The sequence below is a fragment of the Hibiscus syriacus genome, unplaced genomic scaffold (genome assembly GCF_006381635.1).
Source record: "Hibiscus syriacus cultivar Baekdansim isolate YM2019G1 unplaced genomic scaffold, ASM638163v2 tig00000340_pilon, whole genome shotgun sequence".
Taxonomy (NCBI): domain Eukaryota; kingdom Viridiplantae; phylum Streptophyta; class Magnoliopsida; order Malvales; family Malvaceae; genus Hibiscus; species Hibiscus syriacus.
This window is the reverse complement of record NW_024061783.1, coordinates 2,507,657-2,579,745: the sequence shown is the minus strand read 5'-3', so window position 1 is coordinate 2,579,745 and position 72,089 is coordinate 2,507,657. Positions and strand designations below refer to the sequence as shown.

General features: G+C 33.9%; 3 protein-coding genes and 4 pseudogenes across 3 annotated transcripts; 3 read left to right on the top strand and 4 right to left on the bottom strand.

The window, feature by feature from the left end:
- Positions 1–914: 914 nt before the first annotated feature.
- LOC120188099 lies at positions 915–1,982 on the bottom strand (annotated as a pseudogene).
- A 2,419-nt stretch (positions 1,983–4,401) lies between these two features.
- On the top strand, positions 4,402–8,394 carry LOC120187995 (annotated as a pseudogene).
- Positions 8,395–25,821: 17,427 nt separating this feature from the next.
- LOC120195289 (VAN3-binding protein-like) lies at positions 25,822–27,830 on the bottom strand. The gene is made up of 8 exons (XM_039197388.1): positions 27,607–27,830; positions 27,443–27,520; positions 27,273–27,341; positions 26,837–27,194; positions 26,536–26,703; positions 26,388–26,437; positions 26,242–26,290; positions 25,822–26,135 (listed from the first exon to the last, which is right to left on the bottom strand). The coding sequence occupies exons 1-8, from the start codon at positions 27,784–27,786 to the stop codon at positions 25,915–25,917; spliced, it is 1,173 nt and encodes a 390-aa protein (XP_039053319.1). The 5' UTR covers positions 27,787–27,830; the 3' UTR covers positions 25,822–25,914.
- Positions 27,831–34,817: 6,987 nt separating this feature from the next.
- On the top strand, positions 34,818–37,101 carry LOC120195199 (annotated as a pseudogene).
- Positions 37,102–38,065: 964 nt separating this feature from the next.
- LOC120187804 lies at positions 38,066–41,642 on the bottom strand (annotated as a pseudogene).
- Positions 41,643–52,237: 10,595 nt separating this feature from the next.
- On the top strand, positions 52,238–54,215 carry LOC120202467 (transmembrane protein 208 homolog). The gene is made up of 5 exons (XM_039202881.1): positions 52,238–52,388; positions 53,047–53,240; positions 53,465–53,549; positions 53,764–53,829; positions 53,919–54,215. Exons 1-5 carry the CDS (start codon positions 52,305–52,307, stop codon positions 54,009–54,011), a joined length of 522 nt encoding a protein of 173 aa, XP_039058812.1. The 5' UTR covers positions 52,238–52,304; the 3' UTR covers positions 54,012–54,215.
- Positions 54,126–61,720, bottom strand: LOC120202456 (pleiotropic drug resistance protein 3-like). Its single transcript, XM_039202874.1, is given in 26 exon segments — positions 54,126–54,215; positions 54,260–54,546; positions 54,712–54,966; positions 55,063–55,234; positions 55,329–55,522; positions 55,524–55,557; positions 55,734–55,867; positions 55,968–56,051; positions 56,154–56,444; positions 56,538–56,870; positions 57,019–57,092; positions 57,180–57,314; positions 57,406–57,559; positions 57,676–57,779; positions 57,863–58,023; positions 58,113–58,426; positions 58,551–58,832; positions 58,924–59,225; positions 59,348–59,438; positions 59,514–59,567; positions 59,670–59,746; positions 59,838–59,997; positions 60,919–61,003; positions 61,085–61,173; positions 61,266–61,389; positions 61,481–61,720. Coding segments are annotated over 25 exon segments (4,182 nt in total). The 5' UTR covers positions 61,693–61,720; the 3' UTR covers positions 54,126–54,215; positions 54,260–54,279.
- Positions 61,721–72,089: the final 10,369 nt, after the last annotated feature.

Below are 72,089 nucleotides of genomic sequence, written 5' to 3'. Positions count from 1 at the left end.
TTAACCTAATGAAAATAAAATACTAACTCTTAAAATATTCAAACTCTTAATTCTAACAAACTAAAACTCCCAATTAATAAATATTAAAAATCCTAAATAAAAATTCTATGCAAACTAAATTCCTAATAAAATAATAAAATATCAAATGTTTGAATTCAATTACAACTTTTAAATTCTTAAAGAATTATGGTTCGCCTTGCTTTTCTCCTATGATCTTTCTACTTGTAATATTTAATTAGAGTTTGTGCTTGGATCGACCTTTGAATTTGAGTTGGCGCCGACTATTCCCAAATAAGTAGGAAAATATGTTTAATTTGCCTTTTAATTGTTATTTTTTGAAAAATAGAGTCATGCACAAATTCGAATCAAAACAACCCAAATTAGCACTATAAAAGTAGATAACACGGTTTAATTAATAACAAAATATTAACCAAATAAAGCACTCATCACCGTGTAAATTTTGGCGAACGACCTCCTATTGTAGCACTTACACACATTGGGACGAATCTGTTTCCAATACAGTAATTAATACCAAGAAACAATTAATTTTTAATTTAATTGTTTTATTTAATATTTTTCGATCAACAATAATGTTTCGTTTTACAATAATAATTTATTGTTAAGTGTCAACATATTTAATAATTAATCAGATCATACCATGTCACTAGTGTAAGTGTCGTGACACGTGTCATCATATTGGAGGATTAAATTTATTTTAGGCACTAAAATGGGGGAGCATGAGAATCAAACCTAGGTTCTTTGGGTGTTAAAGCAACATCTGAACAGTTATTTAATTTTAACGGTAGGTGACTTGATGGACATCATTTAAATAGTGTGATTGACAAAATCGAATAGGTGAACAAAATGAAAGTCCTCAACAGTTATGTGGTCGGTGTAGTTTACACACATATATAGAGAAAAATATGTGCTTGTGATTCATATCAACAAAATGAAAGACTAGTACATTTAGAGCAATTAAACTTTCTCAAACATGTTTGGCATTGTTTCTTTTTGCATATTGGTTGTAAGGATCTTGCATCTCCGACTCCATGGCACCAAATACCCCATAGCTTTCATCAGGAGCAGCACCATCATCATCGTCACTCGTTTGATCAAGTTCCAGTAATTCATCCTTATACTTGATGCTATTCATTCGAGTTTGCATAACCTTGCCTTCACTGCCATACCCTTTAAGCATATAAACCACTTCCTTCATGCTCGGCCGCTTCTCCGGTTCACTTTGCACGCATGAACAAGCGACGCCGATGGCTTGTTTCAATTGGTTTTCATCGAAACTCCCTCGGAGCCTCGGATCGACGAGGTCCTTAAACCGCTCTTTTGCTATAAGTGGCTCTGCCCACTCGGTTATGGTCCTCTTTACACCACCGGGCAACTTTTCTATAGGCTTTCTTCCTGTGAGAAGCTCGAGCAAGAGAATACCGAAACTATAAACATCGCAACCCTCAGAAACCTTTCCCCACATGGCGTATTCAGGCGCAAGGTATCCTAAAGTACCCTTAACACGAGTCGTCATGTGGCTTACGCCTTCCGGGATTAGCTTTGCGAAGCCAAAATCGGCGACCAGCGGTTCGTAATCCGAATCAAGTAGGACATTGCTTGCCTTGATGTCTCTATGAATGATGGGGCGTTACCTCATGGTGCAAGTACCTAAATACATGAAAACATTTTATGCTCTGGCTAAGAACATGCCATGATTCAATAAAAAAGACAAGCAAAACTTACGAGATGCCTTCTGCAGAACCAATAGCGATCTTCATTCTCTTCCTCCAATCCAATTGAACCTCACCGGCACACTGGCCGTGCAGATGAGACAGCAGGCTAAGATTAGGCAAGTAATCGTAAACGATAAGCCGTTGATCGGTCCCGATGCAGTAACCTATTAGACCCAACAGATTCTTGTGCCTAACCCTTCCGAGAACCTCAACTTCCACCGCAAATTCCATTTCAGCTTTTGAAGTCATGGATTTCACTTCTTAACAGCTATCTGCATGCATGATAATTCAAGAACCATGGCCTTTTAGGCAGGACAAAAACAAATATTTCAAAGGAACAAATATATGTTTAAATATATAACCTGGAGACCATCACTGGTTCTACCCCAGTAAACGCTGCCGAAGCCGCCTTCTCCGAGCTTGTTATCGTCGGAGAAGCCATTGGTGGCAGAGTGCAACTCTTTGTATGTGAACATTCTCCATGTTGTATTCCCTGGAGTAACAACCTTACCCTACAAAAAACCATGGCTAAAACTTATCAGCATAATCTAATGACTAAGGAAATTAAGAATAATGAACAACATAAACCACAGATTTTGACATACACTTCATCTTCCTTATCGGAGCCACAGCAACTAAAGGTTGATCCCATGGCTTTGGGTTTGAGTTCTGAATTGGTAGTGTTTGAGTTTTTAAACCAGAGTTGAAGGCGTATCTGAAATTTGTCAACATGGGGCCAGGCGTTGGGGCCGCCTTTTGCCGGCTTGCGAGTGTCCTTTGTAACTCCCGAGGAGTAACTTCATAGGATTTAACTAAGCGGAACATACTTCACTTTAAAGTTTAGGGTTAATTCAATGATAAGCCCCTAAACTATACTTTCTTTAGTTATATCATAAATACAATTTTATAATCACTTTGGGTCCTTCATTATTTTAAAAAAAACTTTTCAATCAATTCGACAATGACAAAAAACATGTTACAAAAAATCCACCATCTCACTTGGAACTCAATCTTCCAAATAGTCAACCTTTTTTCATGAACAAAAGTTGCGTCCGACAATTTGAACACCAACTAAAACGAAAAACCCCATAGAAAAACAAGTATGGTTCATGAATATTAGATGGTCATATTTGTTGTTTGAGGTACAAGAAGTCGAGTGGTCAAATAGAGCGAAAGGAGGGTGGAGGTTTTATTTTGGTATAAAAATATTACCTGAAAAGAGATGACAGTCCTGTGAGGAATAACGACAATAGAAGTGAGAAGTTATAAAATCGAATTTCTGAATCAATAAATGTGAGTTGACTTAAGAGGTTTATAGATTAATGTGATTGAGCAATTCATTGGACTAAATTTGGACCTAATCGCTTGAAAATTGGGCCCAAATAACCTAAAAAAGGGAATTTTAAATTGAGACCAATGGTGAAGTATCAAATGTGAATTAGACCCTTGAGAATAAAGGCTGAAATCCATTTAATTTAGATCTAAAGCGAGAAAGAGACAATAGGTTGAGGACTATTGTTATAGTTTATCCTAATTTATTTAATGCAATACATAGAACTATACCTAACTTTTGATTTCTTATTCAAAGGTCAGTGAGTATTTAAGTGTACTCGAACCCATGATATCATAAATATTATAAGGATTAATACAAAAATAAGTAATTATATTATTTATCTTATTTAGGTGTCTAAATTTTTTTCAGTTAATCTAGGTCCCCGATGTTAAAATTATATTATAAATAAATTGAAATGAAATTATTATATATTATTTACTTTTAAGTAATTAAAAAATTATCAATTAATTGATTATATTTTAAGAATGTTAATATTAAATTATTAAACTAAAATGTAAATATGAGTGGAGCCCATACTTAGTAAGAGTAAAATTGTAATTTAGACACAAAGCTTAAAAATGAAAAAGCTACAAATCCTAACTTTTGTAGTTGTTTGAAACTATTGTTTCCACTGTAAATTCGTTTCCACTTTTTACTCATTTGACATTGATTTTACGGTCAAAACAAACATTTACTTAAAAGGTTTTAGAAAGCCTCGCCAATCCGAGGTTAAAATAAAAATGTTTATATAAACCGAATGAGTTATATTTGGAGTTGTGGCGATTTCTTTGTTGCACAAGTTATGTATTTTTGAATTTATATTGTAGTACACGAATTAAACTCCTATCTAATGATGCCACTTGGCATAATAAGTGGTTTAGTCAAAGCATGTTATAATTAATATCACTACTTAATTAATCTAAGAGAGGCGCCATCTGGTTGTTGTTCAATTGGCAACATGTTATGATATGTTTTTTTTTATATATTTTCTCTTTATTTTATTTGTCCACAGTTGACTCTTTAATCCAAACACTTTATTTAATTATTTTATTTTTAAATATCATAAAAAATATGTTTAAAAAAGTGTCAAAAGTTCCATTTGGCTTAAAAAATATGTTTCCATTTTTTAGAAAATAAAAATAATGAATAAATGCATTTGATTAAATTTTTTAAAATGATTTAAAAATAAAGATGAAAATGAAAATAAAGATTAAATTTCTCTTGTTACATGTACATTTTAATAATATAATAATAATAATAATAATAAGTTACTAATAATTTTATAACCAAAGATACTCGTTTTGGTTAATCCCAAACTACATAAAGGCGTCCCAAATGTATCCAAAAAATGTAGTTCTTAAAGTTAAGATTAACGTCACTCTCCACAGATCATTACTGATTGAGAAGGCATCCTCCTCATTTTCACAATTCTCGAATACTTCTTGCTCATGGTTTGTTTCCATGGCTCCTGATACTTTGCATGGTCCGGATGCCCGAGTGCCATGTAAAAAACTCTCTGTATTCCCGGCGTCTTCAAGAAGTCGTGTAAAAATTTAGTCGATTTTTCCCAGCACTGTTCCTATCAGCTTAGCCGAGGGGAAAAAAACTCCACCAACACTATTGGGGAATTGTTTTTCCGCCTACCGTAATTCCGATACTATTTTTAAAATTTTACAAGTCACCCATTTCGGTCTCTAATAAGGACTCCTATATAAAAAAATCAACAATGCACCAATGTATAATACGATAAGTCTTTACGAAGTTGTTGTGTCATGGAATATGTACATGGCGTTTAGGGTTTCCACAGTTCTACTAGACATCCTCAAAAACGATTGTGAATAGAACGTGGAGGACCGTGGAGACTCAATGGCAGGGTCTCTTGTAGGTAGCGAGTAGCGATCGACAGATATTTGTATGTTGATCCTTGAGGTCCACAAATAGAACACGCTGAATGAGGCACCATGGTCTTTGATGGGCCTTTTCTTATCGTCAATTTTGATCGATTTTTCAATGTTTCTTGCTCAACTCTACTAATACTGTCAGTCTGTAATAAAATGGACTATATATGACTGTGGATAGTGTAGGATAATTGGGTCAGTACAATGCAATTTATTAAATCATGGGAGACCCCACGTCGTGATTGGATGAAGATCAACAAGGGCGAACTCATCGAACAGATACCGGTCTGGCGACATGCGGAGGAGTTGTCCATGATCATGAGGGTGCATGGCTTTCGGAATTTACTAAATCCATTGGTCTTTATTCGGTGTTAGATGCCGAGTTATGGAGAATTTTCGAAGGTTTAAACTTGACTTGGGATCTTCAATTACGTCAAATTATTGTACAAACGGATTGCAAAGAGGCTCTCTTGGCTATTAACAAAGGTCTGAATGCCAGTGGCTGCTTCCCAATGGTGCCACATATAGTTAACTTGATCAAGCGAGATTGAACGGTCCAATTGGGTCATGTGCAATCCAACAGATGTTATGGCATGGAAGGGTTCTTTTGGTATTCACTTTTCTCATGACCAGTTTCCGAAAATAAGTTGTCTTCTATGATCACACCCGCACTGTTTGAGCTGCTTGCGTTGTTCATTCTTGATGATTTCTTTTCTCTCCATTCAAAAAATAATAATATGTAATTATTTATTTACTTTTTAATTAATCTTTAATTATTTTAACTAACCACATATATTTATAGATTGATTGTTTTATGTTAATATATTTAATCGAATTTTATCAAAATGTATCTTTAATTAAAATTTAAATAAAATATATTAATAAAAATAAATAAAATAAATAATCATAAATTAATATTATTTATGAAGATAAAAAAATTCACTACCAATGTATTAAAATATAAAAAATCATCTTCCATCAATAATGTGTTCTTGTAAGTTTTTGTTTGTTTACACTTGGCATTTCGTCCTCCAACCGTAACCCTAAACTCCACCAGTCTTATTTATTTTAATATGTTTGTATTTGGTTGTTTGTGTTTTATCCCTTCAACTGTATATAGTTTAACTCTTGTATAATATTTTTTTATTAATTTAGGGTAAATACAAGATAATATTTGTTAAATATAACATTTAACCATTTGGTTTTGAACGTTCAAACTCCTGACGTTCATGGTGCTCGAATCTAGGAATAAAATTGAAATATTCAAAAGTTTGAGAAGGAATGAAATTAAAACGTTTAAAATTATTTTAGAATAAAAATTATAATTTAAGAAAAAATATTAAAAATTTAAAATATAAATTTAAAATAAACAACGCAATTTAGAGACATGTGATACAAATAACTTTTATATATATATATATTATTTGTATCATACGTATTTAAATTATAAGGTCTTAAATTTATATAAAATTAAAAAAAGTTATATTATGTAACAGGATTTTAAGTCTATATATTATAATGCTTTGCTTTCTTTGAAAGATGTGACAAGTTTTTATTATATATTCAAAAATCTTACACTATTTCAGTATTCTTGTTCAATTGTCCTCTCTCTGTGTGACCATATGGTGTTAATTTCCTTGGTTCTCCAACAAGTTCCTTTTTTTATTTTATTTAAATTTTATTTTTGATCTAATAATTTAAAATTTGATTTTAATTTATGTATATTTTTTAAAAAATATACAATTATTGCTGCTTTTAATTTTCATGCCTGTACCAGTTTGGTTGCTGAAATAATGAAATCTCATTTTCAAGAAACAAAAACTCCACATTCAACGGATATGGGGAAACCAATGGCAGCCATTTTGCTTTTCAAGTTGCTGTCTTCATTTCTGTTCCTGTTTTCTTTCTTTCTTTTTCAGTTTTTAGCTTCTCTGGTTCCCATGGCTCATTTCCCACCTTCAAAACAAGCCCTGCACCTGCCTCATTTCACACTAGCCGCTTCCTCCAAGCTTTTTCTCCCAGGTAGTATGTTACATTTGTGTTCATACCATTCATTCTTCGATATTAACGATACGGTTCCAAGTACAGAAACGATACTATTTCGAGTCCGGAGAGTTTGCATACGAAGAAGAACAGGAGACGTCATTCGATCAAGCGGCCATTGAAAGAGGAATTCACATTCCCTGCTGGTTCTGCTCCATTCAACAGTTGCCATTCCTCCACCATTGTTGAGGTTGGTAAAGATCATTTCTTAGTTGCTTATTATGGAGGAACATCAGAAGGAGCACCGGATGAGAAGATTTGGCTGCAGAGATACGAGGTATTCTCTATTTTTTTCGGCTTTCACCTCGTTCTTCTTGATGATTTGTATGGAAGAATGTGAATTTTACTGGCATGTTTTTGGTTTGGCAGGGTGGCCTTTGGTATCTTCCTATTGTTGTTGATGAAGAACCTAATGTTCCAATGTGGAACCCTGTACTATTTAAGCTTCCATCGGATGAGCTGCTGTTGTTCTATAAAGTAGGCCTGGATGTTCAAAAGTAATTCTCTATGCTTTAGTTTCGGTTTTTCGCCTGCGCATATAAGTTCGTTAACGCCTTAGCTAACTCATCCGATATTGACATTTTCCGACAAGACGTGTGATCATGATATCTGAATTTAGTTGCAAGCAATGAATCATTGATATATTTTATTGCCTTTCACTGTGGTAAAATTCAGATGGAGTGGCTGCATGAAGCGATTATTCGATAAAGGTGTTACTTGGACACGAAGGGAACAGCTACCTCCGGGCATACTGGGACCATCTAAGAACAAGGTATGGTTACTGTGACCACAACCAACATTCCGATTTGTCGTGTGACATATGAAAAACTCTGATAAATTGTCCTATCCATGTGTGCTGTTCACTCATCTGCAGCCTCTCTTGTTGGGGAACGGGCATTTACTCTGTGGATCATCTGTGGAGAGTTGGAATTCTTGGGGGGCATGGGCTGAGGTTGTAATGAGATATCTATTACACGAGCAGTGAGGGTCTTATTATGTCCAAAAATGATATTGACATGTCTTGTGAATCACATGCAACAGGTCACATCCGATTCGGGACAAAGCTGGAAGAAATACGGCCCGATCTACTTTAAAAACGAAACCCTCAGCGTGATTCAACCAGTTCCTTACTTAACTGCAAAGGCACCCTGCGTCTTTTAATGCGATCTTTCAACAACATTAGCAGGGTCTGTATGGCAGGGCCTGTATGGCAGGGTCATTGGACGGTGGACAGAATTGGGGTTATGCCATATCTACAGAGCTCCCCAACCCAAACAAAGGTATCAAATACTTCTTTCGGTTTTGAACATTTATGACATACTTTGAACATTGTTCATCAGGCATCGACGGGGTCAAATGAGAGATGGTCGTCTGTTACTAGCTTTAACACAATCTCAAGAGGTGTACTTAAAGTTTCCGTATCGAAAGATGATGGTGATTCATGGAAGGACAGCTGTTATAGATTGAGAGAAAAGAAAGAGATTTGAGAGAAGAAAATTAGAAGAGAGAGAGCTGATAGAGAAGAAATTCCATCATTCATTGCATAAGGGATTTTTTTTACAACCAATACGTTAATTATTTAGTTACATTTGCCATACGTTTCACGCCAGTTGTCCAAACTATATAACAACTAAATAACATATTCATTCTTCTCTTTCTTTTCTTCTTCAGGTATTGGGCCTTCGATATTGGGTTGCTCCTTCATACATCTACCTTGCATGGCCTGCTCCACTGATGCGGTAAGTGATCCCGTGCATCTCACGTGATATAATTCCCAATTTATGTCTTCAATCCCTAACCCCCGATCCTCATTTCTCAATTGTTCTTCGATACTTCCTCGCCGTTCTCCTTCTTCTTCTCCAACCCTGACAATACCCACCCCTCGAGACGAGCCTTGTCCCCAAGGATCGAACGCCGAAAATTTTCCTTTCAGAGTCGAATAATCCTCCCAAGTGTCATTCTCTTCAGCGAGATTCTCCCAGCGAACCAAAAGTTGAGTGACAGGTTTGCCATTTCTGTTTACAATCATTCTGCCCATAATTTTTAATGGTTTGATTTGTAACTCCCCTTCTTCATCTACTGTAGGAGGATCGATGCAGCAGTGGATGAATCGCCTATAAACTTCTTCAGGAGACTCACATGGAAAATCGGATGCAATCGAGAGAAATCTGGTAAGTCCAATCGATAGGCTACTGTTCCTATTTTTTCCAGTATTCGATAAGGCCCAAAAAATTTTGCTGCTAACTTCAAGTTCTTGCTCAGGGCAATTGATGTCTTCCTGTAGGGCTGCAATTTCATGTAAACTAAATCCCCAATCTCAAAAGTTCTCTTAGTTTGATTTTTATCCTCTTGCTGCTTCATTCAATTGCTTGCTATCTGTAACTGATTTTTAAGCAACTGTCTAGTAGCCTCTCTACTGTTTATCATCTCTAAAATTGTATGTATTGTAGACTCAGTAGGCCAAACCATAATAGGTGGTTTGTACCCATATAATGCCTGAAAAAGAGTTAGCTTTAGAGCAGTATGATAAGTGGTGTTGTACCACCACTCTGCATGTGGGAGCCACCTAGCCCATTGCTTAGGTTGATAGAAGCAAAGGCCTCTCAAATACTGCTCTAAGCATTGATTAACTCTCTCTGTTTGACCATATGTTTCTGGATGGTAAGCAGTGCTGAAAAGTGTCTTTGTTCTTAGTTGTTTCATTAATTCCTTCCAAAAAACACTTGTAAAGGTCTTATCCCTGTCAGAAATGGCCATTTTAGGCTGGCCATGTAGCTTGTACACATTGTCTAAGTATAGCTTAGCCACCTCTGTTGCAGAATAAGGGTGAGCTAAAGACAAAAAATTATTGTATTTTGTAAACTTATCCACAATGACCAAAATACAGTTTTTCTTGAATGAAGTAGGTAAACCTTCAATGAAATTCATAGTAATTATTTCCCAAGCTTGATTAGGAATAGGAAAGGGTTGTAGCAAACCAGACTTTGCTACATGTTCAACCTTAGTTTGCTAGCAAATCTCACAGCTTCTCACATAAGTAATAACTATAGCTTTAAGATTTGGCCAATAAAAATTTGACCTAATCCTATAATATGTAGCTTGTGCTCCTAAATGTCCTCCTTGAGGAGAGTCATATAAGGTCTTAATAACCTTCAATCTAATACTGCCATGAGCCCCAATATAAACTGTAACAATGTATCTAAGAACAACCTTAGAATAATCCAATTTACAGTCAGCTGTAGGATTAATAGTAAGAATTGAAATCCAAACTCTACCTTGATAACTTTCTTCCACCTCTTGAACCTAAGTAGGTATCAAAACAGTAGCTCCCAAAGCAAAGCATTGAGCATGATCCTCCCATCTTCTAGATAAGGCATCAACAGCCACATTTAACTTCCCTTTTCTATATTGTATAGTGTAGTCCAATCCCAAGAGCTTTATCAACCCTTTCTTTTGAATAGTGGTAGTCAACTTCTGTTCTAAAAGAAATTTTAAAGGCTCATGATCAGTCTTAATAATAAAAGGCTTACTCTCCAAATAATGTCTCCATTTTGAAACAACCAAGAGAATAGCAAGGTATTCTCTTTCATAAATAGATAATGTTGAATGCTTAGGACTTAGAGCTTGACTCAAATAAGTAATAGGTCTTCCTTCTTGTGAAAGAGCAACCGCTATACCTCCAGAGCTAGTATCTGTTTCCAGATAAAAGGTCTTAGAAAAATCTGGTATGGCTAATACTGGAGCAGAACACATGGCTCTCTTAAGATCTTCAAAAGCTTTATAAGCAGCAGCAGTCCACTGAAAGCCATCCTTTTTTAACATATGTATCAAAGGTCTGCTAATAATGCCATAATTTCTGATAAATCTCCTGTAATATCCTGTTAGACCTAGAAACCCTCTAAGAGATTTAAGGGTTTTAGGCTTAGACCAAGTCTGCAAATAATATGGCCAAGATACTCCACCTTAGTCTATCCAAAAAACACTAGGACAATTTTGCAAATAATTGATTCACCTTTAAAACTTCCAAAACCAGTTGTAAGTGTTTAACATAATCTTGCATACTGCTGCTATACACCAAGATATCATCAAAAAAAACTAAAACAAATTTTCTAAGGAAAGAATTGAACAATTCATTCATAAGAGCCTGAAATGTAGCAGGAGCATTAGTAAGGCCAAAAGGCATTACCTTAAAATCATAATGACATTGATGTGTTCTAAAGGCTGTTTTGTAAATATCATCAGTTTTAATTTTGATCTGCCAATAACCTAACCTCAAATCAATTTTTGAAAAATAGACTGCCCCATGCAACTCATCCAATAAATCTTCCACTATAGGAATAAAAAATGTGTCTTTGATGGTCATACTGTTTAATTCTCTGTAATCCACACAAAATCTCCAATTGTCATTCTTCTTTTTAATAAGAAGGCAGGGAGAGGCAAAGGGGCTCCAGTTAGGCTGAATAACAAAAGAATAAACCATAGAAGCTATCTATTTTTCCACTTCAGGTTTTTGATTGTGATGAAATCTGTAGGGTCTTAAATTAACAGGTGTAGCATTAGATTTGAGTGGAATAGCATGGTCATGAGTTCTCTGAGTAGGTAACCCTTTAGGTTCAGCAAAAACTGTCTTGTATTGCTCCAACACATGTTGGAGTTCAGTAGGAATAGAAGTAGAATTTCCTGCCATAGTGAATAAAACAACATGGCCCAAAATATCAAGATCCCAAGCAGACATTTTAAGTAATGTAGCCCCTGAAATTTGTTGTAGTTCATTTGAGGGTTGTTGACCTTGAATACAAATATGGTCCCCTTGATGGTCAAAGCTTAAAGTCATGTTATCGAAGTCCATTAATATTGGATTGAATAACTTCATCCAATCAACTCCCAAGACCATGTCACTTACATCCTAAAATCATGTAAAAAAGTATGTCCCTGCATTTGCCATTCTACTTTGTTGCATCTAGCCGAACTAAATAGTTGTTGGCCATTAGACACAACGATAGCCAATAGATAAGGGGTATTAATCTGGGTACCAGCATCAACCCATTTAGGGGTCAAAAAACTATGTGTGCTGCCACTATCAATTAAGATATTCAATGGTCTTCCTTGGATAGTACCTTGAATTCTCAATGTATTATGGCCAATGCAGCCAGTAATAACATTCATAGAAATTTCTAGGTTTTCATCTTCTGGAAACTGGAATTGTTCTGTATCAGTAGTGTAACATCCTCCATGCCGGGTTAGTGATTAATTTGCAAAGTTTCAACATTTGGTGATTAAAGTAGAATAATTAGATAGTTTAAAAATAATGGTTAGTAAATATGAAATGAATGTAAGGACAAAATGGTCATTTATAAGGAAAAATTATAATTAAAAAAATGTTATGGGGTTATATTATAACCCACGCGGGGCATTAGTATTCCAGAATCCTCTCATTTCTTCTTCCTTCTTCCTTATCTTCTTCTCTTCCTTCTCCAAACGTGAAGCTTGCAAGTAAAGGTAAGAATTTGAACCTTGGTAGTTTCTTTGATGTTTAGCTTGGAAATTGAAGTTTGGATGTTATATAAGCTAAAGGAAAGCTTATATGACATTAAGACAACAAGATAAATGTTTTAGAGATAGATTTGGAAAATGAGTTTTTAGATGAAATTTTGATATGGATGAGTTTTTGAAGTTTGAATAAGATTTTTGACTTGTCAATAAGCTAACTAAGAAGTATGAGGTGTTAGAATTCAAATTAGAACATGTTGGAATTTGGGTTAGATTCTTAAATTCTACATGGAGAATTAGATTTCTAAGTTTTAGAAATATTTAATGGATAATAATTAGCTTAAGTAAGAGTATGCAAGTTAGGAAATAAGAAAGAGGATGATATATGAAGTATTAAGCTGAAAAGAGTGGATTTTCGGGCATAAAAGAGGATTCTGGGCAGAGTGCATCGATGCATATTCATAGTGCATCGATGCATAAAGTTTAAAACCCAGAAATTATTTGAAGGTGTATCGATGCATTGGTAATGCATCGATGCACTCTTTTAAAATAGAAACATCGAATGCAATTAGTGCATCGATGCATAAGTCATGCATCGATGCATCCCAGTAATAATACAACATCGAATACATTTTATGCACCGATGCATCAGTAGTGCATCGATGCATACCCTCATTAAAGGATGAAATTGGCTTTTCTATGAGTCTAAGGAATGATAGTTTAGAATATATTTTAGTATACTGATAAGTATCATTGAATTATTATGTAGATACTGAGCCTACACGAGTTCGGGAACAATCTACAAGTAGGATCGATCGAGGAAAAGGCAAAGAAATATAGGTGAGTGCATATGCATAGCATAATTATAGAAATATACTCCATTCTAGACTTGTGATAAGTCTAGATTTTATCTTGGTACATGAGCATATTCGTATTATGAGCATGACATGAGTTCATATAAAATGCATTATATGACATGACTATGTGGGAAAAGTTATGAGCTATGTGAAAAGGTAAGAATTTACATGTCTACGCGATATAGACTACGTGAAATGTAAAAGCCCATGTTATGTAGATGAGAACTATAGGTATAGTTGGCATGCCAAGGGTAGAGGGTCTACGCGTTCCTTCGGGACATATGTATATTCTTTGGAACATGTGTGAAGTCTTGAAAGACACATACTTGATCCCTAGTATATGTTATGATCTTAAGGAATTCTATGTGGTCCTTATGGACATCATTATATGGCACTACGGTGCAATTCTACGCGGTCCTTCGGATATAATATATTCTGTGGAACATGTGTGAAGTCTTGGAAAGACACATACTTGATCCCTAGTATATGTATATGATTCTTAAGGAATTATATGTGGTCCTTATGGACATCATTATATGGCACTACGGTGCAATTCTACGCGGCACTTCAGTGCATTTATACGAGCTGTGGTGACAGCATAGTGCACAACCTCACATTACTCAGATACCTTAGGTTCTCAGTATGATATCATGGGCCAATAAACTTATTCATACAAATTCATGAATGCTAAAGTAATATGCTTACAGGTATGGATATTGATGATGTAGACTACATTGATTAAGTACATGTTTACATCTCATTTCATATCATTATGACATGGTCATTACATTGCTTTGTTATTATTATTACATTGCCTCACTAAGTCGATGACTTAGCGTGTGAGTGTTTCACACGTAGGATCCGAGAAAGTAGACGAGACAGGTTAAGCAGCTTGACAGCATTACTCCTGCAACCCCAGATCAGAAGCAACTTAATCAGTAGGTCATTTTGTTATGTAAATGGTAGTTGGCATGTAATTAAAGGGTTAAGTTGTGTATGCTCTGAATATTTTGGTAAACTTATATTACAATATGTATATTATCGTATTTTCTTAATATAAGTTCAAATATTTTGCTATTATTTGTTAAAAGTTGTGTTTTAAAGTCAATGTAGTATCTCTGACTCATATCCGGGTCGGGTACGGGTTGGGGGTGTTATATTTAATGGTATCAGAGCTATGGTTTAGCCGATTCTAGGCATAAACCAGAGTCTATAGAGTCTTTAAATGGAATACATGCCAACAAATAGTGAGAACTTCTGATCTGGTATAGTATGAGTATGATGTTTTGCTAATAGAACAATGTGTTTATTCTTATTAGATGTCCGGACATAATAACTCCCGAAGTGAAGCGGGAGAAGATAGGCATGCTGAAAGCAGTAATTCACCTGCCCTGGCTAGGCAAGGTGAAGAACAGGCATCTCAAGGAGTGCCTGTGCAAGATCAAGATACGTTCTTCAGAACGTTAGACGCTATTCTGACGCGTCTTCAACCTTCTGCTCCACTAACTCAAAGAATTAATGTAGCAAAAGAGTTGAGAGGTTTAGAAGCTCCCGAATTTAAGGGAAAAGCTGAGGAAGGTCTAGTGTCAGCGGATCTTTGGTTGAATGATTTGAAAATCATGTTAGATGGTCTCCACTGTTCCGAAGTGGAGAAATTAGATGGAGCTGTATCTTTATTGGGGGGTCAGGCGAGGATATGGTGGACGAACGTCACCATGAGGATGTCAACCGACTAGTTGACTTGGTCTTTGTTTTTAGAATAATTTAAAAACAAATATATTGGAGATCAGTTTATCCGACAAATGAAGCAGGAGTTTATGAATTTGAAGCAGATGAGCCGCTCTGTATATGAGTACGAATGTGAGTTTAATAAGCTGAGCAGGTTTGTAGCTGAGCTTGTGCCTACTGAAAAAGATGCTTGCGAATGGTTCGTGGAGGGCTTGTGCCCTAGACTTAAAGAAATGTTGATAGTATTAAACTTGTCCTCGTTCCAGGAGGTGATCAATCGTGCAAAAGCTCTTGAAAGGGCTCAGAATGAAAGATTTGGGGACTCAAGAGTTCAGACATCAAAGAGGACGACTACTTCCTCTAGCTCAGTACCAACAAAAAGGGGAAGAGACTCGGGATTTTGATCACAAGCTAGATCAGAATCAGTTGCATCGTCTGCTAGGGGAGCAAGTCAGGCAAGACCTAGACAGACGCAGTCAGTGGAATCTGGTGCTGGGAGATCTACTCCGAGTCAAGGGAGACAATGTCAGCACTGTGGGAAAAACCATTATGGGGCTTGTCGTATGGTTGTTGGGACTTGTTTTCGATGCGGAGATGCCGGACATTTTATCCGGGATTGTCCCTTGATTGTTGGTGAGCCTGCACCATCTGGAAGAGTTGGTTCTTCCTCCCAAAGAGGACGAGGAAGAGGCAGAGGAAGGAACCCGTCTAAATTCTCTGCTCAACCTGAAGTTCGATCCACTGCTCGGGTATACAATCTAAAGACAAGTGAAGACCGTGATGACCCTGATATTATAGCAGGTACTTTTCAGTTGTATGATAAATTAGTATTGGTGCTGATTGATCCGGGTTCTAATTATTCTTATATTACAAGTAAGTTAGTAAAGGAGTTGAGGATTCCTAAAGAAGCTACGAGTAATGTGATGATAGTAACTAATCCGCTAGGGCATAGTACTCAGGTGGACAAAGTCTGTAAGGGGTGCCCCATAAAGGTTCAGGGAATTGAATTCCCTGCTAATCTGATGGAATTACCCTTTGACGAGTTTGAAGTGATTCTGGGAATGGATTGGTTGTTTCATTATTATGGGAATGTCGACTGTAGATTGAAAAAGGTAACCCTGAAGAGTCCAGAAGGAATAGAAGTTAATGTGATCAGTGAAATATGTAATCCTTTAGCAAATGTAATATCAGTGATGTCTGCCAAGAAATTATTGCTACAAGGATGTCAGGGTTTTCTTGCAAATGTGATTGATTCAAGAGTTCAAGAGAAAAGGTTAGATGAGATTCCAATAGTTCGAGAGTTCCCTGATGTTTTTCCTGCTGAACTGCCAAGATTACCTCCAGATAGAGAGGTAGAATTTCAAATTGAAGTAATGCCAGGAACTGCTCCAATTGCAATGGCACCTTATCGGATGGCTCCGAAGGAATTGCAAGAGTTAAAGAATCAATTGCGAGAATTGTTAGAAAAAGGATTTATTCGACCAAGTGTGTCACCTTGGGGAGCTCTGGTGTTATTTTTTAAGAAGAAGGATGGATCAACGCGTCTCTGTATTGATTATCGACAGCTTAATAAGGTGACCATCAAGAACAAGTATCCCCTTCCACGTATTGATGACTTGTTTGATCAACTAAAAGGAGCTTCGGTATTTTCGAAGATCGATCTACGTTCGGGTTATCATCAATTGAAGATCCAGGAAAATATTCTGAAGATGGCTTTCAGAACGATATGGTCATGAATTCATCGTAATGCCATTCGAGTAACGAATGCACCTGATGCTTTCATGGATCTCATGAATAGGATTTTTCAGCCCTATCTGGACCAGTTTGTTGTTGTCTTTATTGATGGCATACTGGTTTACTCGAAGTCCATTGAAGAGCACAGCACACATCTGAGGCTAGTGTTGTAAATTCTCAGGGATAAAAATCTCTATGCGAAATTGTCCAAATGTGAATTTTGGTTAAAGGAAGTAATTTTCTTGGGGCATGTGATCTCGGCAGTTGGGATTAGAGTAGACCCTCAGAAGGTTAAAGCTATAATGGATTGGGAAGTTCCTAAGAATATGTCTGAAGTTCGGAGTTTTCTTGGACTTGCCGGTTACTATCGAAGATTCGTTAAGAATTTTTCGATGATTGTGCTGCCTCTAACAAAGCTAATGAGAAAGAACGTACCATTTGTTTGGACTTCTGAATGTCAAGAAAGCTTCGAAGCTTTAAAGAGAATTCTGACGGAAACTCCGATATTGGTTCAACTAGAATCTGGCAAGAATTTTGTAGTATACAGTGACGCATCCCATAACGGGTTGGGGTGTGTATTAATGCAAGAAGGGAATGTGGTAGCGTATGCATTGAGACAGTTGAAACCACATGAAAGGAATTACCCCACTCATGATTTAGAAATGGCTGCTGTAGTATTCGCTCTCAGGATTTGGCGTCATTATCTTTATGGGGAGCGTTGTTACTTATATACAGATCATAAGAGCCTGAAGTATCTGATGACTCAAAAAGAATTGAATTTGAGGCAACGTAGATGGGTAGAGTTCTTAAAGGATTTGATGTGATAATGACTATCATCCCGGAAAGGCTAATGTGGTAGCAGATGCTCTGAGTAGAAAGATGTTTGCAGCTTTACGAGCTATGGATGCAAGATTATCTTTAACGGGAGATGGTGGTTTTTGTGCAGAATTAACCCTTAAACCAGTATGGTTGGAACGAATAGGAGAATTGCAAGGTAAAGATGAAATGTGTTTGAAAAGAATTGAACAAGTAAAGAACAAAGAGATTAAATACTTTGAGATTAAGTCAGATGGAAATCTATATTGTAAAGGAAGAATTGTAATACCCGACAATGACAACTTGAAGAAAGAAATATTAACAGAGGCTCATTGCAGTCCGTTAACGATGCACCCGGGTGGAACCAAGATGTATATGGATTTGAAGAATCGATTTTGGTGGTCAGGGATGAAACGAAGCATCACCGAATTTGTGTCTAAGTGTTTGATATGTCAACAAGTCAAAGCCGAGCATCAAGTTCCATCAGGATTATTGCAACCGCTTTTCATTCCTCAATGGAAATGGGAAAATGTTACGATGGATTTTGTTTCGGGGTTACCCTTGACCTCGAACAAAAGAGAATCAATCTGGGTAATTGTTGATCGATTAACTAAGTCAGCGTATTTCTTCCGGTTAGAACGGATTTCTCTATGGAAAAGTATGCAGAGCTGTATATTAGAGAAGTTATTAGATTGCATGGAGTACCTATTTCCATAGTCTCTGATCGAGACCCTCGATTCACTTCTAGATTCTGGAAATCTTTGCATGGAGCGTTGGGGACTCGTTTAAACTTTAGTACGGTTTTTCATCCTCAGACTAATGGGCAATCAGAGAGAACTATTCAGATATTGGAAGATATGTTGAGAGCATGCGTAATGGAATTTAAAGGATCATGGGAAAAGTATTTACCGCTGGCAGAGTTCACTTACAACAATAGTTATCAGTCTAGTATAAAGATGGCCCCATATGAAGCATTATATGGAAGAAAATGTCGTACTCCATTAAATTGGTATGAACTCAAAGACCGAAGTGTTCTTGGTCCGGATTTAATTCAAGATGTAGAACAGAAAGTTCAAGAAATTCAGCATAACCTCAAAGTGGCCTCTGATCGGCAAAAGTCCTATTCTGATCTTAAAAGGAAAGAAATTGAATTTCAAGTTGGAGATAAAGGTTTTTAAAAGTGTCCCCATGGAAGAAGGTGTTGAGATTTGGTCGAAAAGGAAAATTGAGTCCTCGGTTTATTGGACCATATGAGATTGTGAAGAGAGTAAGACCTGTAGCATATCAGCAAACTTTACCACCTGAGATGGAAAAGATACATGATGTCTTTCACGTTTCAATGCTTCGAAGATATAGATCTGATCCCTCTCATATCGTGACACCAGAAGAGATTGAGGTTCGACCTGACTTGACTTATGAGGAAGAACCGATTCAAATTTTAGCTCATGAGGTTAAGCAATTGAGGAATAAGACTATTCCATTGGTTAAAGTTTTATGGAAGAATCACAAAGTAGAGGAAGCAACATGGGAGCGTGAGGAGGATATGAGGAATCAGTATCCCCATCTCTTTTCTTATTGAAAATTCGAGGATGAATTTTCTTAAGGGAGGGAGATTTGTAACATCCTCCATACCGGGTTAGTGATTAATTTGCAAAGTTTCAACATTTGGTGATTAAAGTAGAATAATTAGATAGTTTAAAAATAATGGTTAGTAAATATGAAATGAATGTAAGGACAAAATGGTCATTTGTAAGGAAAACTTATAATTAAAAAAATGTTATGGGGTTATATTATAACCCACGTGGGGCATTAGTATTCCAGAATCCTCTCATTTCTTCTTCCTTCTTCCTTATCTTCTTCTCTTCCTTCTCCAAACGTGAAGCTTGCAAGTAAAGGTAAGAATTTGAACCTTGGTAGTTTCTTTGATGTTTAGCTTGGAAATTGAAGTTTGGATGTTATATAAGCTAAAGGAAAGCTTATATGACATTAAGACAACAAGATAAATGTTTTAGAGATAGATTTGGAAAATGAGTTTTTAGATGAATTTGATATGGATGAGTTTTTGAAGTTTGAATAAGATTTTTGACTTGTCAATAAGCTAACTAAGAAGTATGAGGTGTTAGAATTCAAATTAGAACATGTTGGAATTTGGGTTAGATTCTTAAATTCTACATGGAGAATTAGATTTCTAAGTTTTAGAAATTTAATGGATAATAATTAGCTTAAGTAAGAGTATGCAAGTTAGGAAATAAGAAAGAGGATGATATATGAAGTATTAAGCTGAAAAGAGTGGATTTTCGGGCATAAAACAGGATTCTGGCAGAGGAGTGCATCGATGCATATTCATAGTGCATCGATGCATAAAGTTTAAAACCCAGAAATTATTTGAAGGTGTATCGATGCATTGGTAATGCATCGATGCACTCTTTAAAATAGAAACATCGAATGCAATTAGTGCATCGATGCATAAGTCATGCATCGATGCATCCCAGTAATAATACAACATCGAATGCATTTTATGCACCGATGCATCAGTAGTGCATCGATGCATACCCTCATTAAAGGATGAAATTGGCTTTTCTATGAGTCTAAGGAATGATAGTTTAGAATATATTAATTAGTATACTGATAAGTATCATTGAATTATTATGTAGATACTGAGCCTACACGAGTTCGGGAACAATCTACAAGTAGGATCGATCGAGGAAAAGGCAAAGAAATATAGGTGAGTGCATATACATAGCATAATTATAGAAATATACTCCATTCTAGACTTGTGATAAGTCTAAATTTTATATCTTGGTACATGAGCATATTCTGTATTATGAGACATGACATGAGTTCATATAAAATGCATTATATGACATGACTATGTGGGAAAAGTTATGAGCTATGTGAAAAGGTAAGAATTTACATGTCTACGCGATATAGACTACGTGAAATGTAAAAGCCCATGTTATGTAGATGAGAACTATAGGTATAGTTGGCATGCCAAGGGTAGAGGGTCTACGCGGTCCTTCGGGACATATGTATATTCTTTGGAACATGTGTGAAGTCTTGAAAGACACATACTTGATCCCTAGTATATGTATATGATTCTTAAGGAATTCTATGTGGTCATTATGGACATCATTATATGGCACTACGGTGCAATTCTACGCGGTCCTTCGGGATATATATATATTCTGTGGAACATGTGTGAAGTCTTGGAAAGACACATACTTGATCCCTAGTATATGTATATGATTCTTAAAGAATTATATGTGGTCCTTATGGACATCATTATATGGCACTACGGTGCAATTCTACGTGGCACTTCAGTGCATTTATACGAGCTGTGGTGACAGCATAGTGCACAACCTCACATTACTCAGATACCTTAGGTTCTCAGTATGATATCATGGGCCAATAAACTTATTCATACAAATTCATGAATGCTAAAGTAATATGCTTACAGGTATGGATATTGATGATGTAGACTACATTGATTAAGTACATGTTTACATCTCATTTCATATCATTATGACATGGTCATTACATTGCTTTGTTATTATTATTACATTGCCTCACTAAGTCGATGACTTAGCGTGTGAGTGTTTCACACGTAGGATCCGAGAAAGTAGACGAGACAGGTTAAGCAGCTTGACAGCATTACTCCTGCAACCACCAGATCAGAAGCAACTTAATCAGTAGGTCATTTTGTTATGTAAATGGTAGTTGGCATGTAATTAAAGGGTTAAGTTGTGTATGCTCTGAATATTTTGGTAAACTTATATTACAATATGTATATTATCGTATTTTCTTAATATAAGTTCAAATATTTTGCTATTATTTGTTAAAAGTTGTGTTTTAAAGTCAATGTAGTATCTCTGACTCATATCCGGGTCGGGTACGGGTTGGGGTGTTACAAGTAGGACTAACTTCCAAAGGAGAAGTGCCAACCTCTTCAGTTATCATATTTAACTGCATGTTTTTACACTGGTGACCTGGCAGATATTTCTCACCACATTTGAAACAAAGATTATTTTGCCTTCTATAATCTATAAGATTTTGTTTTGGATTTGGTATTGAGGTAGGCTTTGTAGGAACTGGCAGTGTAGTTGTCTTAAATGTAGACATGGGGTTTGGGTAGGGTGGACTTTTAAAAGAAGGCCTTAATATTTTATTTTCAAACTCCACAGAAAGTTCATAGAGCTTGGCCAGTTTACATGCTCCAGACAAGTTTTTAGGATCTAAAGCCTTGACCCTATGCTTAATGTCATCTCTTAATCCACTAATAAAAAGTGATACAAAAAAACTCCTTAGTTAAAGTAGGATTCTGCAACAACATATAAGGCTATAACTCCTCAAATTTTTCCTGATAATCCTCCACTTACTACTTTTGAGTCAATTTAGTGAATTCTTTACAATATCAGAAAAGATTTGTCACTGAATTTGTGACAAAGATCAGCTTCAAATTCATGCCATGTTACATGGTGCTTTTGCATTATATATCCATCAAACCATATTTGAGGCCTCGAACTATTCTTGGCCATAGAGTCATTGTTTTCACCCATTTGACTTTCAGGCCTAGAACTATTCTTAAGAGCTAAACAAACATCAGATTTAGTCTTTAATATCCCAGGTTCATCCGTTTTATAAGTAAATCTAGACTTTTCATTTACCACGGTCACCAAAACAAGACTCTTCTCCTTATTTTTAGAAGTATCATGAGATTGTACCTGTTCACCAGCAGAATGCTCTTGCTCACCAGTTCTGCCTGTCAAAATCTTCAACAGTTCCTCCACATAACCTTGATTAGTAGCCATTCTGGACTCCAATGCAATGATTCTATTCTCCTGATTTTCCCACCATTTAGGTGAATTAGTTTCATCTTGGCCCTGTTTCACTAACGCAGCTAGATCTTCAATATGTTTTGTAGCCCAGATAAATCAGTTTCTGTCATAGTTTGGTTCTTCTTTGGCATGTCCACTAAAAATTTACCAGAATCGAGGCTCTGAATACCAATTGTTATAGATTGAGAGAAAAGAAAGAGATTTGAGAGAAGAAATTTAGAAGAAAGAGAGTTGATAGAGAAGAAATTCCATCATTCATTGCATAAGGGATTTTTTTTACAACCAATCTGTTAATTATTTAGTTACATTTGCCATACGTTTCATGCCAACTGTCCAAACTATATAACAACTAAATAACAGATTGATTATTCTCTTTCTTTTCTTCTTCAGGTACTGGGCCTTCGATATTGGGTTGCTCCTTCAGACATCTACCTTACATGGTCTGCTCCACTGATGCGGTAAGTGATCCCGTGCATCTCATGTGATTTAATTCCCAATTTATGTCTTCAATCCCTAACCCTTGATCTTCATTTCCCAATTGTTCTTCGATACTTCCTCATTGTTCTCCTTCTTCTTCTCCAACCCTGACAACAACCTGACATTGGAAGACACTCAAGGAATGGAATTCTCATATCCTGTTGTTATCCAGGCTAGTGACGGATTAGTTCGCATCACTTACACTTGTAACAGGACCCAGATTAAGGTAATTGATTCACCTTATTTATTTCCATTTAGTTATTTTTTCCCATTTTTACTTTATCTGAAATTTGTGATTGCAGCATGTTGTTGTTCAACCAAATTGACCAAGTGCTACAACTACCTGAATCCCCCTTTTTCATCATTGAAACTATCTGTTGCTTGTGCTACAGCTTTTGATATCAAATTGTAATGTAAAAACTAAGTGATTACAAATGAATCTACATTCTATTTAAATCTAAAGCATTACCAGATGTTTCGCCGTCTCCTACTTTAAGGGGATCAACATGAGGTCGATTCCGGCAGTTAAAAGAACTCGCTTTCACCAAGCATTTGAGCTCATCTGATGAAGAATATTAAAGGGGCTCGTCCTTAAACAAACCAATTCTTTAAGAATAACAAAGAGTCGCCTAACCATAAAAAACAAAGATTCTTGCAGAAAAACAACAAACAAACATATTAAGCCTTTCAGGTTGCCTGCATATTGATAGGATGGCAAACGGAACGATGAACATTGCTCATAGTTGAAAAATTAAGTCTAAGAATTTAGACTCAATTAAAGAATGAGATGTAAAATGGATTAAATTGTTATCACAATTTGGTTTTGAATGAGAAGAAAATTACTAAAAAAATTAAGATAAGAATAAAATATTAATATGAAATTAATGGAGATTAAAACAAAAAGATAAACAAAAAAAGATTAAAAAAAATAAAGATAAGACAATTAAGCCAAAATTAGGATTTTGGTGATAATGGGCAAGAACGGTGATTTGATGATGACCGTGATTAATAGATAGTTGTCCAACCTTCTAAAAATGTTGATTGGACTGTCTTCTAGAAGCTACTGACTGAATGTCACGTCGGACGATGTTATGCCCCGAGTAATGCTCATTATTCCAGACTTGACTCCAGAAAAATAAAACCACAGAATTTCGCTTTTTTTAATGTTGTTTCTAAAATTCAACATCCTACATAGGAAACAAATGAAAACACCTAAATCAACAACATTACTTAATCAACAAGGAGTAATTAAAGATGAAATAATAACTAAATAAATCACTCATCGGTTATTTACATGGATCGATTCATTTCAAAACAAGATATCCTTGTAAGTAGTTCATAGTTAATGGATTTTATTGTCTTGTTTTGGAACATTTTAATTGACTGGATTTGAACTTTTGCAGCAAGGTAATCCATGGGTTTTGTGGCTAATTGCAATTGCTTGCGTTTCTTTGGCTTCAAAGATGAAGGACATTCATTTTTGTCACTCTAATTTTCATGTAAAACAACAAATCTTTACTCTTTCATGAATTTGAGTGTGAGAATGAAGTCTCTGTTTGAAGATGTAAGCTTTTAAGAAGAAAAAGAAGAAAGAAGAAAAAAGGAAAAAGAAGAAGCTGCCACGTCAGAAAGTTAATGGGATTAAGTACGACATTAGCAAAAACTAACAGGAGGTAACGGCAAGGACCAAAATGAAACGAGCTAAAAGTTTGATGATTGTATTGCAAGTTTCAAAAGTTGGGTGTCTAAAATGTAAGCGCCCTAAAAGTTCGTGGACTATTTATACACTTTATCCTAAATTATATTATAAATAATTAATAAAATATTGATAATTCATAATATTTACAAAATTTGGAATTAATCACGAATTTCTATATGTGTTGCCTTCATTAAAATGGACATACCTTGAGTTTCCGACATCAGATTGACACGTTTCAAGTATTGTTGGAAGGCTAAAAAACAGTTGGTCGTATCTCTAGAAGACATGTTGACCAAATAATATCCGGATCCCATTCAAAAGAGTCATTGCAATTCAGCTATTGTTCTGGTCTTCTTTTTTCAATGCTTGGTTGTGTGGATCAATTGGAAGAGATAATCAATCTTCCTTTGATGTGAGTCTTGTGGCACATATATCACATATTTTTCTTAGCACATTTGGATTATCAGAACAGTGAAAAATTACAGAAATTGTATCACAGAAAATTCATTTTAATACAAATTTAAATTTTCTCTTGTTGATTAGACTTAAGACAGTAAGTTAAAAAGAGCAAAACAAAGTGATTCAACAGTGTTGGAGCTGTTAACGAGTAGAAGTGGAATATTTTTCATAACCCAAACAAGGTAAGCTTGTTAACAGTGTTGGATTACTGCGTGCGTAATTTTTCTAGCACGTACTACTCTTCGATCGACGGATAATATACGAATAATATATCGTAAGTGCACCATGTTTTGTTGTCTATAGAATTCACTTCCAAAAAAACCAAATGGTCCCAAGCAAGCGAAAATGTCTAAATCCATAAATTCCTTTAGCAATCATCCAATTTACAAGCTCCAAAGCTTCTCTTGTTACCATGAGAAAAGCTTGCTTCTTGTCCATGAATCAGAGAGGACAAAAGACGGGGATGTCACGCCTAGTGTTGCGGAGAAAGTGATACCCTGCGGCGGATCGTTCCTGGTTCCGAGGAGACGGATTTGGAGACCCTGTTTCGAAGGTCTATCGAGCACATCATGAAATTAAAAGCACTGGTTTGTGTTCTCAGGAGCCTTGCAGACTCCCATGGTGTATGAATGTAAGGTTCAATTTCTTGTAACATGTAGAGTTGTGCTATTCTTTCAAAATCTAGTAAGGAATTCCATATATTTATGTCCAGAAAACATTTATAACAATGTAAAATCAATATACAATACTATAAAAAAAAGTATTCGAAATCGATCGATACATGCAGCGAATAACCGAAAAACACAGTAACATCAGTTCTTGTGGAACGGAAGTTGATATTTGGTAAAACAAGTGGACAGCATGAGCATGTGACTAATGGTGGTTGCCCATGTCTTATAACACTGGTAATCATCCACCATGTCTATTTTAATCGTCCCGGAACTCGTCGTAAACACGATCAGGTAGCATGTGTCGGTCATCTCATCGGCTTCGGGATCTCGGTACAACTCGGCATGCAGGTCCAGTACGATGCCTGAGTCAAAGAATCCAGATTTTGATCAAGTTTCCATGTGATCTTCATCATTAAACAACTTTTTAATGGAAATAAAAGAGGAGAATGATGACAGTGTGAGACTTACATTCTTTCTTGCTTTTTAACAGGCTGAGCTTCCTTAGTTTAAGAATGACCTGAAAATATATATGCCATAATAAACTAATTATGTGATTCAGTGAAATTTATTATTTTTAATTAATTGATTAAAGCTGTAGTTTCACTGTGTCTGACCTTTGATTCACCATCAAGTACTATGGACACTGATCTGAACTTGTATTTCCCTGTCAAGAAATCGGCGTTAACTCGAAATCGTTATCTATCACGAATTTAATCGAGTTTGAATGTTGAATTTTGATGGTCAAGAATGAAATTTACTAACCATCTGGTGTTTCTACGCCTAGCTCTGTGCCCTTTGCCAGCATTGACCTGCACTTCTCGAACTCGAACGGAAAATCATCGGTGTCCTCGATTGGAAGGATGGGAGCACTATTATTGAATCTGTTCTTGCATCCTGTTCTTGCTTTAAGTGTAGCAACTCCTTTTAATGCTATAACAGTTATTAGAATAAAATTAAAAACGAATAATAAGTACGAGTGAGTGTTATTAGTTTTCGAACTAATTTCGGAAGATCGGAGACGGTGATCGGGAATCGGACATGATATCTACGTGTTTACACTTACATGTGTTAGCGGAAGCTGTTAGTGTTAAGATATCACTTGCACTCGTCCCACTCATGGCCGAACCTATAACACTGCCAAGCTGCTGCTCCTTAGCCCCCATCGCTTCCGCCACTTTAACGCATTGTGCGGCAACCAGAGCAGCTGCCGAGGCTATCACAGCCTCCTTGGCCGGGTTACAATCATTCCGTTTCGAGTTCTCAGCCGCAATCGCAGCCAGTGCTGCTGCTAGACCTGCCACTGACATTGCCGCGTGCACTTCGGCTCTTTGTAGTCTATCTTCTTCCTTCCTCTTTGCTTTAATCTCCTTCAACCATGTCTTGATTGAAATGCCCTTGAAGGGGGATATCTTCCACGGCATCTGAGCATATCGACGACAAGTCGTAAAAATTATCTCCGAATATTAATGCTCTTATTACGTGAACCACAAGGTACCTACCCATTTCTTTCGAAAACAGCTGTTGTAATTCAGTTCCGGATGCATAGCTTGTTGCATCCATATCCATGACTGATCATAAAATGAAAAAAAAAATATAAAATCAAGTTACGACTTCGACGAGTAACGCCGGTACGTAGGTAGCATTAACGGAACAGAACCGTAGATGTTACCTTCACATCATTTGATTTCCATGGTGGCAAAGAAGACTTGAAATCAGTAGCATCAGTCTTTGTGCTTTTCTCCATCCTCTGAGATTTACAAAAGCTTGAATTTACTGAATGAAAATACAGTGTAAGCTAGTAGAACATCTTATATACAGTAGTCCGATACTCACAGTTAACGACATCGGGGAATCACTCTCAAATGTCTTGATCGGATTGTCTACGACGATGACTGATCGATCATGTACCTCGGGTTGTAGAGCTTGAACCGCAAAGTCGCACCAAGTACGCGAAAGAAAGTCCATCGTCTCCGGGCATGCCTCGGAAGGCGATGAGATGGACTTGGAATCCATGGAATTAGGAGGCAAAGAAGGAAATATCTCCGGAATGGAGTTCAAAAGAGAATGATTAAAAGGGTACTCGATGTAAACAACTCTCTTAGCATTAAGCATATAAGCTAAATCAGCATCACCTTAATGCTATGATGTGGGTTCACTAAACATGGTTCATATGCATCCTTGTATCATAACCGTTGGATGGCTAATAACATCAAATCACCATATGGACATCATATAAATGTAAGAAAACCTATATTACTCGAGTTAGGTATACGAATGTGAGTGTCGGATACAAATATGTATTTTATAGTATTAAATAGGTTCTTTATGTATATGTGTCAATCACGAGTGTTAGACGTGAATAATTCAATAAAAATGAAGAGTCGGAACAACATAGATTAAGATTCGAAAGAAGGCACAAGGATTAGGAGGTACAGCTTGTTCCTGCCCTCTCTTGCAGACACAAAAAGTTTGTGAAAAAGAAAAACCAGACAGATGGGGTGTAACAGATGGAAAGGTTAACTAAATGTTTCACAAAAATACATAAACATTGAAGAGTTGCAAATAAAAGGGGACCTACTAGGAATTATGAGAACTTTAAGAGATAAAATCAGATTATGATTGAGTGGGGAGGTGTCCTAAAAAAGATTGAATATGAAAACTACACATGCTGAGCACTATAGGGTTAATACCCAAATCGGCCCCTAAAAGTTTTGGGAGGGTCAAATTGACACCCTTAAAGTTAGCAAAAGGTACAAAGTTAACCCCGAAGATTAATTTCATTATGAACCAATAAGATAATGACATGTGTCAAAATAACTCGATAAAATTTATCGAATTCAAAGGTCGGGTTTTGTATGAAACTAAGAAACCGTATAAGCCCGAATCGTAAAATGGGGAATCAAAGAGGCCCTATTCCTTTCCCATCTTTAAATAAAAACCACATGTTTCAGCTAAGCGTGATGAAGATTTAGATTGAAGGGATCAATAAAGGAAAAAGGAAGGGGTAAAAGAAATGGGAGACATCATAGCCTAAGCATGCAGATGGGGCCAAGATGGAGAAAAAGGAAGTAGACATGCATGATGTATGTCATTGAAGTTTAATTAACACTGATTAAGCATCATTGTACTTAATTATCTGTTTGATTAGAATAAAAGGGTTTGCATGTTTACCAACAATTCAGATGATGTTGCTAAAGGTTACCTTTTTGTATTAAACTGTGGCTAGGAGCGTCTGTTGAGGAGCTCTCTGTATGAAAATGAAAAATGGTGGGTTTTATTGGAGAAAAATGGTTAACTTTTGAAGAACCGGTTAAGGGTGTTCTCATTACACTCATGTGATGGGCTAATATTTTACGAGTTAATGTGATGATTATATTCCAAATGGTTTATATATTGTAAAGGAACGGAATCAGTCGACAAGTCTGATGACAATGCACCACGGAATCAAGATGAAATTATGAGAGATTAATTTAAAATTAACAAAATATTACACAAACTAAACGATCTTAGTAATTAACAAAATATTACACAAACTAAACGATCTTAGTAATTAAAATATTATATATTGTTACACAAAATATTACCTTGTATTCAACCAGATTTATAAAAAAAATGATAAAAACTTATAGTTCTGTAACACCCCCAACCCATACCCAAACAGAATACGAGTATGAGGTATCACATTGACTTTTCAAACTTTGACTCTTGACCAAAATTCAAAGAAAAATTAAAAACTTTCATTAAAATAATAGCGGTTTATTGACATAAATTGACCCCAATAACCAAAATCGATCAGAGCATCTTTAACTCAATCAATTAGTATATGCCAACCATATTCAAATTAACCAAACACATTTAAATCATCTATTTTCTGATCTGAAATTTTGTAAGGGAGTTGCTAACCTGTCTTGCTCCTCTTCGCTTCTCTTCTTACTTCTTTAACCTACGTGTGAAACAATCACAGGCTAAGTCGATGACTTAGTGAGGCATTAAATTATAAAAGAACTCTAACTATTTACACATGCATGAACATACCATCTTATAATACCACATCAAAACGATATAACATTAAATAAATATATATATAACATATACATATCACACATTATTTTAAATCTCTAACCTTCGTTCACTATCAATATTCTTAACATTTACATCTTATAATTATATCCTCTTATATCTATTCTTTTACTCAACATATCATTCAATTAACCAAGCAATACTGACATCATCATATAAATCATATCACATCATCATTAGTCACTATCATTTAATCACATAGCATATATACTTAACATATACATCATCATGTCATTGCTATTAAATTTATCATATCACAACATATATTTATTATTTTCTCTTGAATAGCCCATGTACATACGTGAGAACTATTGATATGTGAGTCTCTAGAGGTTGTGCACTAATGCTGTCACCACAGCTCGTATAAATGCACCGAAGTGCCACGTAGAATTGCATCGAAGTGTCACGTAGAATTGCACCGAAGTGCCATATAAAATGTCCCTAAGGACCACGTAGAAATTCCTTAAGAATCATATACATATGCCAAGGATCAAGTTTGTGTCTCCAAAAGACCTCACACATGTTCCAAAGAATACATATATATCCCGAAGGACCGCGTAGACCCTCGACTCTTGGCATGCCAACTATACCGCTAGCTCTCAAGACACATAACATGGGCATTAATATTTATGTTTTTCCTATATTCACACATTCATTTCAAATAGACATATAATCTCATAGCTTCTTGTCACGTAGATCGTGTAATATTCCCGTAGAGTCTCATATCTCATTATCATATATATATTTGTATTCACATAGACAAATAGTCATATATATCACTTTCACATAACTTATATTATACTTTCATGTAATCACACATTTCTTGCCACATGTCTTATATTTTATGATCATATAATCATATAACCTATTATCACATATCTTATAATCACATACCTTATTTCATTTCTCCCTTTAATTACATAAGTCAATTATATTAGTTCACATGGTTTATCACATACACATGCATTCACATAGATCATGTATAAAGATGCACTTAACATCTAGACATAGGCATATACTCATGTACACTTAAGCATCATAGCACTACATGTTTGTATTCGTGTACTCGTATAATCTAATATCAGAATTCGACTCATCGCAAGTCTTAATTCCATAAATAACTTATACTTAATATCATGTACTCATTTTCATATAGTCTATTTATATATATATCATAACTTCATGTTTTATATAATTACTCATCTCCCATCATTTATTTACTAATCTCATATATTTACCTAGTTCAGTTTCACATAGCTTATCACATATATAAGTCTTCTAATAAATTATCATAAAAAGCTCCTATAATATCTCTCTATGTCTTCATAATTTTTTTTACTATATATCTTATTTATTATAAATACATTTAAGCTTATAACTCTTTCCCATATAACTTATCTTACATGTTTATATAGTCACTTCCTCTTGTTATCACCTAAGTCATTGGTATTTTACATAGTTCGTGATCCTATAATTTATATCTCAGGTTCATATAACTTATCTAATTCCTATAATACATAAATCATTGCCATATAACACATATCATATAAATTCATACCACCTAACATGTAATACAACTAAGCATATTCATGTAATATCAAACATAATCATACAATCATATATTCAACATATTGGAAACAGACTTGTCGCAAGTCCAATTTTCATATACAATACGTATATTCTAATAGTACGCACTCACCTGGCCTCACTAGTCAAAACCGATCTGTTATCTTTTCCTTGATCGATCTTACTTGCTAAGTTCCGGAACTTGTTTAGGCTTTGTATCTACATAGTAATTCATTGATACTAATCAGTATACTAATTAATATATTCTAAACTATCATTTCTTAGGCTAAAAAAAGAGCCATTTTCATCTTTTAATGAAGGTATGCATCGATGCACCACACTCTGCATCGATGCATAAATCCTATTCGATGTTTACATTTAAGAGGATGCATCGATGCACTGATGGCATTCGATGTTCGTATTTTAAAAGAGTGCATCGATGCACTTCAGGTGCATCGATACACCTTGAACAATTTCTGAGATTTATCCTTAATGCATCGGTGCACATTGAATGTGCATCGATGCACATAGCCCAGAACTGTCATTTTAGCACGAAAATCATCTACTCTTCCCTTAATTCTTCTATTTTAAGCCCCTATTATGACATTAAACTCAACTACCGTTACTTGAACCAACCTATATCCATGTAAACCATCTTTAACCTCAAAATCCTATATTCCTTATGAGATTCAAGAATCATACTCAATTTCAAACATGTTCCAAATTCCATTTTATTACTTCATATCTCTTAATTAGATTGATGACAAGTCAAATTTAACTTCCAATTCAAGTTATGAACTCTATTCCAAGATTTCTTCCAAGAACCTCAAATCTTTAATCCCTCCTAACTCCATCATACTTTGATTTTAAGATAACTTAAGCTTTCCTTAAGCTTAGTTATCATCTAATAATCAAAACTAAAATTAAATTTAATCAAAAACCCAATAATCAGAAACTCACCTTTGACTCTTGATTTTCACGCGTGAAGGAAGAAGAAAGATGAAGAGAACTCTGGAACTTCTTTTCCCTCTTCCCACGTGGTTTCATAATCTTATAATGAAAAAAATAAAAATCTTTTTTTTATCAAATGACCATTTTGCCCTTTACTTAATCTAATAATTACTAACAACTTTTATGATTTATTTCCAAATAAATCATTGAACTAATCCATCGTTCTACTCTAGTCATCAAATTCTGAAACTTTACAATTTGATCACTAACCCGGTATTGAGGATGTTACAAGTTCTATTTCAAAAATTTCTACTTAAATTTAAACCCCAAAACTCATGATTATACATGTTTTTTATCATTATGGTTCTGTTTAATATTAAAAAAATACTTAAATTATACATATTTTTCATTTAGGCGTCTAATTTTTTTATATCAATTTAGATGTTTGATGTTACCAATGTTATTGTTTAAGTGCCTAGTTCGTAATAGACGTTAAAAAACTCAGTCAATTACTCAAAATGTGACACGTGACATGTTTATAAAATTTTAAAATTTTATTTAAAAAATTTTAAAATTATTATTATTATTCTAAAAAAACTTTAAACATTTCTAAAATATCAAAAAAGTCTCAAAATCTCAAATCTCAAAGTATTTATCTCACCCGTCGACTGTCCCCTGTCGTTACCGTCTCCACTGGTTGCCTACCCACTGACTATCGTTTGCCCACCCATCGGTTATCGTGAATCGTAGCTTCAAACCCTAAAAATCTCTAAATTTAAATCTCTAAATTCAAACACATCCATTTCAATTTGTGGGTGAGTAGTCGCCAGGCTAATGGTCAACGGTTAAATCAGTGATCACCGATGATGGTGGTGGTCGAAGCCAAAATTGGAGGCCTTCGTATTTTATGAAAAATAGGAAAAGTTATTTTTTTTAAAGATGTGTGAAATTTATTTTTTTTTTAATTAAAGGAACTAAAAAATGGTTTAATATACTTTTAGGTGCTTGAACTGCACCTCAAATGGACTTTTGCTGACTAAAGAATTTTTCATTAAATATAGGTGTCTAATGTTTTTTCCGTTACACTTTTAGATGCATACCATTAAAAAAATCGTTAAGTGACACGTGTCATGTTCTTTTTTTAATTTTTTAACAATCGTTACGATATAGATACCTAAATAATAACGTTACAAAAAAAATTAGAGGCCTAAATAAAAAAGTAAGTATAATTTAGGTATTTCTTATATTAAGCCTTATGGTTCATTGGTCTAGCTAATTATAGTTTATTCATTGCGAGGAAGAAGAAAATCAGATTTTGGTCCAAGCATAAAATTATATATATAGTTTATGTCATGTTTTATAATTTATTATAATTCATATAAATACTATAATCTTTTAAATTCAAACCTAAATTTTCACACTAAAAATATAATATATTTTATCACTAATTTTTGGTGTAGGTAATTGATTCTTCCTAAAGTTGTTAATCGGAAAATTGATTAATTGTGCATGCGTTTTTTCTAGATGGGCAGTGATTCCCTTGTTAGATGTGTGCGAGTTAGCTGGAGTCAAATATGTCCCTTGAAGTCTGAAGGGGGATTGTTGTTTTATTTGAAAAGTTTTGAAATGTTTTTGAGTCGTCATCGACCTTTTGGGTTAAGTATGTCGAATATTAAAAAATCGTCTTTTAAAAGAATTTTTAAGAAATCATCATTTTAAAAGATGCACCAATCTACGTGTATTGATTTATTCTTTTTGAAATAAAAAAAGGAGTTGGGGGATCGATTACGTGTGAGGAATAATAAACACCCTCACAACTCCCAAATTTGGTACTCATCGATTATCAATTGTCTCTAATAGTAGATGTTGATAAAATGGTAGCTTGATATCGATTAAGTAAGTCTTGAGTTTGAGTCCTTGTGTGTGTAGAAAGTCTTCGTTGGGAGACTCACCACCAAGGTGTGTGACCGGGTCGATCCGGATTAGTCAGGGGAACCGGGAGAGCAACCAACTTTTTTTAATATTAAAATTAAAATCAATCAAATTAAAATATAAAAATAAATTAAAAATATGACAAATTAGTCATTGAAATTTATTATAATTCGCCGTAAGCAATGCAAAAAATAGGATGAACACTTTTTTCGAAAAAGTATTCCGAAACGATTATAAAATAATATTTGTTCAGAAATTTTATAACCAATTAATTTATATATATTCCGTAGATGTAATTATTCTAATTTAAAACCTGTAAATAGAATATTTTTTTTTATATTTAAGGTTATTTGATGGGTTCAAAGTTTAATTATATATTCAGATAAAAATTGAGGTTTTAAGGGCTGATTTACTTAAGCCCAGTTTAGAACATTTTATCAGCTTGTCAGATCTGAAAGCCCAATCTAGTTTCTTCGTTATTAATTTATTATCAGTAAAAAGAGTTTTCTGGAAGGTAGGTTTCTCTCTTTTTTGGGTTTGATTTTGAACTTGTCTAAAGCAATTCACGCGGTTCGTCTCGGCATAGTAATCAACATTTTTGTTTGCTGGAAGTGTAAGGGCTGTTTCGGATTCATCGATCCTTAACTGAAGAAATGGTGCTGATTGAACCTCACCCCGCTGATGAGCATCAACATCATAATCAACAAGAAGAAGAAGAAGAAGAAGAAGAAACTGCGAAAGCGACTTCAGTATCGCCATTACCATCCGAAACGACGACGGGTAATCCAGCAACCGCCGCTGCATCAGTAAATGCCACCGGAGGTGATGCTGCTTCCGATGGATTCGAAACAGCCAGCGAACGTGACGTTAGCGACAGCGAAGAAGACGGCCGCTGCCGCGATCAACAGCAAGGTGCCGATTCTTATCAAGATGCCTTAAACGACGACGAATTAAAAGAGGTTCGGTCTTCTCTCTCTCTGTCGCTCGATCTTTTCTTATTTTGCCTAATTGATTATTGAAAAGAATATTATTTTCTAGAAAACTTTGGCACAAGCAAACGATGCGAAGATGGAAGGAAATAAATTGTTCGGAAACGGCCAATTCGAGGAGGCATTGTTGCAATACGAGATTGCTTTGCAAGTTACGGCGGAGATGCCTTCGGCCTCCGAAATTCGTTCCATTTGTTATTCAAATCGCGCAGTTTGCTTTATGAAGCTGGTATTTATTTATTTAAATTTGAATTACAGAGTCCTTGAACTTGCTTCGTCTTCTTTCTTCTTCTTCTTTACATGTTTTGAAAGCTGTATTATTTTTAGGGTAAATATGAGGAAACCATCAAGGAATGTAATAAAGCTTTGGAACTTAATCCTTCTTATATGAAAGCTCTTGTTAGACGAGGAGAAGTTCATGAAAAGCTTGAACATTTTGAGGAGGCTATTGCTGGTGAGCATCCTCTAGTTTAATTGCTTGTTCCTTTTAGAAACATTTTTTCCATTTGGAAGTGTTTGTGAAAAGTCATACATTGATCTATTTTTGATGATTGAATTTATTTCAGCATTATTCATGTTTGTAATTATTTTTCTTGCAAATTCCAGATATGAAGAAGATATTGGAATTGGATCCTGCTAATGATCAGGCTAGGAGGTCCATTCGTCGCTTGGAACCACTGGCTGCTGAAAAGAGAGAGAAAAGATGAAAGAGGAGATGATTGGTAACCTTAAAATCTGTGTTTTTATTTTCCTTTGTATCACATATCGGGTACCCGTATATCTGATTCTTGTTGTTCTAATATCGTTAGCTGCTTCCTATAGCTCAATGTGTCTGTTGTGTAATATAATAAATCTAGTATAACTACATCAACTTCTTGTTTCCAAGCATCTCATAAACAAATTTAGGTTATTTTGTTTTCTTCTTACTAAATGATAATGTTATGATTTCACTATCCACCAAAATAGAGTGAAGAAATAGCGAGAGAAGAAAGAAAATATAGATTGGAAATTTGAAATAGATTCAAGGAATTCAGATGCCTCCTAGCTTACAAGCTTAGTTTATTTATATTCTATTCCTTAGAACCATACGAAATCGGTTAAGGCTTTTGGAGCTTTCCTCTCTCTCATGCTTCTACGTCCTTCCTTAACGTCTTGGTTAACTGTTGCATGATTGCCAGCTGTCCCTTCAACCACCTGCTCATTCCTATTTCCGTTAGTTACAGCTCCTTCTGTGACAGATAACCGTAATGAATATCTAGTTTATTGTTAATTAGTTACCATCTCTAATTGAATCGTACAGACTTTAAGTGCAATTTGCAGTTGATGAATACTGTGGTAGTTGAGTGATATTTGAATCTTGGATTGGATTTGGTGGTAGGCTTTGAAACCTTAATTGAAAAATGGAAGCTTTTTGATATTTGATTCTAGTCACCGATATATTTTTTTGAGCCTATCGTCTTGCCAAAGAGAACTTGACATTCTCTTGAAACTTTAAGATAATTATTTGAGTCTTTTTTCTATTCCATGATTCAAATTAGTTCCTTGTTGGAATTGTGGAGATTACATACGGGGAAATATTGTATGTTGTTACTTTTGACGAGCTTCGTTTATGCATCACTAACCACATATAAATGTACATACCATGGCAGGAAAGCTGAAAGAATTGGGCAACTCTGTTCTGGGTCGATTTGGGATGAGTGTTGACAACTTCAAAGCTGTCAAAGATCCAAACACCGGTTCATATTCTATATCATTCCAGCAGTGATATCGGCATTAGCCACTAGCAACATGCTGTATATCCGGTGAGAAAAAATGGAAGGCAACTGCTAGAATGACAAGATACGCAGGCTTGTGGAAGAAAATAGTGAATATTGCTTTGAAGGTAGACCTGGCAATTCTTGTATTTGTGTAATGTTTCTGCATTTTCTTGTCAGAACCATATTTTAGTTATTATATATTTATATAATAAAACTTCTCAGAATTCAATAATTTGCATTATAAAGATTTTGGCATGTTCATTTTTCTTTGGTTGTATCGTGTTCGTATTATATTGTTCATTTTTCTGTGTCATGTAATTTGCTTGGCCTATTTGCAAGAAAAGCTGTTGTTCTGAGGCTCTGTGTGGCATGGACTTATTTCAATCCTTAATACAAAACAAAACCTAAATGTCCATGACTTACACCGAGTTAATATCAACCGTCTTTTGTGCATTTTTAGCCCGTCTTATCAGTTACACCGATATGGTTACAAAGAGCGTTTCAAAAGACACTTTATTATCTCTATAGGTTCATCTTTGGGGTTTACAAGCATTAAAATCGCTATAATCCTGGTATATGTTCGTTTAAAGTTTCTTTATATCATTTTGTTGCGGAGCCATGAATGCCATTTTCACATATCAAAGGGGTTCCCGGAAGGTTTGGGTGGATTGTACCCAACCATGGCTGATGCAGGCTGCTGCGTTAGGTCGGTTTGTCGAGGAGCCATGGTGGCTAGTGTCATATCAGTTGAGGGTGTCGCGTTACTGCATCCATAGAAAGTGGGAACCCGGTTGTAATTAGCCATGACAGAAGGGTTGAATGAATGGTAACCAGCCATGGCCGTGCGAGGCTGCTGTAGCATGAAGGAAATTGGGTGTTGAGGCATGGCTGGCATTTGTACATTGGTTTGGTGTGTGATATAACTGCTTCCATAGAAGGGATCCTGACTGTTGTAATTTATGTCGAAAGGGTTGGCTGACACCGGACCTAAGTTGAAGGCCATTTGCTGATTTGTTGCTAATAGACTGTGGTGTTAATCCGTTTGATCCGCCGGTCTACATTTGAAGATATTGTTAATGGAAATCCAAGATGAACAGAAAGCAGTTGCAAATTCCTGAATGAATCTTGAACAGGGCTATTTGAAGTACTCTTAACCATTTTATTATCGGCAACAGCAGCTCCATTGGAGGTTGGTGAACTACAAAGTGCAAGCTCCCAACCTGTAGATGCAGGTGCTGAGCTCTCAACGTTTTCGGCATATGGAGGATGCTCTGTTAATGTTTATGGAAAAGATGATGTTAAAAACATCCGATTGATCACTCTAACAAACAAATAAATAAACGGCTCAGTGAAGACCAATAATTTACCAGATTCGACAATAGCTAGAGCAAGGGGATTATTGTCAATCAGTTCAGATGATTCCTCACTTGGTTCATCAAAGCTCTGGTAGCAAGGTAGATAAGTAAGAACAAACATGAGAAATTAAGAAAGCTAGACAAATGTATCATCAGCTGAAGAAAAGTCCTTACTATAAGATCACCAATGTCTAGATTTGCAACAGCCTTCCTTGTGTCACTCGAGGCTTGATTCAAAGATGAATCAGTTGTTTCTTGAGCACCGTTGTTTTGGATATCACCCGATAACAAATCAGGTACCGGAGCAGGGCTTTCTGTGGGAGGAGCACCTTCCTCAGCTTCTACCTGATAAAAAAATTGTCTTGCAAATAAAGAAATTCATAGTGTAGCTAACGCAGGTTCTAGTAGTGATGGACATGGGCATCAAACTACAAGACTTCAAGTCTTGAACTCTGCAAATTTCTAATTTTCTTCAATAAAGATTATTTTTTCCCCACAAAGTAAAATGAATTTCTACAAATTGAGGCATCATAAAGAAAGATAACTATCAAGTAAAATGAAGTGTTGAGGCGTCATACTGATGTATAATATGGAAGTGCCAAAACTTCAGGAGTATCTTTCACATATTCCTCCATTGGCTATCAGAAATGATTCAGGGAGCTGCAATTGTACACGTCATGGGAAGTTGAACAAAATCATTGAAAATTCAAAGAAACAAGAAACTTGCAAAGTCATTTTTAAGGTCCAATACCGGTTTAATCTTAAGGTACTTCTGCCCTTGCCCATAGTGAAGGCCCCCACAGATCTCAAAGAACTCGGATAACTGCGCCGCCTGCAGCAAGATACAAGATTGCTTGGTGAAGATGTTCGCAACAAGAACATAAGGGGTCTAAGTTATGAACGTATTGAGACTATTCGAGACCGACAGAAAGATCTGTTTGCGGCACTGAAAGTTTTACCTGTTCTCCAGCCTTCTTATAAATCTCTAGGGCCCTAAGAGCATGGTCGCGCTGCATCTCGAAATACTATGAAAAAGAAAAAAAACAAAATCCATTGCCTTCAAAGTTGCATCTTTGTAGGTGGAGAAACATGAGTTTCCATCAGTTGACATTAACCAAAGCTTACCTTGTCAACCAGATTTAGAACTCCATCAATAATTGCAATGTACAATTTAATACTTTCACCTGCAATCTAAAAGAGCAAATCTATAATAATATAGAGTATTAACAGAACCTGAATGCTTTTTAGGTAAGTTACTTACAATTGATAGAACATAATGAATCAAGTGGCTGTAAAAAGCTGACCCCACTGGCCGCAGAAATGACATGGAGAGTGGAGGAGGGAAAAGAAGCAATGCTAAAAGTGTAGCTGAAAGAAGAATTTATCGATGGGACACGATTCGAGAAAAAGAAAGACTGCAAGGGTGTATACCTTGCAATTAAGAAGGCGACCGAGTAGCTCTTGCAAGACAGGTAACTGATCTAGCAGATCCGTGGTGTCGAGCCTTCCGTTTCTCTGTAGAAATGTATCGAATTCAGAACATGGCAAAACAGTATTTAGAAAGGACAGTGACCGAGTTCACAAATTTTTCAAAACACTGCTGCAGCTTAAAGGGAGGAAAGAATCAAGGTATTGAGTTCAAAGAGCATACCGACTGATCTTTATCAACATCATATCTCAATACATTGTAGCATACCGAACGCTCCTCGAGATATAAAGCGTATTCCTGAACCCAACTAGAGTAGTTCCATGCTTGACACAAGAAAACCTCTCAATAGTCGGTTTGTATACTTCCAAGCATATCATTAAAGTGCAGAAAAAGAAGAAAGTAGACCTAATAGATACTTTCTGGACTTGAATTATTTCTGAGATGGGATACGCTCAGAAGGAGACCTCTTTACCGCTTGATATTAACCAACTCTTGGTGAAATGAGGGGTCATGTCTTAGTATACGATGTATAATGATCAATGATTTCAATGCAACCTGAATGCAACATGATCTACTCAGATTACAAGGGGTATTGATTAATGCATATGCGTGCTTGATATTAGGATTTGTACTATGGTGAATGCAAAATAACCAAGACTGGTTACGAGATCGGGAGGTACCGTCCAAGTACGGGTTTTAGAAAGACGCTTCAACAGAGTGTGTATGCAAAAAGCGGCATCGTAGTGACTCCCAGCAGCAGCCAAGATAGCGGATGACAAAAAAACATATTTATAGTCTAAAAGAATACTGTTAAAGACAGAAAATTGCAGGCTCCTGCAAACTCAATATGCAGATAAGTTTCACTCACTCCTGACATGTTTCTCCTTTGGAATCTCTTTCTTACGGTCGCCTTGACAACGGCAATCTCTACTTCCTGTAGTTCATAAATATAACCTTCTTAAACACGATGTCGATCAAAATAATGCTCGATAACGATTCGGGAACTGAACTTACCTGGTGACCACTGTTTACCCTTGCCAATCCAACCATTGTGGGATCCTTTAGAGCCACAATAGCTCTTCTGAAACCGTGCTGACTGCTGCTCGGCATTCTATTTCAACAAAACAAGTTATAATTATCATTCAACAAGTGGTTGAACATTAATCATATTGACTACCAACAAGATTAAGGAGGAAGCAAACATAAAGAGAATCAGAAATTTTATTCACAAAAGCAGAATTCCTGGGTTAAGATTACAAACTACCTTCAACGAGCTTAATCATCAATCCCAAATACAAAACTGTAACACCCCAATTCCTCCCAATCTTCCCCAAACCCTTATCTTTCAATTCATTCTTAATTTTTAATTTTCAAAGATTATAAAAGTCTAATATCATGTATATTAACGGGAGATCAATCTCCATGCTAATGACGACAACTTTTCAAATATGCAGCCAGTATCAAAACCCATATCGATCCCTTTCAATAGCCCATCACCAGCCCAAAAACAAAAAGGAAAACCCATATAAACAACCAACAAGGAGAGGAGAAGGCATGAATATATATGCCTTCATTGCATGATAAACAATGCACGTCCATAACATATAAATGAACATATAGAAATGATAATGACTGTTGGTATTACATTGGAAGTTGACGGAGGAATAGAGGGAGTGCGAGGTGGTGGACAGGGCCCCCCAAAAGACCCCAACGGAGCTGCTGATGAACGTAAGAAGATGATCTGGTTTAAGCCTCGTGACTTTTAGATATACATTACCCCATAAATATCGTTGCCATTGCGTGACGGCATTTGCTAATTTTGATACTCATGACTCAACCCCTTTTCTCTCCATCACAAATTTGATTTCTCGTTACAAGAACATATGGCATGGATTAAAATTGGTTCAATTAAAATATAAGTACTGAGTTTATAATTTATGAGTAATATAAGTAATAATTATGGAATTTACCCTTTATCGAAATGTGTTACAGAAATTAGGATAAACTATATCAATGATCACCTAAATATAGACACTTTTCATTTTGATCATCATTTTTAAATTATTATCAATCAAGTCATTCAACTATTTAAATGCATTTAGGCTCCGCTTGGCGTGACTTTCTAAAATTACTTTTAGGTAGAAAGTTCGTTTCAACCTCAAAATTAGTGCCAAATGGGTAAAAAAATTTACGGTGAAAACGGTGGTTTCAAACCAACCGCAAAAGCTAGGATTTCTAACTTTTTTCAGTTTCAACTTTGCTTTTGGAATCAAATTATAATTTTACCCTTATGTATGAGTTCTACTCAATTATGTATTTATATTTTATTTTAATAATTAATAAAAAAATTCATATATAAAATATTATTAATGAGTTATCTTAAAATATTTTTTATATTTTTATTATAGTTTAAATTGATGTATTTTATAAATTATAGTATTAATAAGTGTAAACATAATTTAAATGTTATATTTTTAATTTAGAACGTAATGTCTATAATAGACATTTTATCTTTTCAAACTTATTTTTTTAACAACAATTTCAAACAGTTAAATTTTAAAGTTTAAACTACACTTTTATACAACACTTTTAAAAGTTCGATTCTACAACACTTTTAAAAGTCACTTTTCAAAAGGTGATCTAAACTAGTCCTTAATAAAGTCTCTAGCCGTTAACAGTTAATGAAAGTGATGATGTGACAATTAGTAAAATTGGTATTGATCACTGCTACTTATATATTATATCAATTTGGTTCTAATTTTAAGAAATTAAATTTAATATTTGAATCAGATCTTATCACGTGACACCATTCTTGTAACATCCGCAATACCGGGGTAGTGACCAAATTGTAAAGTTTCAGAATTTGGTGACTAAAGTATAAGAATGAAATAGTTCAATGATTATTAGATATATATGATGAAGGTTAATTAGTAATTATTAAAGGAAATTAAGGGTATTATGGTCTTTTCCTTTAAAAGATATTATTCCCCCTTTTATAAGAGTGAAAAACGTGGGAAGAGAGCTATCTGGAAGCTTTCTTCTTCTTGCTTTCTCTTCTTCACGTGGGGCTTAGCTACAATAGGTAAGTTTAATTTCAGTTGGTTAATTCTTGAGTTTTAAGCTTAGTTTTGATTCTTTGGGTATTAAATAAGCTTAAGGAAAGCTTATATGGGATTTAAACAATAAGATAAAGGAATTAAGAAAGAATTTGTAATATGAATTTTAAGATGAAATTTTGATATGGTATGGTTGTTGAAGTTTTATGGATGAATTTGACTTGTCATCAATCTAATTAAGAAGTATGAAGTGTTAGAATTGGAATTAGAACACATTGAAAATTTGGTATGATTCTTGAATCTCATATGGAAGATAGGATTTTGAGGTTTAAGATGAAATAAATGAATATAGATTGGTTTAAGTATGTGTACTAGAGTTAAGAATGAAAAGGAGATGATATATGAAGTGTTTGAGAGGAAATGAAGTAATTTTCGAGTTAAAAATATGATTTCTGGGCAAGGGGAATCGGTACCCATTCAAGGGGAACCGATACCCCTTCAAACGAACAAAAATTTCCAGAATGTCATGAGGGAATCGATACCCCCTTAGTAGGGAACCGATTCCCCCTAAAGGAAATTGTGAATATGGGTTTAATAAGTTCGTTTAAGTTACTAGTATCTAATTACAAGGTGTAGGTATCTAATGATTGCCTCAAAATGTACATTTATGTAGATTCTGCGCGTAAAGCAATTCCGGAACATTTGGCAAGTAAGATCGATCAAGGGAAAGATAAGAGATTGAAATTGACTAGTGAGGCCAGGTGAGTGCATACTAGTGACATGTAGTGTTTAATGGAAATAAGACTTGCGATGAGTCTATTTCTAGAGTAATATGCATGAAGTCATATATAACATCCGCAATACCGAGTTAGTGACCAAATTGTAAAGTTTCAGAATTTGGTGACTAAAGTATAAGAATGAAATAGTTCAATGATTATTGGATATATATGATGAAGGTTATTTAGTAATTAGTAAAGGAAATAAAGGGCAAAGGGTCAATTGACCAAGAAATGAATAAAAAATGGGATTGGTAAGGATAAAGGCACGTGGAAAGGGAGAGAGTTCTCCAGAGTTCTCTTCTCCTTTCTTCTTCTTCTTCTTCTTCACGTGGAAGCCAAGAGCCAAAGGTAAGTTTCTTTGTTTATAATTGAATTGTTGATTTTAAGGTTGGGTTTTAATTATTAGATGATAACTAAGCTTAAGGAAAGCTTAAATCATCTTAAAAGCAAAAGATGGTGGAGTTAGGAGAGATTGAAGATTTAGAGTTTACAAATGAAATCTTGGAATAAAGTTCATTTCTTAGATTGGAAGTTAAATTTGACTTGTCAATGGTTAAATTAAGAGATTTGGAGTGATAGAATTGGATTTAGATCATATAGAAAATTTGGTATGATTCTTGAATCTCATAAAGAAGATAGGATTTTGAGGTTAAAGATGATTTACATGGATATAAGTTGGTTCAAGTTATAGTAGTTGATTTTAATTTCATAAGAGGGGCTTAAAATAGAAGAATTAAGGGAAGAGTTGATGATTTACGTGCTAAAATGTCAGTTCTGGGCAATGTGCATCGATGCACATTCATTGTGCACCGATGCATCGATGATAAATACCAGAAATTGTTTAAGGTGCATCGATGCATGAATTTAAATAGAAAACATCGAATGGGATTTATGCATCGATGCATAAGGAGTGCATCGATGCATCCCCATTAAATACAAACATCGAATAGGATTTATGCATCGATGCATGGTGTAGTGCATCGATGCATACCTTCATTAAAAGATGAAATTGGCTTTTCTTTGAGACTAAGGAGTGATAGTTTCGAATATATCAATCAGTATACTGATAAGTATTAATGTATTATTATGTAGATATAGAATGAAAGCTTATTCCGGAACAAACTAAGGATTAGGATTGATTCAAACAACGAGGCCCAGGTGAGTGCATACTAGTGATATGTAGTGTTTAATGGAAATAAGACTTGCGATGAGTCTATTTCCTAGAGTAATATGCATGAAGTCATGGACATGATTATGTGTAGTTATAATTATATGTGGTTATCTGTATTATATTGATTGTATGTATGCATGACTAAAGATAAGGATATGCTTTGTATATGTTATATGATGTATGTAAGACTTTAATATGTAATAATGGAAGAACATGAAATAAGTTATATGGTAGAGTCATATGAAATGAAATGAACATGAGAGAATAAGATAATCAAGTATAAGTTATATGATATGGTATAAGTAATTATACGAGAAATATTAGGAGACTCTAAGAGAATAGTATGAATTCGAGGGCATAAATAAGGATACATAAGTAATATAGGGAAGATTGATAAATTAAAGGAAACTATGGTTTATGTATTATAGTGAAGAGCTACAAAGTTTTATTAAAGAGTATTGTGGAAGTCATGAGAAATTGAACTAAATAAATAGATGGTTGATGTGAATAAAAAGGGAAAATGATATAAAATAAGTTATGAAATTATAGGAATATAGAAGATAAGTCGAGAGATGTAGGGAAATAGAAATATATGTTTATTAAGGGTCATAGGAGAACAAGTATATGTAATATGATAATGAAATATAAGACTATGTGGATACATGGTTATGAGATAAAATATGTAATAATAGGAAACTATGATGAAAGTGAGTTTATAAGAATTGATATGAACTAGGTAAACATGGGTAACAGTATATGCATAATGGAAACATGAGTTGGACAAGTACTTAGTGGTATGATTTATTATGAGAATTAGTATAATGGAGCTATATGAAAAAATTATAATGAATATATGAAATTGAATTAAGTAAAGAGATTAAATTAGTACCTAAATAAAAATACTATTAAATGATATATGTTTAGAAATACAGCATAATTTATAATCTATGGGAATACAAAGAAATAGAGCATAAGGTAGATAATATGATATCCGTTATTATATATCTATATGATATATGTCATCAGGTAATATGAAAGAACTCTGAAAATTGATATAAGCTAGGAGGAAGTGTTCTATGTGTTATATGTAGCATATATGATCTTATGTGAACAAGATATGATAAGTATGTTTACATGAATAAATGTGATTGGGTGAGAAATGATAGAAATTATATGAAAACATGATATATGTGACATGAGAATGATATGAAAATGATCTACGTGTAAGTGAAGCTATGTGATACGTGATATGGGAAGTGAATTACAAGTTTATGTGAAATGATAAGTATAAAAGAAAATGCCCATGTTATGTGTCTTGAGAGCTAGGGGTATAGTTGGCATGCCAAGAGTAGAGGGTCTACGCGGTCCTTCGGGACAATATTCTACGCGGTCCTTCGGGATATATATATATTCTTTGGAACATGTGTGAAGTCTGGTGAGACACATATATGATCCCTAGCATATGTATATGATTCTTAAGGAATTCTATGTGGTCCTTATGGACATCATTATATGGCACTACGGTGCAATTCTACGCGGCACTTCGGTGCATTTATACGAGCTGTAGTGACAGCATAGTGCACAACCTCACAATACTCAGATACCTTAGGTTCTCAATATGATATCATGGGTCAAGAAACTCATTAATACAAATTCATGAATGTTAAAGTAATATGCTTACAGGTATGGATATTGGTGATATGAGAACAATGTATGTGATATATGTATATGATTTGTGATATGATGAATTATGTGTATGTATGTAATTACTGTAATTAATCTGATATGAGTTTATAGGATACGAAGAATGCATGGTATTGGTATAACATGATAGAACAGAATATGCATGTATTGATATATGTTATAAAGTGCATTATAAGTTGTTATGCCTCACTAAGTCTTCGACTTAGCGTGTGATTGTTTCACACGTAGGTTTCGAGAAGAGTAAAGAGTAATGCGGAGCAAGACAGGTCAGTTCTCCTTACCAAATGTCGGATCAGAAAATATATGTACTGTTCATAGAGTGTAGTTGGCATGTAGTCTAAAGATATAAATTGTATGAACTCTGATATATTTTGTAAACGTTTTGAATAAGTTAAATGTTATCAAAGTTTTTAAATTACTCACTATTTTATACGAATAAATGTTTGAAAAGTCAATGTGATTATGTGTTGGTTATAACTATATGTGATTATATGTATTACATTGATTGTATGTATGCATGGCTAAAGATAATGATATGATTTGTATATGTTATATGATTTATGTAAGACTTTATTATGTAATAATGGAAGAACATGAGATAAGTTATATGATAGAGTCATAAGAAATGAAATGAACATGAGAGAATAAGATAATCAAGTATAAGTTATATGATATGGTATAAGTGATTATATGAGAAATGTTAGGAGACTCTAAGAGAATAGTATGAATTCGAAGGCATAAATAAGGATACATAAGTAATATAGGGAAGATTGATAAATTAAAGGAAACTATGGTTTATGTATTATAGTGAAGAGCTACAAAGTTTTATTAAAGAGTATTGTGGAAGTCATGAGAAATTGAACTAAATAAATAGATGGTTTATGTGAATAAAAAGGGAAAATGATATAAAATAAGTTATGAAATTATAGGAATATAGAAGATAAGTCGAGAGATGTAGGGAAATAGAAATATATGTTTATTAAGGGTCATAGGAGAACAAGTATATGTAATATGATAATGAAATATAAGACTATGTGGATACATGGTTATGAGATAAAATATGTAATAATAGGAAAATATGATGAATGTGAGTTTATAAGAAGTGATATGAACTAGGTAAACATGGGTAACAATATATGCATAATGGAAACATGAGTTGGACAAGTACTTAGTGGTATGATTTATTATGAGAATTAGTATAATGGAGCTATATGAAAAGATTATAATGAATATAAATTGAATTAAGTAAAGAGATTAATTAGTACCTAAATAAAAATACTATTAAATGATATATGTTTATAAATACAGCATAATTTATAATCTATGGGAATACAAAGAAATAGAGCATAAGGTAGATATATGATATCCGTTATTATATATCTATATGATATATGTCATCAGGTAATATGAAAGAACTCTAAAAATTGATATAAGCTAGGAGAAAGTGTTTTATGTGTTATATGAAGCATATATGATCATATGTGAACAAGATATGATATGTATGTTTATATGAATATCTGAGAAATGATCTAAGCTATATGATATGATATGTGTGATTATGTGCACTTTGTGATAAATGTTATATGATATGGATCTATGTAACTACGTGAGAAATATAAGCTATGTGACATGTAAATGTGACTCATATGAAAATGTTCTATGAGTAATTGAACTATGTGTTATGTGAAATGATAAGTATAAAAGAAAATGCCCATGTTATGTGTCTTGAGAGCTAGGGGTATAGTTGGCATGCCAAGAGTAGAGGGTCTACGCGGTCCTTCGGGACAATATTCTACGCGGTCCTTCGGGATATATATATATTCTTTGGAACATGTGTGAAGTCTGGTGAGACACATATATGATCCCTAGCATATGTATATGATTCTTAAGGAATTCTATGTGGTCCTTATGGACATCATTATATGGCACTACGGTGCAATTCTACGCGGCACTTCGGTGCATTTATACGAGCTGTAGTGACAGCATAGTGCACAACCTCACAATACTCAGATACCTTAGGTTCTCAATATGATATCATGGGTCAAGAAACTCATTAATACAAATTCATGAATGTTAAAGTAATATGCTTACAGGTATGGATATTGGTGATATGAGAACAATGTATGTGATATATGTATATGATTTGTGATATGATGAATTATGTGTATGTATGTAATTACTGTAATTAATCTGATATGAGTTTATAGGATACGAAGAATGCATGGTATTGGTATAACATGATAGAACAGAATATGCATGTATTGATATATGTTATAAAGTGCATTATAAGTTGTTATGCCTCACTAAGTCTTCGACTTAGCGTGTGATTGTTTCACACGTAGGTTTCGAGAAGAGTAAAGAGTAATGCGGAGCAAGACAGGTCAGTTCTCCTTACCAAATGTCGGATCAGAAAATATATGTACTGTTCATAGAGTGTAGTTGGCATGTAGTCTAAAGATATAAATTGTATGAACTCTGATATATTTTGTAAACGTTTTGAATAAGTTAAATGTTATCAAAGTTTTTAAATTACTCACTATTTTATACGAATAAATGTTTGAAAAGTCAATGTGACACTTCGGACTTGTATCCGGGTCGGATACGGGTTGGGGGTGTTACAATTCTACTAGCGAATTTAATTTATTTTAATTTAATAATTTTATTTTGAACCAAATGAAAAGAAAATTGAAAAAGATGAAATAAGGAAGCAAGGGATCAAGCCCAAGATAATTGAGAAGTAAAGAAGAAGTTTAACCACTAAATCAAGCAAACCTTTTGGTTTAAATTGCATATGCCAAGTATAGTGAATACAAGTCTAAACTTAAATACTTATAATTTTATATATCTTAACTTAAATTCACATATTAAATTAAATTAACATCTTAACATTAAACTATATATTTTATTCTTATCATAACTTAAAAATATATTTATTCTTATTTTAACCTAAAATATATATTTTAATTTTTTATTAATTTTAAAAAATAATTTATTCTTACCTTAACTTAAATATTTATATTTTATTCTTATAATATTTTAAAACTAAGATAAAAATAATGTCTAAATTTTTAAATTAAATAAAAAATAAAATATACTTTTTTAAATAAAATAAAATATACATATTTAATTTAAAAATAAGAATAATATATATATTTGACGTTAAAATAAGGATAAAATATATTTAATAATTTAAGGTAAGACTAGAATATATTTAATCATTTAAGTTAAGAACATCATAATATATGTAATAAGTTAAAATAAAAAATATATATACTTTTTAAAATTTAAGATAAAAATAAAATATATTTTTAAGTTAGGATAAGATTATAATATAATTTAAGTTAAAATAAAAATAAAATTTATTTTTAGGTTAAGACAAGAATAAAATATATTTAATAATTCAAAATAAAAATAAAAATATTTTTAATATTAATACGTGAATTTAAGTTAAAATATAGAGTATTATACAAAATATTAAGAATTTAAGTTTATATTAATATACAAAATATATATCATATGTAGCCTATTATATACTAAGTAATCAGCTTGGTTCAATGGTTGGAAGGTTGCTTCATCAACCCCAAAAACCCAAATTCGATTTTCCCTCTCCCTTATTTCAACAACTTTAATTTTCTTTTCACCAAAGGATGACACGTGTCATGATATTTGACACTAATGACATGTGGCACGATCTGATTCGTATATTAAATTTATTTTAATTTATTAAAATTATGATCAAATTGATAGAATATATAAGTAATAGTGACCAAATGTATAATTATACCAATTTTACTAACTATCACATCATCACTTTCGTTAACTGTTAACGGCTAGTGGCTTGATTGAATGCATTTAAATAGTTGGGTGACCTAATTGACAAGAATTCAAAAATGATGGTCAAAATGAAAAGGGGTTATAGTTGGGTGTTCACTGGTATAGTTTACCCCATAAATTAAGTACAAGTGTATTCAAATATGTAGAGCTTAATTATTATTTTTTATTAAGCTAAGGTGATTACAATGTAACACCCTAAATTCCAGGTTAGTAGTTTCGAGTTTACCCGAGAGTTATGTGGGTTTCGAAGGTTTCATAATTAGAGTCGTTGGACCGAGTATGGGCTTAATTGAGTTGGATTTGAGCTCAATTAGTCAGAAAATAGGTTTTTGAATTGTAGAAAAACGAGGAGGGACCTATAGTATAATTATCTCATTTTTAAAAAGACGAAAGTTTTTATCTTTTTTATCTCCTTCTTCTTTTTATTTCTTCATTTTTTCCCTCTCATTCTTCCTCTCCAAATTCCATAGCTCAAAGGTAAATTCTTGAGCCTTTCTCATACTTCAAATTTGTCCATAATCCTTTCATCAGCATTGTTTTAAGGATTTAAGCTTTGGGTTTCTTATTTTACAAGAGAAAATGGGTTTGGAGAGTTCAAATGCAAACACATAAGAGAAAAAAACAGAGTAGTTGAAGAAAAGAACTTCATTTCGAATTTCTAAGCTAAGGTATTGTATTTGCAATCCTTTGTTGTGTTATGAAACTCCTAAACATAATGCCTTGTTGGGTATTTGGGGATTTGAGTATATTTGGGGGTTTGCTTGATTCTTGTTTTAGATAACGCTTTTAGTATAAAGTTTGTGTTTTGATAGTGTTAAATGACCCTAAATAAGCCCCTTAAGGTTTAGAAGTTGATTTGAGACCAAACTAGAGTTTTTGAGAGGATTTTTTAGTGTTTCCCGAGCCTATTTCTAGGTTTTCTGGGTTAGGTATCAATATTAGATGAACAATATCGATATTGGTTGAACTGGATCAATTTTTGGACATTTTATAATGGGAGTATCGATATTCTAAAGAGGAGTATCGATATTATAACCCTGGTATCGATACTGAAGGTAACAATATCAATACTAAGGGTAAAATTTGCAATCCAGTAGCCATTTTGGTACCGATACTCATAGGAGTGTCGATACTTGACCCAAAGTATCGATACCGCAAACAGAATATCGATATTACCCCTTTTGGATGGTTAGAATTGACCTCGTTAAGGACTATAAGAGCTAAGGATTTTCCATAATGGTGGAACTTAGTTCTTGAGAGACATAAATTGCCAAAGGGGCCTAGAAAACACTCATAGGAGTGGATTACAACAGAAGTAACCATACTAGATGAAATACTTCTGAGTATCTCCAATCGAACATGTATTGAGTAATTGTGAATGAAGGATCATTCTGAAAGATGTGTCAGCGGGTGAGACGATGAACGACGTGACTAGCGTCATAGAGGAAAGTGAGTACCACATGAACTCCTAAAATCAAAGATGTGTAAGTTCCCTCTACCGGTTCAAGGGCAAACCGATAAGAAGTGTAACAAGAACAACTAGGGATTCATTGTCAGTGAACTAATCTCCGAATCGAGTGTTGGACTAGTTGAAAAGGAAAAAGGAGATCCTTGAATTTAAAAGTGATGGTACTACATACTCTCAAACAGTTAACATTGAACGTTCATACTATTGGTATTTATGGTGCTTGAACATGGAATCTCAAGGAGTTACAATAATTTCTTTAATACTGAAGTCGTTCGGTTCGTACACTGCATATTTTATTAGACATATTTTTTAATGAAAAAAATATAATAATCTGGTGACAAGTGGTATAAGAACAATTATTTATTTATCTCTCTCTTTGAGGCCTCCTCCTCCCGGTCTGTTTGATTGTTATCGAATCTAGAGTGAAAGTCGTTGACCAGTCGCGGAAAGAGATCGAGAAATGGCAAATCAAGGTGCCAAGAAGCGTACGGAAGAGAATGCTCGCCATATGAGCAATCTGCGTCGCCTCATAGTTGCCTGCAATGTACGCTCTCATCATCTTCTTGGTCTTATTATTATTTCCCTTAAATTCTTCAAGTTATGACTTATTTATCTTTTAAATTAATTCCAAGTATTATATCCTGATTAAATTAGATTTGTTAATGAATAACTCAGTACGTTATAACACCATGATCTACAATCAGGAAGAAAATAGAAATGAATTTTTCCTGTTTCTTGTATACATCCCTTCGTTGACTATTAAGTTAATCTTATAATTGTTTTCGGATCTAGCATGAGTAATTGTGCTAATTCTGTTAATTACTAGAATTGGAATATGTACAAAGCAATGATCTTGTAAGTCCTTAAGCATTGGAAGTTGGAGCCCAGTGTAAGTTTTTTTCTTGGTAGGTTCTATCATCAATTTTTCTTCTTCTTTAGTAATCTGTAGAAAAGATGCAATATGTTTTTCGTTTAACTTTGTAGATTTTATTTTGAGCCTTTGAAAAACGTTTTCTTAATTAGCTTTTGTTTTGACATACCACCACATCAGATTTCTTACAATTGTTCTCACTTTTAGTCAATGTGGAGATTGATTGTTGTTGGGTTAAGTACTATTTAATTTTCTTGTCTTTGTAGTTGGATTCTAAACTTGTTAATTATCTTACTTTTTGGGGTTAATGTTCTAATTTTCTTTTATGTGGGTTATCTATGTCTTGGTTAGGATGTTGATCTTCCATTTCTCAATCACATGGAAGCATTGGGTTGGTCTACTTTTAACATCTGTAGCTTACTTCTTCCCCTATCAACAACTTGCCCGGATGGCAAAACCTTCTTACGCTGATGATGGAGAGCTTCTTGATGATGGATTTGATATGAGCGTTGGCGGAATATGTGGGTACGAAATTTCAATGTTTTATCTTATTTTCACCTTAATTTCAATGTGTCTGCCAATATGTTCTTTAGCTTATTTGTTGGATAGTTTAAATCTTTATGTTCATATATAAGTCTTTTGAGTTATGAATTAGTTCAATCTATTGTCTATTTGTCTTATGATCTCTGTGTGTGTGTGTTTCTGTATGTACTAAATATCCCCACCTTACGGTTGCTAGTTTCTTGCAGCTATTTACATGATATTATCTACATTACAAATTTTGTGCAACTAGCATCCATTATATCTGACAAGTTTTGGTATACGTATCTTGTGGTAAGTTCTCTTTACCTGGTTGCTCATGGAAATCAATCTGATACTTCCATCCTTTGCTCTGCTTTTGGAATTAAAGCGTATAATTTGGAACGAAAGTATGTTGCTAATTTCATTACACTAGCAGAATATCATTTTGGTATAGTAGCCCCATATTGGTAGCTTAATACTACCCCATGTTCCTCGGATGGTTATGGAGTTATTTGTTGCTTTTCAGATACCAGCATTTGGAGCATATAAATCTTTCGGGTTCATTAGTGGATTTCTATCACAGGGCTCAGAGGTATGTCCGGTTTCTACACCCTCGTATTATTCCGCAGGGCAACCGTAAAATTCATATATCGATATTTGTAAGATTGTTTGTTCGATTAGGGAGAGGTGGAGGATGAAAAGACTAGAAAGAAAAGGGAAAAGATGGAGAGGAAGGCCTCAAGGCCACAGCTTGTCAAGACTAGAAATAGATGAGTGTTTCCCCAAGCCCAGTACTTCAGTTGAAAATCCAGAGGTTGCTTTCAAAAGAACACAATTGGTACAAGCACAGAGGTTCCTAGTGAAAACAACATGATCCAGCCAAGGTTTTGTTACATATATGAAGGAAACCATAGATTTATTAAACCCAAGTTACACATGAATACAAAGAATTCTGAACAATTTATTGAAAATTCGTGTTAATTACATGTTAATTTCTTACTACAAATTACTATTCTCTTGTTCCAAGAGCGGGAAGACGATTTTATCTTCGCTCGAAGTTCAAACGGTTGATAAAGAATGCAAAAAGTGATGAAAAAATTAAGGGATAGCAGAAGAGAACAGCAGCAGAAACAGCAATGTGATGATTTCCAAACCCAAAATACTGCTCTAACAAAGTAGATACTGTTGTAGTTTCATTATATACCATAAGTTCACCATTATCATCTCCATATTGTGAAGTCAGCAGCAAGTTTAAAGTCCAAGATGTTGGCAGTAAATAATACATCCAGATCCACCAGCTTGGTATTTTCTGCACAAACCAACAACGAAACTACGGTTCAAATCCGGACATCTGTAACCCCTTTTCCTATCTTCAAACTATCGAAATTGAAGGATGACAACAAGATTTACTCTTTTATGAGCAATGACATGCAAAAGAGTGTTTAAAGATCAAAACTAGAGGGAGAATACTAACCAGTTTAGGAAGCAAAAAGCCAGAGAAAAGATTAGTCAATGGATAGCAAGTAGAGGTTAAAGCTCCAGCTATTGCAATATTCGGTGTCAAAGAGACAAGAAGCATTCCTAAAAAGCTGAAGGTCAGCAGTGTAGAGAAGATGGCATAGAAGTACCAAAACACCTTATATGCCGTCACATAGTATCCTATCATACTATATGTGATTATCACAAACACTACAGCTTGTGCACATAGGTAGGGAATCTCGATCAACACCTGCAATATAGGTCCGACAATTAATTCGTATTACTTTTACGTGTTATAATTGTGCTCAGCGTATTATACATTGATAAGTTTGTGTATTCGTGTTACCTGTGCAAGAGCATAAGACCAGGAAGAGTACATCCCAGCGAATCTTTCTCGATACATAACGACTCTCTCGGTTGCCACAGATGGTTGAACAGCTGAGCCGCTGTTGCTTCCAAGGAACATCACAGCTCCATACATTGAACCAAAAATGTTGAATAAATTCTGCTGGTTGTTTCTGTAGTGGGAAAAAAAGAAGATTAAAGTTAATGTATCTGCAGAATTACAACCCATAAAAGTATCGACTCCTTTACAAATTTACCCAGACTTACATTTTACTTCCTTGGTCCCAAAAGAGGATGCCTAGAGTCAACGAAATTACAATAGTGAACACGAAACGCATCAAGTTGTATGAAGGATTTCTCCAATAAGATAAATGCAGTTTCCATAGGCAATTTTTGATCTGTCCCCAATAGTTTTGGGCATATTGGGTTGGAAAATACACATCTTTGGAACCTGGAGGGGGGATTACTCAGTTGCCTTACAAGCTCTTTATTGTTCCTACCAAAAAATAAAATAAAATCTATCACTTGGAAGTTCATAAATATCCACTAATCCTACCACAAAATGAACAGTGGAAGGTATAAAAATGAATATGCATGTAAAGAGGAAATCACTGGCTCCTGGTTCAACTTTAGAAAATACAAAAATCACCAAAGCGTTCTAATTTAACTTACTCATACAAGGCAGAACTCTTGTAAATTTCAGAAAAATCGATTCCTAGTTCAGATTCTACTGAAGATGAAGTAGCCTCTAGCATCCATGTCGCCGGGTTGCAATTATCTTTGATCTTGGTCACCCCAGGTATATTCTGCCACGAAGAGTATAGAAGTAAAAAAATTATGTCCAGAAAGCAATTAGTGTAGTATACATTAATCAGAGAATGAAAAGGCCAAAAGTGCGTAACTAACCTCGAAGTATTCTATAACCTTACTAGAATTTTGTCCCAATGGTCCACAGTAGATTAAACTCCCACCATTTTTTAGATAAATCAACTGCAATGAACATTAGCATGAATATGAAAGAGAAGTGGAGGACTCGTTTTATTAAACTTTTTCTTGATGGCAAGGAGCGGTCAAATAAATCGGATTTTTCACCTCATCGAATGCTTCAAATATGTCAATGCTTGGTTGGTGGATTGTGCAAACAATTGTTCTACCTGTATCAACTACATTCTTCACAGCACGCATGACAATGGCCGCAGCTCTTGCATCTAGACTTGTGGTAGGTTCATCCATGAATATTATGGAAGGATTAGCAACGAGTTCCACAGCAATTGTGAGTCGTTTCCGTTGCTCAGTTGATAGTCCACTAAGACCAGGTGTGCCAACTAAAGCATCCTCCATTCCATCAAGTTCAATTGTCTCGATAACTTCTTGCACAAATTTCTGCAAAATCCGGTAAAGCGGCATATTTAAGACAAATTATCTCCAAACTTAGGTAGCCAAATATCATCATTTCTCACATCTTTCGAGACTTACAGTTTTAGTTTTTGAATCAATACAAGCGGGAAGGCGCATCCAAGCAGAAAAAATCAAAGATTCTTTTACTGTGATTTGAGGAGAATGTATATCATTTTGCTCACAATAACCTGATATCCTAGCAAATGTTTCTTGAACTTTAGGATAACCATTTGCTCTGATTTCGCCTTCTATGTATCCTATAGTTTTCCTCCCTGCCAGAACATCGAGAAGAGTAGTTTTTCCAGCTCCACTAGGACCCATCAGGGCTGTTAGAACACCAGGCTTGGCTGCTCCAGTGATATCTGACAGTATTTGGAGTTTCCTCTGAACATATCCTTCTTTTCTCATCTCCTAACATAATGAAAACAATGCACCAATAATGATATTAATATTCTTGTGTCATCCAACGGCTCATAAGTTGACATTATACAGGTGCATGAATGTTTATCAGTTAATGGTGTCTCCAGTACAAGTCTTATATTCCAAATCAACTCTTTACCTGAGGTGTGTCAACATAGTATTGTACATTTTGAAATGTTAATGTTGACGGATCAAAAGGTAACACCATCTTCACTGTGATAAGAAACAAGGTAGACATGAATACATAGTTTAAATGAGGCTGCAAAAGTGATTCGATGAAATGAAGATAAAAGAATAAACCTTTACTAGATTCTTCCTTTTTACGGGAATGTGAAAAGCTAGACACGTCTTCCATATCTGCACCATTGAGAGAATCTCCTTTCTTTACTGTGGAAAGCTTTTCGTGTGAAATGACAACTCGAGAATATCCAGGGGCTGAACCAAATTTTAACAAGAGAAAAATGAACAACCATGTATTTCTTATTCTGAAGAACAATCAAACAAAATGGGAAAAAGTGGAACATACACTTCAAGAAACTTAAGGCCAAAGTAAATCCAAGGTTCCAGACTAAAGCAAACCCAAGTAAGACACCAATTGAAATCCAGAAAAAGTACTCCTCAAAGTAAAATCCATGGCTTTTCAGTGTTTCTTGTCCTATTGTAGAATTCATTGTCAGGACCTGTAAAGTGAACAAAGAATTGAGTACATTAATCAGATAAGAATAAGAAAAACAGCATGAAAATCGGTGTATTTAATATTAAGATAGTGTAGGCAAAAACTAGAAATGTTCATTACCCTTTGCCATCTTGGAGCATGAAATTCATTTCCTGAGAGGCCTATGGTAGCATATGTGAGAGGGGAAACCCAAAACGCCCACCTCAACCAGCTTGGCATGAACGCTGTAACCAAAGCACTTAGATTAATGAATCATAATCATGTTTGGTAGTTTATTTCATACTTATAAGAGAGATGAGAACATTACATTGTGGGATGATAAAGCCACAAAATATCAATTCCAAGAAAAGTAGAAGAGTGCCAATTGCTACTGAACAATCCATAGTTTGGCAGACTGATGCCAAGAAACGGTACATGGATGCCGATGATATTTGCACGGAAAAATATATAAGGAACTGGCGGAAGAATCTGAATAGAAGGTAAAGGATAAGAAAACCTGACATAAATTTTCTCAGGAGTGCTATCTGATAAAATTATAACTTTTGAAACTCACTTACCTCCCAACTTCAGGGCTGTATCCCATTACATAATACGTAAGGGATGTCCAAACCAGGGATTGAACAAATGAAATAGGAATCTTTAAAATAATAGATGGGATTGCATAAGCCCAAACTGGGTAAAAGTGCAACATTTTCTGTTTGTAGAAAATTGAGAGTCTTGAAACAGTCAAATGTATCTCTGGAAATTCATCAACAACAAGTATCAGGAGCGCATAAAACATTGCTCCCAAGTAGTAATTTGCATGAAGGATATCAATATCCATCCCACTCTTAAGAAACACGGTCATTGTCACAATTGCAATGATGACAAGCTGCCATGAAAGAAGTTTTTTATGTTAGCAATCCATCAGCACAAACTACGTAGACTATCTCAATTTATGTTTCCAAACCAAAGCATAGACCATGATAAAATAAATAAATTAATAATTTCTTAACCTGAATTAATTTGAACATGTATAAAAATGAGTTCCTTCTCATGAGGAGATATTCTCTTGACATGCAAGCTCTGAAGATTTCCCATTTTGAAACAGAATAGTCATTAAAGGAAAGAGCATGCTTGTGGCATTGAGACTCATCATATGGCTCTAAGAGATCCTCGTTTATCCATTTTCCCAAGGGGGATTCTCTAAACAGCTTAGAGAACATATCAACAGAAACATACGAGTAGGGTAACTCAGTATTATGCCAATATTGTTCTTGATCTTTCCTGGATATGACCTACATAGTCAAATAGCAAAGAACTTCAAGTTGAAGAAATAAGACAAATTTTCTGGTGTTAGAAAAAAAAATTGAACAAGTGTTCCCTTACCTCTTGAAGGAAGTCCACAATCCCTTTCCTTTGAGGGCATCTGAAGCCACAGCTTTCGAAGAATTCGACAATGCCACCACGTGGTCCGTGATATATAACTTTTCCTTCACCCATCAATATAATATCATCAAATAGTTCAAAGGTTTCTGGTGCAGGCTGAAGCAGTGAGACCAACAAAGTTGCATCTGTGATATGCACCAGCTGCTGTAGACAAGCAATAATTTGATATGCTGTGGAACTGTCAAGGCCATTGGTTATTTCATCCATAAACAAAGTTTGTATGGGGCCAACAAGGATCTCCCCTGCACAATTTAGATACATTGTTGTGATATTAACATATATATATATATCAAAATTAAGAAGGTTCAATAGCTTAACTATCCAAAATTAAACGGTAATATGAATTGATTTGTTTTGTCACTACCTGTAGTCAACCTCTTCTTCTGTCCACCAGAGATACCTCTTCTTAGGGCATCTCCAACTATAGTACCGGCACAAATATCAAGTCCAAGAATCTGCAGAATCAAGAATCTGTTACTGGTCTTGCATTATAATAGGAAGCATGTCCAAGCTTTGTCGACAAAAATTACTTTTAGTATGTAGTCAGTTTGAAGAGTTCCCCTGGCCCCTTTCATGGATGTAGCCTATATGATCGAACAGAAGTGACCATATTATTCTTGACTGAATTTGATATCACCGGTCGAAATATAAAATAAAAACATATAAATGATCATGTTTAAATGTACCTTCATATAAGTATCGATAATCGGATCTGGAACGATACCTGCTTGCTTCTCCCTTCTGCTGACCTCCTTCAATAATTCTTCGTAACCGTAAAACAAGTGTTAGTTTTTAGCACCATTGGTTATTTAAGTTACAGATGAATGTTAGTTTGATGGAAAATGAAAGAACACCTTCTCGGCTGCCTAAACCCTGACAACGGGCTGAAAAATCGAGTGTTTCCCTGACTGTCATCTCCGAGATGTGCAGGTCATCTTGGCTTATATATGCTGAAGTTTTCTGTGGAACGAATTCTTCTAGTTTGTATCCATTGTAAGAAACTTCCCCGCTTACCTATTACAACCCAACCAAAAATATATATATATATCTTCAAACCATCTTATATATCACACCATCAATACATTTACATATGGATGCTCCATTTTACTTGTAGTTTGTGATTCAAATTTCATTTGATTCAGTCCGAAAAATTAACTTGAGAGTAACAAATGAATAAGACCATTGTGTTCGTACAATTATATATATATATATATGATTCTAAAGGTTTCACATATTCTCATGTAATCTTACTACAATTTAAAGTTGAATATAGTAAAAAAAATTCTATACTCGAGATTTTTTTCATTTGGAATATTCTACGTAAATCCATGTGTACATATTTTTATTTCTTCTTATTTATTATCGTTTAATTAAAATACTTCAATAGTAACAGTCATAAATTTAGCATACAACCAAAATACTTTAATAGTTTAGCTTAACATCTATAGTACATATTGTAGCTTGCGGCTTGCAATCAAACTAAAGCTCCATTTAGATGAATAGTAAGATTATTGTGTTTAGGAATTAAAAATACATTAAAAATAAAACTTTTTATAATTAAAAATAATATATTTATATAAGCTAAATTTTGACAATCTAAAATCTAGTTTTTTTTATAACTCAGTTGTGATTGGTTTTAAATTTTGTTATTCACTCAAAAATTTTAACATGTATTATTACATATGAAAAATTATCATATTTAATAATAAACTTTGTATACATTTTTATATAATCATATATAATTATCATTTTAGATAAATAAAAGTATTTATTAATTTTGAGAGAAAACCCTTTATCAACCAACCATAGTATATTAATATTAATTGTCATGGTATAAAGAATAAAAAGGGAGTATAGGATGAGACGAGGGGGTTGGCGGCACTTATAAGTTTTCGTCCTTTCGAATTTTATAAGTTTGATCTTTAAAATTACTACCTTGAGGGATGTGTTTAGATTCCCTGAAAGTGCCTTCAACAGCGTCGTCTTCCCGCATCCCGGAGGGCCGAGCAGCAGGCTCATCCTGCACAATCTCATTTGGTATAAACAACTTTTCACTTCTAAAATTACATACACATCGATCAAATTTCAAGCATAAAATTACCTTCCAGGCTTTATGCAGCCACTGATATCGTTAATAATGCTCATCTCTGCCCGGTGCGACTTTGAACCAAACAGCTTTACTGCAGGATACTGTCCAAGAACAAAATCAATAGTTCATGGATTATTTGATCTTTCAAAAAAAATTGCTTACGAAACCCAAAATCGCCTCCTTCGATACTTACAGTGACAATGCTCCGAAGAGAATTCCACAACGTGGGTAAAGGCTTCCCATGAATCACATCGCACTCCGCTTCCACGCTGAGATTTCTGAATCGCACCTCCACCGTCGGCAATTTGACGTCAACTCTGCAAAAATTAAACACGGAAACCAGTTTAGATTTGGCGTATAAATCCCGAAATTCATTATAGGAAATGGAGTTATACTGTTATAATTCACCTATCGAGTCTTTTTCTAGTCTTCTGCAACAACTGGAGGTTGTCTTTCTCGATGTTTTTGATGAGCTTCTCTATGAAAACATGGCGTTCGTCGGGTCTGAGCTTGCTAATATCTATTGGCACTTTTGCAGGAGTATCATTTGTTGAAGAACTTGACGCCAGCTCGACTCCATTCGGCTCCAATTCATCGCATACACGGCCCATGCTGCCCATACGTCCCAATAAATAGATGTATCTTCAGCTCTCCAATATAGTTTCAATATGTTTTCGAGTTAACGTACAGAGTTTCGAGCTTCGTTTATGAGAGAGCTATGGTTGCATGGCTAGTTCCACGCCTCCACCCCTTATATATATATTGGGCAAGGAGACGATCATACATAACCAGGAAATAATAAATTTTGGGTAAACTAAGCATTTGATCCTCAACTATCAGTTTTTATCCATTTCTACTTAAACATTCAATTTTTTCAAAAAAAATTACGTTAAATTTTGAATGAATACTAAAATGAAACAAAAACTAAATTTTAGGTATAATTTTAAAAAAATTAAAAATTTAAATACTAAAACAAACTAAAATTGATAATTTAAATACTAAAGTGTAATTTACCTTGGAGTTCAAAAAGAATAAAATGGAATTATGGTAATGATGAAATGTAATTGATACACCTTAATAATTCCACATTGGGTCATTATTAAAGTTAGGCAATTGTTAGGTTACTATTAATTAAACTTTGGTTTTAATTAATTAACTGCATAAGTGTTGACATATAAAAGGGTTCTAAGTAGTTAGCAATATTAATTACATAATTTACTATTTTCTCATTAAAGTTAAAACATTTAGTCTATCTATTTCTTTATTAGCTTTGGGCTCCTTCTTAGGGGTGTTCATTCGGTTAAAACGGTGGTCGATCGAACAGAGATACCCTTAACTGAATTAATCAAACTTTTTTTTCTTTAATCGTTAACCGAACCGAACTTTTTTTGAAAGTATTAACCGAACCGAATAAATTTCGGTTAATTTTTGAATTTACCGAAATTTTTTAGAATTTCGTATTTTAATTAAAAAAAATTAATTTAAAATTAATTTAAATAATATCTAATTAATTTGATTCAAACATTTTGCATTTAGTTTTGAGATTATTTTAATTAATTAATATTAATTTGGGTTTTAAATGAGTTTTAAATGGATTGGGTAAGCTAAGTCTCTTAATATAATTATATTTAAAGGTTAATTCGGTTAATTAACTGATTTCGAACCGAATTAACCGTTAATCGAATTATAAAAAAATCCTTAATTGTTCCCCGACCGAACTAATTCGGTGGCCGACCGAATTAATCGAACTAATTCGATTCGATCGGTTAATTCGGTTAAAACTGAATTTTGAACACCCCTACTCCTTCTTGATACTTACTTATTTTTGTTCATATTAATACATTTTTATCGTATTAAATTACATTTTTTTTATTTTCTCGTTAAACTTGAATCCTTATTAATATAATCGTTTCGGTAATAACTTATGTTTTTATGGATTTTATAAAAAAATATTATTAAATAATATTAGACCCACTCAAGCTATATCACTAAGATTTATTTGTGTGCTGTAATTAAAGATAATAATTTAACTTGAATTTGACAAGTTTGAACTCATCTGATACGATAGAGTTAATTTTATTTTAAAACAGAGTATGAGTCAATTCGAGTTGAATTTAGGAAAAAATTCTTCGACTCGTGAATCAACTTTTATAAATTTAAAGATAATTATTATAATACCTCTCTTTCTATAACTTTATTTAATTAAGTCTCTATTTTATCAAAATAAAATGATTGTATATTTATGTGTTGTCATCGAGTTTGGGTGGAGAAAATAAACTCCTTGGGTCGGGTGTAGGGAATATGCTCCACAGGTCGAGTCGGATTTGAGTGAAAAAAGTATGTTTCTTGAATCGAGTCGAATTAATCAAAAATTCGATTAAATCCGACCCGTTATCATCCCTGATTGTAATTGGGATTGAGTCCAAAAACTCGTCCCTATATGGTCGCATAATGACAAGCAAGATTGGTTTGCCATTGAGAAGAGGGCAGTGAGGCTGCGAGGGGGAGATTGACTGCAAGTTGCAAATACATTATCGTTTTCCTCACGCATATCACGTGTCGCAACAAAACATTGTTTCGATCACGTAAATTATTATCAACTCATTTGTCCATGCAAGAAATCAAGATTCCTTGTACGTAAACATTATATATGAATTTCACCCCTCCATTCCCTGGTACCCACACCAGCATAAAAACAAAACCGAAAATGGAACAAGACCGGAGACTGGACCGCAGCCGGTGGCGGCCTTTAGCCTTGTGTTACTGTCGTTTGAATAGTAAACCAAAGGGATTTGGGATCCTTATCTTAATCTGTCTGTTTTGCCCCACCTTTTATCTTCTCTTTGCTCGGTCGTTGCTAGCCAGCCAGCGCTGCCTGTTCCTTTGAACATGCTAAACATGACCCAAACCCTGTTTTCTATTTCTACCATCATAGACCGGATGGACCTAGAGCCTTACGGGACGACCGTTCTCTTCATAATTTTAAGTTCTAATATAATTTAGGTATTTTCTTTATATTTGATCCGAAAGGGATGAACAATGAACGGAAAATTTTAAATTATTTACTTTATATTTTTCTTTAATAATTTATTTTGTTTATAAATTTACATTCATATCATAAGATTCTTACGTTTGTTCTGATTACATATTCCAAACCAACAATTAGTTGGATTTTTATGGGGTTGTTCAAAGATAGGCTCCAACAAATTCTTTCTCACTCTACAGTGATAATCGATAGTTATCTTATCACGTTAGGTTTTTTTTTTTTGTCACTCAATGTCTTATCATCGATAGGCATGATATGTAATTAATTATAAGGTAAACAACCACCTTAGTCACCCAATTATTAAATATATTCTATTTTGGTCATCAAATTAAAAATATTATAAATTCAGTCGTTAATATTACGAATTACTATCAATTTGGTCACGACCGTTAGGTTGATAACAAATTTAGAGGTAAAATGATAAGAACGGCAACACACGTGTTATGTTTTGGAGAAAAAAATCGAGTCAAATATATTTTTTCAAGCTGGTAAAATGTTGAAAGAATTTACAAGTAGAGGAGTGGAATGTAGATTTAGTTTTGGTAGATTAGAAGGGCGAAAACGACATACAGAGTAGGAAGTTATTGCGTCGTTTTATGGCTAGGAGTAGAGACGTGTGTATCTCGTGGCTAGTCTAGCCTCTAATTTCATTAAGGCTGCTAGGTTATGTCGTGTGTTATAGAAACATTATAAATACATATTTAGCATACTTTGTATAGACACCGATCAAAATTGATTGCCTGGAATAGTTAGGCACCGTCATTAGTGAGGGGTTTAACAAGGTTAACCCTAACCGCCGTAGAGAAGAGGGCAGCATCCCGTAGTTAATTAGTGCACAATTTTTGTACAACAACCGTATTTTGTAGACCAAATTTCCGTAAACATGCCTTCCAAATCAGCCGAAGAATGATTCCCCGATGACTGGTCAACCTCCTTCCTTGATGGTTAGGGAATTCAAGTTAAAACTAATTGCTCGAGGAGTTGAAAATGAGCATAATTCCTCTATATATCAACCTTTCAAACTACTCCTAAATCCATAGCTGCATTAAACATAACTTAAAGTTTTGTTTTTATTACATTTTAGTATCCCACTGTTAAAAATTTGAGATTTTGTCTCATTTTAGTACCCGTTCAAAATTTTAACACCATATTTTGAATTTTTTTTAAACTTTAGATACTAAAACGGGCCAAAACTGATAGTTTAGGTACTAAATGCGTCAATTTTTTACGGAGAGATACTAAAATGAAATGAAAACTAAACGTTAGGTATGACTTTGAAAAAAAAAGTTTAGGTACTAAACAAATAAAAACTGATAGTTTAAGTATTAAATACGTAGTTTACCCAAAACGTATATATCCACTTCAATAATAAGTTGAATTTAAATTATTTATTTTCATCTTGATAATTTATTTTTAATTAAAAATTATATTTGAATTTTTTCTCTCAAATTGCTCAAAATATTATCTTTACTTAAATATAATATTTTACATATTAGAATTTAATAGACAACACAAAACTATATAAACATTATTATGTGTCACTCTTTTATTGAACCATGTAATCATTGATCATCATTGATTGACAATTAATTGATAAAGATATCACTATAAAAAAAGTCTAGATTACACTTTCAATCATGTATATAGGGACGGGCATGAGACTCGAACTCGACGGGTTTCGACCAGACCCGTCGGGTCGTGTTTTAAAAAAAATCAGGGTCGGGTCGAGTTTTTTCAATGTGATGTTCGGGTTGGGTTCAGGTTTAGGGTGAAAAATACCTAACCTGACCCGACCCAAAAAATATATAATTTTACTTATATATTTAGAATAATTACAACAATAACCTTCTATATATTATTTTTTTCAATTAAATCATTGTTTTTATTGAATAAAAATAATATTTTATTATTATTTCGGTCTGTTTGGATCAGGTTTTTAAATTATATATCGGGTCGGGTCGGATCTCGGGTGGAGGATTTCTTGTTCTCGGATCGGATTGGATCTCGGGTGGAACAAAAACCCGACCCATGCCCATGCCTACATGTATATATATATGAGTAGAGTTAATATGAAATTTTAGAATTTTACACATTTTTAGAATAAATTAATTTAATTATTAAAATTAAAAGTTTTAAATTAAAGATAAAGTTTTTTGCTCATAAAAATATTATCATTTATCACTATTAATTTTAATCATTCATTTCATTCATATATCGACATTACAATTAAATTTTAACCATCCACTTCACTTATGTATCGACATTAGTACCTATTGTACTCAATAGTTATTTTTAGAGTATTTCAATTTTCATTGTCAAATAGTATAAAATCTTTAAAACAAATACTCTGTAATTACTTTAGATTAATAAAAGAATAACATTTTTTCAAAATATTTGATAGGATTAGTTCGAACCGTGAATCAAGTTATGATCTAAGATACTTCAATAAAAAGGATAAATAATTTTAGAAAATAAAAAACTATATATATAATAACTATATACTTTTAATCAACACTTATAATTTGTTGTTGGTGTATAAAGTATACCCTAATAATGGCAAAATCAACGAGATAATGCTCTCAAATTTTTTTTTTCACGAAATAATGATCTCGCCAGATTAATTGCTCAGATAGGGTGATTTCTACAGTTCCCATGTAGGTCGCCATGGCATCCGGGTGAGCTTGGAGGTCGCCATGGCATCCAGGCGAGCTTGGAGTGTGCATGGATGTGCATGGCTCACGTTGACGTGAATGCAACGTTTGACAACGTTTGGCATGGTTTTGGGTAGGTCGCCAGGGCATCCCAGTTAATTAGTTAGTTAGTTTAAGGTAAAACAAAATTTTAGTTAATTAGTTTGTTAGTTTAAGTTATATTATTGTTTGTTTAGTTTAAGTTATATCATACATAAATATAAAATTATTTAATTAGTTAGTTTGATGGTTATATATTAAAAAAATAATTAATTAGTATGTTAGTTAGTCTAATATTTAATTAGTTTGTAGTTAGTTAAATAGTTAAGTTATATTTTGGTTGTTGAATTTCTATTATATAAAAAATTAGTTAATTAGTTTATTAGTAATTTAAGTTTTATTATAATAAAAATAGTTTATTAGTTTAAGTTATATTAAAGAATAATTAAAGTTATATTAAATAATGTTTTAATAGTTGTTTAAGAAAAAAATTACATGTAACTTATATTTTAAAAAGTTTAGTTTGTTAGTTTATTAGTTTAATATATTATAAGTTATTATAATAATTTTTTTGTTGTGTTGTAAAATAGTTAGTTAGTTAGTTAGATTATATTAGATTATATTAAATAATTTTTTAAATATTGTTGTTTAATTTGTTTTTATAGATTCATTCCAATGACTGACCAAATTTTACTGCTGAGACTTGACAATGAACATATTTCAAGTTATTTGGGAATAATGGTGAATAAAATATTTGTTTAATGAATTATAATTAAAAAATATTTGAATATTATTTTATGATTGTAATAAATTTTTTGCATTATTTAATTGTAGGAGGACGAGCAACGAGTCCTTCGTCTTCGGCTACATAAAGTGCCCAAGCCACACCCATTGATAGAAGAAAACTTGCAAGAGGCTGGATTTTGGTATGTAACATTTGTGCGAGATTACAAGTTCGTCCCAAGTTTGATCAGTGCGTTGATTGAACTTGGAGACCAGAAACGCACACGTTTCATTTGCCGTGTGGCGAATGTACGATAACTCTAGAGGATGTGGCAATGCAACTCGGGGTCCAAACTAATGGGATACCGGTGGTAATGTCACATGAGTTTAATAATGTGGCACAACTTTGCAGCTTGTTTCTTGGGAAAGCGCCCGTACCACCAGAGTGTAGAGGGTGGCGTGAGAGGTTGTCATGGTTGAATAATGAATTTCAACTTCAACCAAATAGTACGGAGCACGAAATTATATATGCAACACGAGCATATATATTACAGTTGATTGGGGGAATTTTGATGTCTGATAAATCCGGTAGCTATGTTCACACTCAGTATCTTATTTTTTTAACAAATTTTGAGAATAGTAGGTAATATAGCTGGGGTTCGACAATATTGTCGTTCTTGTATCGTGAGATGTGCAAGGCGTCATTAGTCGTGAATAATAATAATACAACAGAAATCGGTGGATGTCTGTTACTGCTACAATCATGGGCTTGGCATAGACTTCCATTTTTTACATCGATTAGTCGGACTGCGGTTGACTTTCCACTTACCGGAAGGTAATATAAATCCTCTATTTTAATATAAAATATTAATTAGAAAATATTTATTTTGATTAAAATTATTGAACAAAATGTCACTATTTTTGTTTTGATTGATATACAGATTGAGACATAAAATTGAAGGCACGGGGTTGGTTCACAACAACATTAAAGAGTTCAGGCTGAAGATCGACATTAAGGCTAAAGGAGGTATGTATAATCTGTTATTTTTAATTATTATTTAAATTAACTATATTATTTGATTTAAATCAATTTTATTGTTTTTGTAATTTTACAGTTTAATTGGAGACTATACATAAATGAAGAATTATTTGTGTTGATACCGCACGATATTTTAGATGGGTTTCAATATTGGTGTGCTGTTACACCATTGATCAATTTTTCTTTTGTTGAGATCCAATTTGGGGATAGAGTGTTGAGGCAATTCCACTTCCACCAACCTATTCCGCGTAGTCCATGAGATCATGTCCTCCTCCAAAACTTAGATGGTCATCGTCAGGTGAATTGGGTTGAGACGCATGACGACCTGCACATATTTAATGGTCGTCGTAAAGACAATTTTTGGGATAATGAAAAGTCGTTCCTGACAACAATGGTAGAGAGGCGACAATTTTTGAGGTTTAAGAAAAGATTTGGTAAAACTGAATACTCTTTACCGAGTGGGAGTGAGAGTTCATCTCAACAACCTAAAGAGGAAATGACCGATGTGGATAATAGCGCACCACAACCATTCGGCGATGCGGGATCATTGCATCACGCAGTTGATGATTCTACTGTCCCGACATACATACCAGAGTTTGTGCAACCTGAGGCATCCATCTATCTCCCATGTTTTCGTCGACGTATGACTTTGAACACATGGTAGTTCAAATGCCCCCAATGAATGAGGAGGATGGGTACCATACTCCTGAGCAACCGCAACGGCCACAACGTATCAGACGTCCGCCCCGACATTATCATTCAACAACACCCCGACATCGACAACAATTGTAAACTCGTTTGCTATTTGTTACAAATTATATATTGAAATTAGACTAGTTTTTTTAACGTTAACAATGATTTTTAGTATCAAATCATTATTATAATTTCATTACTAGTAATAATTAGTAAATCATTAGTATCAAATAATTAAATATTAATAATAAATCATTATTAATAATAATTAGTAAATCATTAGTATCAATATTTAAAAATTATTAAATATTTAAAAATCATTAATAAATTCGACTATGTATAAATTTAAATTCGAGTAGTCCACACTTGTACACTCATTTGTTATTATTCCATAATTATTAGTAATAATTATTAAATTATTAGTATTAAATCATTATTATAAAATCATTAGTAAATCATAAGTGTATGTGCTTACACCAGTATACATACATGCAGTGACTGCATGAGCACATGGATATTTCCATACCTGAAAACGACCACAATCACACCATTTGTGTCATAAATCAACTCTAAATGTTTGGTATTCTCCTCCGCCGTTACGACGTATGCACGACACGACAAAAGTATGACCAACTCGGTTGAAATTATGAACAACCATTGATGTTGCCAATCGCTCAATTGCTTCCATTCATTCCACCACTGTAGGAGCCCAAGTTTTACCTCTATTTATGAGACTCTCAATTTCCTTGCCTTTATCCGACCAAACTTTAGCCAATCTAAAGTATGTCTCTTTCACCACACTCGCTATTGGGAGATGGCATGTACCTTTTAGTACCGAATTAATGGCCTTAGCAAGGTTTATGGTCATATGTCGTATCTCCGACCTTCATCATATGCTTGCGACCATTTTTCCCGCGGTATTTTTAAAGCCCACTTCCAAACACGTTGATCATCGTAAAATACCTTCAAATTCTCCAATCTCTTGTCAAAATTTGGTCGACGTAGTTCGTATCCTGTTTCATAATATATTGTGTTGAACCGCAATTAAAAAAACCACATAAAAAATTCACAAATATTGAAAATAAAACTTACCCATGCTGACTATCTCGCTACGAAAATATTTTCATCGTCGCCCAAAACGGGTTATTCAGTTTCTTCATCTTCGCTTGAATCATCATGAATTTCTCCCCATCAATTTTCAGCATCAATATCAACAGCCAATTCCTGTATGTTTCTCATCTCATACTCTGCTGTTGCAGATGTCCCTCCGACATCATTTACACTTTCCAATAATGCCATAAAACTGTTTGGGAACCTGTATGTCGACTCCTCAAACTGACTATATAAAGCCATTTCAGATGGATTTTGAGACACATCTCTTGATGACCCAGGAACATCATATATGTTACGCACATCAACAAATAACTCAATAACTGCTATATTGGTTAACTCATGTAATCCAACTATGGTTCCAATATCATCTTCTTCTTCAAGTGGAACTGCAACATATCTGACTGAGTTGGGGCATATCATAAACCTATACCTCAAACCATCAACTGCAGCTCGAATTTTTCTATCTTATACTTCATTTCTATAAATGTGATGTCTTTTTTGAACATCATATTTATTGGGTTTTCAGATTGAAAAACTACTCCGACCTCATTTTCCATAATATGTCCATTATAATGGACAATCGTGAAAAAGTTGTTGCTCATTTTCTCTACAAATAAAAAAAATAAATTTAGATTACAAAATTAGATAAGATAATTTCATAAATCATTTAGTAATGATTACTAATAATAATGATTAGTTTGATAATATTTTTATTTTTTTAAATATCAAACAAATTTGTTAATAATTGTTATAAAATTTAAGATTATATAATCTAATATAAATTAAACAAAATATTCTTTTTAAAACAACACTAAATATTTTTAAACACAATATTTTTTTTAAACTGTAATAAATTAAACAAATTAATTTTATATAATATAATATAAAATAAACACTAAATATTTTTAAACACAATATTTTTTTAAACGGGAATAAATTAACAAATTAATTTTATATACTCTAATATAAACTAACTAATTTACACATACACAACAACAAAAAATGAACAACAAAAAATAATAAATTACCTCATATTTATGCATTCTTCCTTTCCTTTCCTTTCCTTTCCTTTCTTGTTTCTTTCTTCGAATCAATATGTACGTGGGAAAATGTTGTGGAATAATACCTTGTACGTGTAAAAAAATTATTTCTTTAAACAACAATAAATTAAACAAATTAAATTTATATAATCTAATATATTATAATATAACTTAAACTAATAAACTATTTTTTTATTATAATATAATTTAGTTAAAATAACAAACTAACAAACTAATTAAGCACTAATTAAATTTTTTTTTATATTTTAACTTAAACTTCAACAAACAACCTAATATATGTTTAAACACACTAACAAATTAATTAAATATTTTTTACATTTAATAACTTAAACTAAGAAACTAATTAACTAATTTTTTTATATAATCTAATATATAACTTAAACAAACAAATTAATATAATATAACTTAAACTAACAAACTAATAATTTATACTAACAAACTAATTAACTAAATTTTTGTTTTAACCTAAACCCTAAACTAACAAACTAATTATTTCATATTAATAAACTAAATTAAACAATTAAAAATTACCTCACGAACGATGCTTGAGCCTTTATCTCCATTTCTTCTTCTTCTTTTCCTTTTATTTCTCTCGTCAAATTTTCTTTCTTTCTTATGATTCTACCCTAAACCCCTCATATCCAATATATAA

Bases quoted from the DNA above. Each gene is read 5' to 3' on its own strand.
- LOC120195289 (XM_039197388.1), bottom strand. From the start codon at position 27,786: ATGGATTCCAAGTCCATCTCATCGCCTTCCGAGGCATGCCCGGAGACG. The intron at 26,704-26,836 runs GTAAGTGTAAAC...TAACTGTTATAG, and splicing joins AACAGCTTCCGCTAACACAT to CATTAAAAGGAGTTGCTACA. The intron at 26,291-26,387 runs GTCAGACACAGT...ATATATTTTCAG, and splicing joins TACTTGATGGTGAATCAAAG to GTCATTCTTAAACTAAGGAA.
- LOC120202467 (XM_039202881.1), top strand. From the start codon at position 52,305: ATGGCAAATCAAGGTGCCAAGAAGCGTACGGAAGAGAATGCTCGCCAT. The intron at 52,389-53,046 runs GTACGCTCTCAT...TCTTTTATGTGG, and splicing joins GCCTCATAGTTGCCTGCAAT to GTTATCTATGTCTTGGTTAG. The intron at 53,241-53,464 runs GTACGAAATTTC...AGTTTCTTGCAG, and splicing joins AGCGTTGGCGGAATATGTGG to CTATTTACATGATATTATCT.